Raw genomic sequence first — 72,089 nt, 5'->3', positions numbered from 1 at the left:
AGGCAAATTAGGGCTATTTTTGGGGATTTTTGGGGAAAAAATTTAGAGACGAAATTGGATGGGTGGGGGGTCAAATCCGCGGAAACCAAAGGCTTCTGATACCATATGATGAGGTCTAAGACCCCGTGTGTGGCCCGATCTTGCGGTTGACCCGAAATCCAAAGGAGGGAGAGAGGGAGAACGCGAAGAACACGATGAACACGAAGAACACGATGAACTCACGCACGCACACCAACCCGATACAATCGATACTTACCCCGTGGCTCGATGGACCACGCCAATAGAATCAACCCGGAAGAGACACGCGGTAGAATTCCGAGCGGAGAGATTGGTGAGGGAGATGAATCTAGGAGTGGGAGAGAGAGTGGGTAACACTAGAATCTCACACACCAAATCCAATCATCCAACATGAGTTGCCTTGATACAAAGGGGATGAAACCCTAGGGAGACAAAGCTCATCTTCATGTTTAAGCTATCATCTTGTCTGAGGGGTAAAGGAGGGGTCCAAGCTACTTATATAGGCACACATGGCCAGCAAGGGCGAACAGGTACGCGAATGGATAAGTTAAGGCAGTTTGGGGGGTCCTTCCCGTCAGATCCGGTTTGGGTCCGGTCTGACCGGGCCTGTGACCGGGCTGTCCGGTCATGGGTCCGGTCGACCGGGCGCAAACCGGGAATCTGCGAAGATTCCGGTTTGGGGCCGGTCAGACCGGGCCTGGGACCGGGTGGTCCGGTCCTGGGGCCGGTCGACCGGGCGGCAACCGGACAGTCCGGTCGTGGGGCCGGTCCAACCGGGTTCTGGGCCGGCCAGCCTTCTTCTCCTCTTTCCTTCTTCTTCTTCTTCTTCTTCTCCTTCTCTTCTTCTTCTCTCTTCCTTGCACCATGATGAATGGCTCCTCTTCCCTTCCCTCGCTTACGTGCACCATGGGTGTTCCTCCTCTCCGGTCCTCGATGACTCTTGTACCTAATGACATATAACATGTCGACATGAGGTAGCATTCCATTCAAGGTATCTACGAGGTCGAGTATCGAGAGGAAGGAGTTCACCTTGTCGCGTGTAGCGTGGGTGAGGGTTGAAGGTCCACTTGGGGGACTCTTTGGCCATGGTGTAGCGTCGACGATAGGCGGGGTTGCACTTGATGGTCTTGGTGTAGCGACGTCGGTGACCGGGGTTACATCAGATCTTTTGCTTGCACTTCTACCTATTTGGTCTTTTGCTTGCACTTCTATTGAGTTTGGTCTTTTCACCCTTCTAGATTCATAGGATCTTCGATTCGTCGATCTTTTTGCGGGACTTCTACCGAAAGGTCTTTTCCTTGCAACTTCTATCGAGTTGGTGGTTCGGGCCAACGAGGACAAACCGATTGTGTTGTGTGCGTGTGTTTGTATCGTGTTCTTCGCGTTCATCCACTTCCCCGCGAATCCCCCTCCGCAATCACACTCACCCGGGTCAAACCGTGAAGATTGGGCACACCCTCGGGCTTAGCCCGCATCATATGGTATCTGAGCAAAGGTTGCCACAGATTTGACCCTCCATTTCCACCAATTTCGCCCAAAAATTTCCCCAAAAAAAAATTTCCCCAAAAAATAGCTAGAATTTGGATCTCAGGATTTGTTGCGTTGTTTGTGGTTTTGATCCACAGATCTATTGTCTTTGGTGTTGATCTACGTTTCCTCCAATTTTCACCGGTCAATTCCACCTATTTTCCACGAAATCCATCGATTTCTGCTGCATATTTCCGCCTGAGTTCGTGCAGTTCATCGCGTGCAGATCCAGATCTGAAAATTCTGCAGTTTCCGGTACTACCGGTCAAGCCGGCCGGAACTTCCGCCGCGCTAATTATTGCCAAATCCTAGTCCACTGCCTTCTTCTTCGCTGAGCCACCACCACACCCGCACCTGCGCAGCACCGCAACGCCTACCAGCTGCCCCCAGGCTAAGCCGCCGCAGCACCAGCAACCAGCTCCAGCTCGCGCAAGCGCCCGCAGCAGGCCCCATCCGCTCGTGCCCCACCCTAGCTCCCGCTCGAGCCGCCCCGCACGCTCACCACGCGCGACGCCCACGCCCACCAGACCCAACCGCCGCGGCCGCCAGGGCCACCTCAGCTACCGTCCACCACCGGCCCACGTCCAGGCCAAGCTTCCCCCACCCCGCGGCCCACCACCAGCGCAACCGCCCACGCTGCTCTCCGCTTGCACGCGCAGCTGCTCGCCAGGTTCAATCGAGCGCGGCCTCCATCCGCCAGCCCCGCATCGCCTCACGCCCGCGCACACCTGCCTCGATCGCCACCACCGCGCGCCGCGCACGCCGCCACCAGCGCCTCGCCCGCAGCAACTCCCTTGGCCCTTGAGCCAAACAACCACCACGCATGCGCTGCTCCAATCCAGACCAAGCCACGCAGCTGCACCAATCTCCTCTACACGCGCGCTGAATCAATTTAGCCCAGCTCAATTCCGCGCTGCCTAAGCAAATCTTCACGCAAAATCAGCTCCAGGTTCCTAACCGGAACTTCCGGCCATCAGCAGCGGTACTTCCGCCCAAGCGGTACATCCGGCCAAGTTCCGGTCTTGTTCCGAAAACGCACAGTTTGCTTGCAGTAGCCCCTGGCTCCAATTCCTGTATTTCCGGAAGTTGACCGGATATAGGCCGGAACTTCCGCCTGTGCAACTTTTGACCCAAATTCTGTTCAGTTTTGACCCATCTTTTTGCTTCAAATTTTGACAACTTTCCGGAGCCCGTTTGACTCCAAACTTTAACAACATCCTCCAACGACTCCACATAGTCTACGTCTAATTTTTGACGATTTTTGGAGCCCAACTTTTGACCGCTCGTTTTGACCCAACTTTTCGGGCATTGACTTAATTTGCCCGGTTTTCATCGTGGAGTGCATTGGTTGTCTTTTCCGCTTCCGCGCCTACACCAACACCGCGACGACACCTTTGGCACCCCGGATTCCAGCGCAACTTCGACATCATCATCGACACCACTTCGTTCCTCGCAAGTTCGTGTGCTTGACACCGCCTAACATCAATAGGTATAACTTGCCCCACCCTTTGTAGCCTCGTTTCTTTCTTTGTGTACCTATCCCATTGAGAGTGGCTTTCCGAGTGTTGCGAAGCATTGCACAAGTGTCACGACCGTGAGAGGGTGTGTGTGCGTTGTGTTGAGCAAAGCTCCAAAGCAAGCTCGGTGAGAAAGATACACAAAAGAAGAAAAAGTGTGACATAGAGAAAAAGAAAGCTTCTAAGCATAGAAAAAAAAGTGAAAAAAAGAAAGAAAGAAAAAGAAATAGAAAAAGAGTGTGTGTCCACCGATACAAAGGAGTGCAAAGCTTGTAAGCACTAAGAGAGAAAAGAGAAGAGTGACATCTTGTGCAAATCTAGTTGCTTCTCTCATATGCAACCAAGCTACGGTCTCTCTTGTGTTGGCGCGACACCGAGCTATTAGTCTTCGTTAGGACCATCCTTGTTACTTGCTCACTTCCTTGGTCGCGCTAACCCCGTTGTTCTTCCTTGTGTGTGTTTCCGTGTTTCCTTGACATAGATCACCGCTTTTGACATTTGACTTTGGATCTTACCCACATTTGACAATAGACATTTTCTTTGGTTCTTTTCGTTTGCTATCCACTTCCTCACCTACCACCATATAGAGTTCTTAGCCTTTTGTGTGTGCTTTGAGTGTGTGTGTGAGTACATATCGGTTATTCTCTAACTTGAACCATTTTCTCGATTTTGTTGCTAGTTTTGACCTTTTGGTAGTTCTCCTTCCACCATACATACACCTTGAGAGCCACCCAAAATGACACCACAAGAACAAGCCGAGATGAGAGCCTACTTTGCCAACTTAGATGATCAAATAGCCAAGATGACCACCCAAGATAAAGCCGAGTGCAAATCCTACTTCAAACACCTTGAGAGCAAGAGTGACACACCACATGAGTTGAGTGAGGACGCTTTGATTTCTAACACATTAACCTCTACTCCTCTTGTGTTGTCTTCCTCTTTGCTAGGTTGCTCGGACATCGACGACGCCATTGCCATGGAGATGAGAGACTCCACTATATGTGAGATGAGCGACTCCACTATATGTGAGATGAGCGACTCCACTATATGTGAGATGAGCGACTCCACTATATGTGAGATGAGTGAATCCACTATACATGAGCTTGAGTGCCTCCACCTGGAGGATATGAGTGATACACCGAGTGAGATGAGAGTGGTAGTTGATAGGTCATGTGAGACCATTTCGAATTCTAACAACTTACCCTCTACCTCTAGTGTGTTTCCTTGTGTCTCATTAGGTTCCATGGATGACGAGACGTTGATCACGGAAAAGAAGATGTACATGGTGCATGAAGATGATGATATCACACCATGCTTACAAGAAGTCAAAGATGTCGACCACATGGATCCTACTACTTCCACAACACCTACCTCAAATGAGTCGGACTACAAAGGTAACAATATGGGTGTTGATGATGCCATGATCCCACTAGTGGACATGATGATTTGTGAGTGCTTGCATGAGTTGGATGATCATATTGCTATGTCATATGCTTCTTTCACATTCCCATGTGATACTTGTGATACACCTATTGTTGATCATGCGGAATTAGTTGCTTATGATGATATTTCCATGCCATGCTATGAGTCTTTCGAGTTACTTCCTCTTGCTTGCAATATGTCGAACAATTGCTCTTTCCTATGTGTTGCTTGCAATGATGATGATGATGCTCGTGTTGTGACAACCTTGCCGAACAATTGCTCTTTCCCTAGGTTGGTCGACAACAATGATAGAATGTTTAACATGTTTTGTGCAAAATGCTTACAATACTCTCCCATTAGTGCAACCAAAATGTTGAATACTTTCTCTTTCCAATGCTTGGTTTGCAATGATGTTAATATGCTTGTAAATGAGATTGCCCCCATAGCTCTCTCAAATTTTGGAGACTTTGCATATATCCATGTTGAGCATGTTCCCATGTTTACACCGCATATTCACCATATCTATTATGATGCTTTGCTTAACGCTAATGGTGATGTGCAAAAGAAATGGACCATCATGATGGATGATGTGTTCATATACCATGCACACACGTTCTTTGCTTTGCCTATTGTGTGTGTAGGTACAAGAATGCCAATGTCAACCTCGATTGAGCACGAGTTGACAAAGAGAGCTCTTGAGAGCATAATACAAGTGAGTTCAAGATCGAACCCGGCTCTAATACCTTTCCCATGCTTTGCATTGAACATGCCGAACAATTTATCTTTCTTATGGTTCTCTTGCAAGCATGATGATGTGATTCTTACCGTTGGTGTTGCCTCAAACAAGTTGACCAATTTCTCTTTTATTTGGTTTTGTTGGCACGCACGGTTGTGCAAATGTTGTTTTGGTGAACTTTTTGAATGATATGTTGTGTGTTGCACCAAATATGAGGACCAATTTCTCTTTCCAATGGTTTGTGTGCACACATGTTGATGATATTTTGGACACTTCCTCTTATGCGTTTTGGCCAAATTCTCCACTTGTTGCTTCAAGGATGTTGAACAATTTCTCTTTCCGATGCCTTGAGAGCAACAATGAAAATGAATTTCTACATGAGATGGACAACATGGTCGTCTCACAATTTGGAGCTTTTATGTTCCCACATTTGGAAGATGTTCATATGGAGTTCTTACACATTGACCTTGCACATGCATTATTCTTGATAAATTTGTGTTGTGCTAACGGTGTTGTGAACATAAAAGGACATGTCATCGATGATGTGCTCCAATATCACACACAAACATACTTTGCTTGGTCTTTGTTGTGTGAAGGTACAAGTGACTTGTGGATGAGCGTCAACGAATGGGTTCAATCCCACACTTCGACTTCACAAGATCTCTCCATGAGAGCACACCGGCATCTTGCTAAGGTGACCTCCTTCTACTTACGCTCTCTTGCTAATCCCGTGGAACATTGGCTATGCTTTGAGTGTTGTTTGGCTTTTCTTGTGCTATTGATAGGGCTCTTGACAAGTGAAGCAACATTCAAGCGTTCATGTCATCTACCTCCTCTACACGTTCATGATGAGTTATCGTCGAGGACGACTCTTTTTCAAGTGGGGGGAGATGATACGGGGCGACCTTCGGTCTTCACCGCATCATGTGCTTCATCGCCAAGACGGCACGCAAAGGTGAATCTTCTCCTTTACGCGTGCCTCGTATCGCCTATTTGGGACGATATACTACTTCATACTCCATCATATCTTGATGATAGGAACTCGACGACAAGCACGGAGGGAAGAGAGGATGTCATGGAGACCCGAGGACGCAAGGCCGATGTCACGGAAGCATGGAAGAGAAGGAGAAAGAAGCGCTGGACGCTCCAGGCCGGAACTTCCGCCCAACATCGCCGGAACTTCCGCCCAGATGCTGTCAAGACTGAAGATGCTCGCACAGCAGAGCTGTGGCCGGAACTTCCGCCCCTGATGGCCGGAACTTCCGCCCAGGACTGGAACTTCCGCCCAGGACGGCCGGAACTTCCGCCCCATCGAACCTCAGCCAGATCTCAGCCCCCTTTGGCTTGTAACTTACCCCTTCATCCCCTTGCCTATAAATAGACACCTACCCCCACCTTCATGAGGGAGAGATGATGTTTTAGATGAATTGGCTTATGCCTCTATTATCCCCTAGTGGATTTGGGAAACCCCCACCTTAGGTTAATTCCTATTGTACCACCCGGGCTCCGATCGAATCCTATTGTATCTCTTTGGTGACTTCTACCAATCTTGATCTTTTGCTTGCACTTCTACCTATTTGCTCTTTTGCTTGCACTTCTATTGAGTTTGGTCTTTTCACCCTTCTAGATTCATAGGATCTTCGATTCGTCGATCTTTTTGCGGGACTTCTACCGAAAGGTCTTTTCCTTGCAACTTCTATCGAGTTGGTGGTTCGGGCCAACGAGGACAAACCGATTGTGTTATGTGCGTGTGTTTGTATCGTGTTCTTCGCGTTCATCCACTTCCCCGCGAATCCCCCTCCGCAATCACACTCACCCGGGTCAAACCGTGAAGATTGGGCACACCCTCGGGCTTAGCCCGCATCACAAGAATCACGGGAACCGCACAAGGGCTAAGGCTTTCGCGGACGTACCCTTTGGCGAGGAGATCTTGTATTTGGCGTTGTATCTCCTTTGTTTCTTCGGGGTTGGTGCGGTAGGCGGCACGGTTTGGAAGCGGAGCGCCGGGTATGAGGTCGATGCGATGTTCTATGCCTCGGAGTGGTGGTAGTCCATGAGGGAGCTCGTCGGGGCAGACGTCTTGAAATTCCTGCAAAAGAGACAACAAAGACGGAGGAATGTTGGTTAAGTCGTTAGTCGCCGACGAGGGTCCCATGCATATGAGCACATAGTGCAATATGGTGGATGGGTTCTCTTGGAGCTCTCTCCACTCACTCTTGGTGGCTAGTAGGACACTCTTGGACTCACTCATATATGGCTTGTGGCGCTCACTATCTTTGTGGTGGTTCGCTCCCCCTCCTCTCATCTCACTATGGTGGGTGCGGAGTTGTGCCCTCGCTAAAGCCTTCGCATTATCCGCGATGATTTGGCTAGGAGTCATCGGGCGCAACTCGAACTTCTTGTCGTTGACCTTGAAGGTGTATGTGTTGGAGAGTCCATCATGTATCGCCTTCTTGTCATATTGCCAAGGGCGGCCAAGCAACATGTGGCACACCGTCATGGGTACCACGTCACACTCAATAGTGTCCTCATAAGGTCCAATCTTGAAAGTGACGGTGACGGTATGTTGTATCTTGACATTTCCCTTGTCACTCAACCATTGGATATGGTAAGGGTGAGGATGCTTGCGGAGAGTGAGGTTGAGCTTCTCACACAACTCGGTGCTTGCAAGGTTATGGCAACTTCCACCATCTATGATGACCTTGATCGACTTGCCACCAATTCCGGCACGGGTTTGGAAGATGTTGCACCGTTGTTCTTCCATAGCATGAGGTTGTGTGGTTAGCACCCTTGTGACCACAAGTGAGGGACTTGGGTCATGCTCACATAAGAGAGGATCTTCTCCACATTCTTGCTCATAAGCTTCTTCACTTTCCACGGCGGCTTGCACAAGGGCTTCATATTCATCCTCATCAAGCGTCTCGATGTCACCATTCTCCATAGTGATCATAACCTTGGTGTTCTTGCACTCAAACGATTTGTGACCTTGGGTGCCACACTTGAAGCAAGTGACACTAGAGGGTCCCGTGGATGCCTTAGAGGAGGCGGTGGAGGAGACCGTTTGCTTCATGCGACTTTGGATAGTCGGTTTCTTGGATGGTGTAGATGACACGTCGGCCTTGGCACTTGTAGCATGAGGAGTTGATGTAGTAGGAGGAGTCGATGTAGCGAGCTTGGAGGAGAAGTAGGTCTTGGCCTTGGAGTACTTGATGTCCTCAATCACTTGGCGCTCGGCCTTCGATGCTTGGTGGACCAACTCAACCATGTTGGAGTATGGTTGGAACTCGACGATCCTCTTGATGGGGTAAGTGAGGCCATTGAAGAAGCGAGCAATGGTTTGTTCCTCGGACTCTTGGATGTTGGCTCGCATCATAGTGAGCTCCATCTCCTTGTAGAACTCCTCAACGATCTTGGTGCCTTGCTTCAACTTTTGGAGCTTGTTGAAGAGGTCGGTCATGTAGTGCGTGGGGACAAAGCGAGCATGCATCTCTTTCTTCATGTCTTCCCAAGTGTCAATAGGAGGTTCACCCTTTTCTTCTCGAAGAGTGAGGACTTGCTCCCACCAAGTGTTGGCGTAGTCTTCAAACTCAAGAGACGCCATAGCCACCTTCTTGGCACCGGAGTAGTTGTGGATGCGGAATATCTTGTCAACCTTGAGTGCCCATGAGAGGTAGGCCTCTGCATCTTCTTCTCCCTTGAACTTTGGCATGGTGAACTTGAGCCTTCCGAACATGTTCTCTTCATCCTCCAAGGTTCTTCTACGAGGAGGGGCGCCGTCATCTCTTGCGGCTAGAGGAGGAATAGGAGGTCTTCTACGGCCAACCATAGCATTGGGTTAGCGTTGGAGGTGCACACTTGCTTCGCTTGGTTCACGGTGAGGATGTGGTTGAAGATCTTGTCGCGGTTGAGGACGATGCTCAAGGTTGGGTCTCTCATCTTGATCATGGTGTGGCTCGCCTCGTCCACGTTGGTCATGGCGAGGGTGGCGGCGGAGATCCCGCCGAGGTTGATCTTGAGGACCTTGGTCTTGGGGTTGGCCGTCACGCCCATGGTGGGCATGGCGATCCGCTTGGTGACGATCTTGTTGAAGGCCTTGGTCTTGTGGAGGACGCTCATGTGGACGAGCATGGCGATGTATCTCTCCACGCCTAGAGTTGGAGCGAGAGTCTTCATGACGAGCTTGTGGGCGATGAGGTCGATGATGGTCTTCATGCCTTGAGGAAGAGCTTGAGGACGAAAGGCCACCATGAGAGTAATAGTCTTGTGGCGAGCTTGAGGACGATGAAGTAGAGCGGTGTCGGCGATGACGACCCAAGTTGGTGATGGCGCGCTCGAGGCTATCCATACGCCGCTCCATGTTGGCATCATTGGCCGCCATTTAGCCATTCAAGTTGTCCGTAGCTTCACGAAGAAGAGCCAAGTCTTGGTTCACGGCGGAGAAGTTGTGAGCCACCTCATCGTATTGCTCATCGATGCGCGTCTCGAAGAGGGTGAGTTGCTCCTTGAACTCTTGTCGTTGCGTCCATAGGTTGTGTTGAGTAGCCAACCTCTCGGTGTTGCGGAGGATCTCTTCATCCCTTGTGGAATCTCCGTTCCTATCCATGATGGAAAGACAAGAACTATGTTGTGTATGTTAGTGGAAGGAGACTACCTCGCACTCTTACCAAGGTAAGATAGTATTGAGGCAATCCACCAAGCCGAAAGCAAGATCAAGTGTATCGGGAACACACGCAAAACCACACGCAACAGCTAGCAAATATGGTGTTAGGCGAGTGTTGTGGAAAGCCAAAAGACAAATCCAAGATCGAGTATGTTGTTAAAAGTGGGTGAGGTCCAAAAATCCAAATGTCAATGTGAAGATCACTATAAACACGGAAAAAGTTGTGGAACACACACACGAGATAAGCGGAAAAGTGCAACCAAAAGTGAGCATTGTTGTTGAAATGAAAAAGTATAAGGATGTAGATGGTGACATTGTAAAATTAAAATTGTTTCCTTTCTCATTAAGAGGAAGAGCTAAAGATTGGTTGATATCTCTGCCTAAGAATAGTATTGATTCATGGACTAAATGTAAGGATGCTTTCATTGGTAGATATTATCCTCCTGCTAAAATTATATCTTTGAGAAGTAGCATAATGAATTTTAAACAATTGGATAATGAGCATGTTGCCCAAGCATGGGAAAGAATGAAATCTTTGGTTAAAAATTGCCCAACCCATGGACTGACTACTTGGATGATCATCCAAACCTTTTATGCAGAACTAAATTTTTCTTCGCGGAACCTATTGGATTCAGCTGCTGGAGGTACTTTTATGTCCATCACTCTAGGCGACGCAACAAAGCTTCTTGATAATATGATGATTAATTACTCTGAATGGCACACGGAAAGAGCTCCACAAGGTAAGAAGGTAAATTATGTCGAAGAAACCTCCTCCTTGAGTGATAAGATTGATGCTATTATGTCTATGCTTGTGAATGGTAGGACAAATGTTGATCCTAATAATGTTCCTTTAGCTTCATTGGTTGCCCAAGAAGAACATGTTGATGTCAACTTCATTAAAAATAATAATTTCAACAACAATGCTTATCGGAACAATTCTAGTAACAACTATAGGCCATATCCTTATAATAATGGTAACGGTTATGGTAATTCTTATGGGAATTCTTACAACAATAATAGGAATACACCCCCTGGACTTGAAGCCATGCTTAAAGAATTTATTAGTACACAAACTTCTTTTAACAAATCTGTTGAAGAAAAGCTTGGGAAAATTGATATGCTTGCTTCTAAAGTTGATAGTCTTGCTGCTGATGTTGATCTTTTGAAATCGAAAGTTATGCCTAATGAAAATAAAGATATTAAGTCATTTGCTACAGCAAACGCCATCCAAGTTCGAATTAATGAGAATATAAGATTGATGGCCGAATTGCGTGCTAGGTGGGAAAAAGAAGAAAATGCTAAAGATAACAATGTACCTAAAGTTTGGACTATTACCACCACTAGTAATGTTGATGCTTCACATGTTGTTGCACCTCCTACTATTAATGGTAAAAGAATTGGTGTTTTGGCAATGTTTCTACTTTTAATGCAAAGCGTGAAAAACTGCCTGAAACTGCTAAAACTGCAGAAACTGCCTGTGATAAAACTGCTGAAATTTTTTCTAATGTTGGGGATAATGATCCCATTGCTTTAGATCATAATGGTTTAGATTTTGATGATTGTCCAATCTCTGAAGTTATAAAGTTCTTACAAAAACTTGCTAAAAGTCCTAATGCTAGTGCTATAAATTTGGCCTTTACAAAACATATTACGAATGCTCTCATAAAAGCTAGAGAAGAGAAACTAAAACTTGAAACTTCTATTCCTAGGAAGCTAGAGGATGGTTGGGAGCCCATCATTAAGATGAAGGTCAATGACTTTGATTGTAATGCTTTATGTGATCTTGGTGCAAGTATTTCCGTTATGCCTAGGAAAATCTATAATATGCTTGACTTGCCACCATTGAAAAATTGTTATTTGGATGTTAATCTTGCTGATAATTCTACAAAGAAACCTTTGGGAAGGGTTGATAATGTTTGCGTTACGGTTAACAATAACCTTGTCCCCATTGATTTTGTTGTCTTGGATATTGAATGCAATGCATCTTGTCCCATTATATTGGGAAGACCTTTTCTTCGAACTGTTGGTGCTATTATTGATATGAAGGAAGGTAATATTAAATATTAATTTCCTCTCAAGAAAGGTATGGAACACTTCCCTAGAAAGAGAATGAAGTTACCTTTTGATTCTATCATTAGAACAAATTATGATGTTGATGCTTCGTCTCTTGATAATACTTGATTCACACTTTCTGCGCCTAGCTGAAAGGCGTTAAAGAAAAGCGCTTATGGGAGACAACCCATGATTTTACTACTGCACTTTTGTTTTTATATTTGATTCTTGGAAGTTGTTACTACTGTAGCAACATCTCCTTATCTTAATTTTGCTGCATTGTTGTACCAAGTAAAGTCTTTGATAGTAAGGTTCATACTAGATTTGGATTACTGCGAAGAAACAAATTTCTTGCTGTCACGAATTTGGGTTGAATTCTCTGTAGGTAACTCAGAAAATTCTGCCAATTTACGTGAGTGATCCTCAGATATGTACGCAACTTTCATTCAATTTGAGCATTTTCATTTGAGCAAGTCTGGTGCCTCTTAAAAATTCGTCTTTACGGACTGTTCTGTTTTGACAAATTCTGCCTTTTATTTCACATTGCCTGTTTTGCTATGCTTGATGGATTTCTTTATTCCATTAAATTTCAGTAGCTTTGTGCAATGTCCAGAAGTGTTAAGAATGATTATGTCACCTCTGAACATGTGAATTTTGATTATGCACTAACCCTCTAATGAGTTGTTTTGAGTTTGGTGTGGAGGAAGTTTTCAAAGATCAAGAGAGGAGGATGATACAATATGATCAAGGAGAGTGAAAGCTCTAAGCTTGGGGATGCCCCGGTGGTTCATCCCTGCATATTTCAAGAAGACTCAAGCATCTAAGCTTGGGGATGCCCAAGGCATCCCCTTCTTCATCGACAACATTATCAGGTTCCTCTAGTGAAACTATATTTTTATTCCCTCACATCTTATGTGCTTTACTTGGAGCGTCTGTTTGTTTTTGTTTTTGTTTTGTTTGAATAAAGTTGGATCCTAGCATTCATTGTGTGGGAGAGAGACACGCTCCGTTGTTGCATATGGACAAATATGTCCTTGGCTTTACTCATAATGTTCATGGCGAAGGTTAAAACTGCTTCGTTAATTGTTATATGGTTGGAATCGGGAAATGCTACATGTGGAATCTTGAATAATTTGATACTTGGCAATTGTTGTGCTCATAAGGATCATGTTTAAGCTCTTGCATCATATACTTTGCACCTATTAGTGAAGAAATACATAGAGTTTGCTAAATTTGGTTTGCATGATTGGTCTCTCTAAGGTCTAGATATTTTCTAGTAAGGGTTTGAACAACAAGGAAGACAGTGTAGAGTTTTATAATGCTTGCACTATGTTTTTATGTGAGTTTTGTTGTACCGGTTCATACTTGTGTTTGCTTCAAATAACCTTGCTAGCCTAAGCCTTGTATTGAGAGGGATTACTTCTCGTGCATCCAAATCCTTGAGCCAATAACTATGCCATTTGTGTCCACCATACCTACCTACTACATGGTATTTCTCTGCCATTCCAAAGTAAATTGCTTGAGTGCTACCTTTAAAATTTCTATTCTTTGTCTTTGCAATATATAGCTCATGGGACAAATAGCCTAAAAAATATTGTGGTATTGAATATGTACTTATGTATCTTATTTCTTATTAAGTTGCTTGTTGTGCGATAACCATGTTCCTGGGGACGCCATCAACTACCCTTTGTTGAATATCATGTGAGTTGCTATGCATGTTCGTCTTGTCTGAAGTAAGGGCGATTTACCATGAGTTGAATGGTTTGAGCATGCATATTGTTAGAGAAGAACATTGGGCCGCTAACTAAAGCCATGATCCATGGTGGAAGTTTCAGTTTTCGACAACAATCCTCAATCTCTTATGAGAATATTATTTGTTGTTGAATGCTTATGCATTAAAGAGGAGTCCATTATCTGTTGTCTATGTTGTCCCGGTATGGATGTCTAAGTTGAGAATAATCAAAAGCGAGAAATCCAATGCGAGCTTTCTCCTTAGACCTTTGTACAGGCGGCATAGAGGTACCCCTTTGTGATACTTGGTTAAAACATATGTATTGCAGTGATAATCCAGGTAATCCGAGCTAATTAGGACAATGTGCGGGCACTATTGGTAATCTATGCATGAGGCTTGCAACTTGTAGGATATAATTTACATAACACATATGCTTTATTACTACCGTTGACAAAATTGTTTCTTGTTTTCAAAATAAAAGCTCTAGCACAAATATAGCAATCGATGCTTCCCTCTGCGAAGGGCCTTTCTTCTACTTTTATGTTGAGTCAGTCTACCTATTTCCTCCCATCTCAAGAAGCAAACACTTGTGTTAACTGTGCATTGATTCTTACATACTTGCATATTTGCATTCATCATATTACTTTATGTTGACAACTATCCATGAGATATACATGTTACAAGTTGAAAGCAACCGCTGAAACTTAATCTTCCTTTGTGTTGCTTCAATGCCTTTACTATGAATTTATTGCTTTATGAGTTAACTCTTATGCAAGACTTATTGATGCTTGTCTTGAAAGTACTATTCATGAAAAGTCTTTGCTATATGATTCAATTGTTTAATCATTGTCTTTACTATTGCTTTGGATCGCTGCATTCATTACATGTGCTTACAATAGTATTGATCAAGATTATGATAGCATGTCACTTCAGAAATTATCTTTGTTATCGTTTACCTACTCGGGACGAGTAGGAACTAAGCTTGGGGATGCTGATACGTCTCCAACGTATCGATAATTTCTTATGTTCCATGCTTGTTTTATGACAATACCTACATGTTTTATATACACTTTATGTCATATTTATGCATTTTCCGGCAATAACCTATTAACGAGATGCCGAAGAGCCAGTTACTGTTTTCTGCTGTTTTCGGTTTCAGAAATCCTAGTAAGGAAATATTCTCGGAATTGGACGAAATCAACGCCCAGGATCTTATTTTTCCACGAAGCTTCCAGAACACCGAAAGGGAAACGAAGTGGGGCGACGAGGCGGCGACACGCCAGGGCGGCGCGGCCCACCCCCTGGCCGCGCGGCCCTGTTGTGTGGGCCCCTCGCGTCGCCCCTAAACCTACCCTTCCGCCTACTTAAGCCTTCGTCGGTAATAACTCCAGTACCGAGAGCCACGATACGGAAAACCTTCCAGAGACTCCGCCGCCACCAATCCCATCTCGGGGGATTCAGGAGATCGCCTCCGGCACCCTGCCGGAGAGGGGAATCATCTCCCGGAGGACTCTTCACCGCCATGGTCGCCTCCGGAGTGATGTGTGAGTAGTTCACCCCTGGACTATGGGTCCATAGCAGTAGCTAGATGGTCGTCTTCTCCTAATTGTGCTATCATTGTTGGATCTTGTGAGCTGCCTAACATGATCAAGATCATCTATTTGTAATGCTACATGTTGCGTTTGTTGGGATCCGATGAATAATGAATGCTATGTTATGTTGATTATCAATCTATCATCTATGTGTTGTTTAAGATCTTGCATGCTCTCCGTTATTAGTAGAGGCTCTGGCCAAGTCGTTACTTGTCACTCCAAGTGGGAGTATTTATGCTCGATAGTGGGTTCATGCCTCCATTAAATCTGGGACAGTGACAGAAAGTTCTAAGGTTGTGGATGTGCTGTTGCCACTAGGGGTAAAACATCAATGCTATGTCTAAAAATGTATTTGTTGATTACATTACGCACCATAATTAATGCAATTGTCTGTTGTTTGCAACTTAATACTGGAGGGGGTTCGGATGATAACCTGAAGGTGGACTTTTTAGGCATAGATGCATGTTGGATAGCGGTCTATGTACTTTGTCGTAATGCCCAATTAAATATCACACTACTCATCATAACATGTATGTGCATTGTCATGCCATCTTTATTTGTCAATTGCCCAACTGTAATTTGTTCACCCAACATGCTATTTCTTATGGGAGAGACACCACTAGTGAACTGTGGACCCCGGTCCATCCTTTACATCGAATACAATCTACTGCAATACTCGTTCTACTGTTTTCTGCAAACATCATCATCCACACTATACATCTAATCCTTTGTTATAGCAAGCCGGTGAGATTGACAACCTCACTGTTAAGTTGGGGCAAAGTACTTTGGTTGTGTTGTGCAGGTTCCACGTTGGCGCCGGAATCCCTGGTGTTGCGTCGCACTACACTTCGCCGCCATCAACCTTCAACGTGCTTTTTGACTACTACTGGTTCGATAACCTTGGTTTCTTACTGAGGGAAAAGCTTTCCGCTGTACGCATCACACCTTCCTCTTGGGGTTCCCAACGGGCGTGTGCTTTACGCGTGAAGCGATTCAACCCGGTAAGGATTGGATCTCTGTGCATAATGTGCTAGTCCCTGGATCGACTCGCTAGCACACAGTCCGATGAATAAACAGAATAGCAAATGCATCATTTATTACAACGTATGATCCAAAATATATTTATTACAACTTGCATAGCTCATGGCTAGCCCAAATAATAGAGTTCAAAGCGGAAAACAAATAAATTCAAAGAGCTCCATCACGCCACAGGCGAACATGTTGAGTGGAAGCTCGCGACCTAAAAGCGATACCTTACTCGTCCTCGGAGTAACCTGCAACATAAAACGTTGCAGCCACGCAGGGTCAATACATTTGGAATTGTATTGGCAAATGTCACTATTTGGTGGATATATATAATGTCGCCTAACAACTACGTGCTCATTTGGCATGTGGAGTTTATGCTCATTTGCAGAAAGCAATATTTTCCCTATCTTTTATAAATCATTTTATTTCTTTAGAAACATCGTTTAAAAATATATTAGCACAACCCATGCCGCAAAGAAGACAAATGGCTTCATATGCTCCTAAACATCTATGGACATGCTAGCATAGACCCATGTAGACACAAGCCAGCCTAGCTTTGCATGCTCCTAAACCCATTGTTTGTCCCATCAAGTTTTATTAAGAAATTGGAATGCTGAGATCTTCCAAACAGTAACATGCCTAGTTGCTCATAGTTGTCCGTAACCGGGGACACGGCTAAGTACTTAGTTTGACACTCTCGAGAGGATTGTACACTTTACCCACATGACCTAGTCCGCCCCTTTTACCATGATGCTCAATTTGCTCAAATGGTCGGGAAAAGACTAAGTCGAGACCGTTTGCAGAAGTAGGACCCCAAGCCATCTGGACGGACCCATGCCAACCTACACAGCTACATCTGCTAGTCACGTCAGGTCGGGTTCCTACAACTTACTTAGTCAAGCCAGAGCTCATATGACATGCGGATGTACACGGAAGCTACTAAACAAGAAACCTGTCCAATCTCTTTGATCCCTGGGCGGCAATCCCCACCATTGTTCACCGTGCAGACGCTCCCGTCTTACCAATCCGCCCAGGTGTTTCATTATTCAGGTTGTTTTCATTATATCAAAACATATAATTTTATTCATCTGAACTTATCATGATAACCCAATCCACGCATCTAAGATAGCATTGCTAAGCAAACAACAATACGGTGGCGACAAAAGAATCAATTGTTGAACATGTGGCTGTTCTAATAGGTGTTCATAGTATAGCAATATATATTTAAAACAATCCTACACATGGATAGCTACTAAAAATAACTACAAAGTGTCTAGAAAAATAATAGGACAGAACGGTGTGTGACACTTGCCTTCGTTGTTGTTCAGACAATCACCGCAGTCGCACTCGTTGCACTCCGGACAATCTAACGAAGCAAACAATTTACAATCAATTACAAATCAATGCAAACAGAGAAGTTACACAATGAAAATATGCATGCATGTTCTGGAAACAATTTTGGTTCATAAATACTTTCAAAACAATTCATTTATTCAATAGTTTTCAAATAGCATGTTTAATCAAACAGTAACTTATGCATAAAATAATTTCGAAAACCCAAAATAGGCATATTGCTACAGAGACAATTTCATTATCTTTCATTTGGCGTTGGAAACAATTTAAAAGCATTTACCAAAGTTAAAATATAAAAAAAATACTATAAACAGTAGTTTTGAATTTGAAAATCTGTAAGTTTCGGAAAAATACAAAGTAACAGTACTGTTGTGTTCTTCTCAATTTTCTTATTCCAACGGTATATCATATGTAATTTTTCGAGTTACGAAACTATAGTTATGATTTTTACGAATTTAACATTTCGCCGTATTTTAATAATTTTGTCTGAAAAGTTGTCTGAAAAAGTTTCTCCGATGGAGAAAATTTCTACACGAAAGTTGTAGAAGATTGAATTACAAGCTCAATGCAAGAAACGTCACCTAAAACCGACTTGTAGATCATTTGATTTGAAATTTTGAAGTTATTTGACATGAACTAGCTGACACAATCTAGGCTGATCGATCGATGGGAGTAACATTCTTGAACGAGCTAACAGGTACCTTGGATTGAGATCTAACAGCCTAGAACTAAGCTGAAAAAGTCTAACATAAGCTGGGCACGCATTCTACACATACCAGCAGCGATTCACGCGGGCGTTCTTGGCAAGGCGACGTGGGCGGGGCTCCGGTGGTCGTCCTGATCGGGTGATGTGCGTGCGGCGAAGCACCTCCGTGACAATGCGGGGATCGGTGTTCTTGATCCCGTCTGGAAGCTATGGCGGAGCTCGGACTGGTTACGTTACCAACGCGGCGACAGGGTGGGTCGTGGATGTCGTCGTCACGGAAGTCGTCTGGCTACAGATAAGAAGAGAAGGAAGGTATCACAGAGAGAAAAAGATAATGGGTGCAAAGCGAGGCGGTGATCTTCCAGTACCGGCTGAAATCGGCGATGGCACCGTGGCAGACGTCGAACTCCGGCGAGCGAAATCGAGGCAGCCTGGCGGCGACCAAATTAGGTTTTCGGAGGGGAAAAACAAAGGGGATACATGGGTATTTATGGGGGAATTTCGTGGCACAGGGGCAAAAATCTGAGCCGAATCGGAGATTTTTCTGGGCAGTTTTCGGTTCTGGTTCATCGGCGTATGTGATAAGAACTCTGGCTGAAGGTTGGTGATGATTGCGGGGCCCACACATCAGGAAGAAAAAAAAACAAGAGTAGGAGAGAAATAAAATACGAACGTGGGCTGCCTCACGTACTGCTGGCCTGGCCGTTCCTGGCACGGGCGTGCGCGTTCGGCTGGTCCGACCGGCCGGCCTTTTTTTTCTAGTTTATTTCTTTTGTAGAATTTGATTTAGAACTCTGATTTACTGAATTAAATTCGTACAAATTATCAGTATACTGCTGGGCACCGTGGAACACTGTTCCAATCGGGCGAGCACATAGACGCATATAGTTTATGTGTTTGAACTAATAAACTATTAGCAAAACTTGGTATATTTTATGCATGAAAAGAATTAAAACTCTTTTAAAACTGAAACTTTGGCATGGTGCAATGATGCAATGCATGAATTTGAAAATGCATGGATTTTGGGATGTTACAAACCTAACCCCCTTAAGATGAATCTCGGCCTCGAGATTCGGAGTGGCTAGCAAATAGGTGTGGGTGGTTTTCTCGAAGATCATCCTCTCGTTCCCAAGTGGCTTCCTCCTCGGAATGATGACTCCACTGAACTTTGCAAAACCTGATTGTCTTGGTGCGAGTAAACCTCTCCGCTGTATCTAGAATCTTGATAGGTTTCTCCTCATATGTGAGATCACTTTCTAGTTGAACCTCATCCAACGGAACTGATGAGGTCTAAGACCCCGTGTGTGGCCCGATCTCGCGGATTGACTTCGAAACCAAGGGGAGAGATGGGAGAACGCGAGGAACACGAAGAACACGACGAACACGAGGAACTCCGAGACTCACGCACGCACACCAACCCGATACACCCGATGCTTACCTCCGTGGCTCGATGGACCACGCCAATAGAATCTCCGAGGAAGAGGCACGTGGCAGAATTCCCGGAGAGAGATTGGGGTTGGAGAGGAAGAGCTTGGTGCGGGAGAGAGAGTAACTTGTACTAGAATCTCACTCAACAAGATCGAAGTCAACAACCAAGGTGCCTTGATTACAGAGGGATGATACCCAAGGGAGACTAAGCTCAATGGTAGGTTTGAGTTCAAAACAAGTCTAAAGGGTAAAGGAGGGGTCCAGGCTACTTATATAGGCACACATGGCCAACAAGGACGAACAGGTACGCGAATGGATAAGTTAAGGCAGTTTGGTGGGTCATTCCCGTCAGATCCGGTTTGGGTCCGGTCTGACCGGGCCTGTGACCGGGTTGTCCGGTCCTGGGTCCGGTCGACCGGGCGCAATCCGGGAATCTGCGAAGTTTCCGGTCCTGGGTCCGGTCGTCGTCCGGTACGAGGGAGCTGCGCCGGTTTGCGCCCGGTTGACCGGGCCTGTGACCGGGGTGTCCGGTTGTGGGTCCGGTCTGACCGGGTCTTGGACCGGCCAGCGTCCGTCTCTTCCTTGGAGCGCTTCGAGCGACGTCGGCTTCGGCTTCATGATCATCTCCATGTCCAGCTGCTTCTCTCCCTCCCTTGACCTTGGCGTCTCCTCCTCTCCGGGGTCTTGATGCGCCTTGTACCTAATGACACATAGCACGTCGGCATGGGGTAGCAATCCATCCAAAGGGGTACCAAGATCAAGGGTGGTGAGGAGCGAGTTCACCTCATCATGTAGAGCCTTGACTCGGGCTCGTGTCATCGGTCCACTTGGGGGACTTGTTGGTCTTGGTGTGGAGGTGACCGAAGGCCACCCCGCATCATCTCCCCCCCCCTTGGGAAAGAGTCGTCCTCGACTCTTGTTCCTCCTCATCTTCATGATATGGCGACAAGTCCGCAACGTTGAATGTGTTGCTCACCAAGTACTTGGAGGTGGGGATGTCGATGACGTAAGCATTGTTGTTGATGCGTTTGAGGACCTTGAAGGGACCATCTCCTCTTGGCTTGAGCTTCGAGTTGCGTTCATGAGGGAATCTTTCCTTCCGGAGGTGGATCCAAACGAGGTCGCCTTCTTGAAATATGCGTTCCTTCTTCTTGGCGTTGAGGCGGGTAGCTTGACAACGCACATGTTCTTGAATGGTAGCTCTTGTTTCTTCATGAAGTTTCTTCACGGCGGCGGTGCGCTTGTCGAAATCCATGTTGATCCGCTCATGAAGGGGGAGCGGGAGTATGTCGAGTGCCGTGAGCGGCTCAAACCCGTAGACGACCATGAAGGGACTTCTTGATGTAGTCGAGTGCTTGGCGCGGTTGTAGGCGAACTCCGCGTGTGGAAGGCATTCCTCCCATGACTTCAAGTTCTTCTTCACGAGGATGCGTAGGAGGGTGGAGAGGCTTCGATTGACCACTTCCGTTTGGCCGTCCGTTTGCGGGTGCGAGGATGATGAGAATAAGAGCTTCACTCCAAACTTTGCCATGAGCGACTTCCAAAGATAACTCATGAACTTGACGTCTCGATCCGACACAATGCTTTGCGGTACTCCATGTAGGCGAACAATTTCCATGAAAAACAAAGAAGCAATGTGTGAAGCATCGTCGCTCTTATGGCAAGGTATGAAATGAGCCATCTTAGAGAATCTATCCACTACCACGAATATAGAATCATGACCATGCTTAGTGCGAGGCAAGCCTAAAACGAAATCCATGCTAATATCGGTCCATGGTGCATATGGAATAGGCAATGGAGTGTAAAGACCATAGGGGTTGGAGGTAGACTTAGCTTGTAAGCATGTAGTGCACCGGCGGCAAAGGCGTTCCACGTCGCGGTACATTCTTGGCCAATAGTAGTGGGTTGAGAGCATGGCATATGTCTTCTCTCGACCAAAGTGTCCCATAAGACCACCTCCATGTGACTCTTGCAAAAGCAATTTTCGAAGCGAAGACTCGGGAATGCAAATCTTGTTAGCTTTAAACAAGTAGCCATCATGCAAATAGAAATCATCCACTCCTCGTTCAACGGAGCACTTCTCAAATATGGGAGCAAAGAAAGAATCGGAAGGATAGAGTTCTTTGATCTCTTCAAGTCCCAAAACATGAAAATCCAAACGAGTTAGCAAAAGGGTGTTTTTGCGGGAAAGAGCATCCGCCACAACATTGTCCTTGCCCTTCTTGTATTTGATCACATATGGGAAGGACTCAATGAACTCGACCCATTTTGCATGTCGTTTGTTCAAGTTGTGTTGGCTTTTCAAATATTTCAAGGACTCATGGTCGGAATGGATGATAAACTCTTTTGGCCAAAGATAGTGTTGCCAAACTTCAAGAACACGAACCAAAGCGTAGAGCTCCTTGATGTAGCCCCGGTCACCGACGTCGCTACACCAAGACCAACAAGTCCCCCAAGTGGGCCGATGACACGAGCCCGAGTCAAAGCGCTACATGATGAGGTGAACTCGCTCCTCACCACCCTTGATCTTGGTACACCTTTGGATGGATTGCTACCTCATGCCGACGTGTTATGTGTCATTAGGTACAAGGAGCATCAAGGTCACCAAGAGGAGGATACGCCATGGTCAAAGGGAGGAGAGGAGCAGCTGGACAAGAAGATGGACACGAAGATGGACATGGAGCTGGACAGGAAGTCGCCCGAAGAACGCAAGGAAGAGAAGACGGACGGCCGGTCCAGAACCCGGCCGACTCCTCGACCGGATCACCTTGGCCCACAGCCCGGTCCTCGACCGGCCTCCCCGACTGGACCGTCGGCACAAGAACCGGGATTTGCGCTCGTGACATCCGGGCGCCATCCAGGGGACTTGGAGCCTCGTCCGATCGCCGCCGGTCCCAGGCCCGGTCTGAAACCGGACTGCGCCACAGTTCTGGCCGACTGCCTCGACCGGCTCGCACGACTTAAGTTATCTTTTCGGCCCGAACTTACCTTTTCGGCCTGTGACGCCTTGTAAGACTATAAATACCCCCAGGACGCCCCTTTAGCTCTTTAGACTTGTTTTGAACTCAAACCTAACTTTGAGCTTAGTCTCCCTTGGGTATCATCCCTCTGTAATCAAGGCACCTTGGTTGTTGATTTGGAACTTGTTGAGTGAGATTCTAGTACAAGATACTCTCTCTCCTCACCAAGCTCTTCTTCTCCAATCCCAATCTCTCCCCGGGAATTCTACCGCGTGTCTCTTCCTCGGAGATTCTATTGGCGTGGTCCATCGAGCCACGGAGGTAAGCATCGGGTGTATCGGGTTGTGTGTGTGCGTGAGTCTCGGAGTTCCTCGTGTTCATCGCCGTGTTCTTCGTGTTCCTCGCGTTTTCCCATCTTCCCCTTGGTTTCGAAGTCAATCCGCGAGATCGGGCCACACAGGGTCTTAGACCTCATCATATGGTATCAGAAGCTCTTGGTTACCGCGGATTTGACCTCCCACCCACCCGATTTCGTTCCTAGAAAATTTTACAAAAAATCCCCAAAAATAGCCCCAAAGTGCCTCTTGACCGATCTGTGATTTGGTTGCGTTTTGAGTGGTTTTGGTCCGTGGATCTGGTGTTGTTGTGCTTGATCTACTATTTCCCCAACTTTTAGCCTCCAATTCCATCGTTTCCCTCGATTTGGTCGATTTGGCTTGGTTTTCGTGAAGAACAGGAGAGAGAAATCGTGCGATCCGGTTGAGCACCGGTCAATCAGACTCAGACCGGCCGGTCCGGTCCAGAAGCGGTCGACCGGCCATACAACCGGCCGGGCCGGTCCACAACCCGTCCAACCGGCCTCCGACCGGCGACGCAACGCCACTCCTTCGACCTCGTCTTCCGGCGATCTCCACCACCACCACCACCACCACCACCAACATCGCAGGTATAACTTGCAGGTCACCTTGTAACCCCTCTTCCTTTTGCGATCTATCCCATCGAGCATTGCTTGTTTAGTGTTGCGAGACATTGCACGTGGCCCCGCATTGTGAGGTGTGTGTGTCGCGTTGAGTAAGGCACCCAAGCAAACACTCGTGTGGCAAGATAGCAAAAGCAAGGCTAACGCTAACATAGTGCGTCAAAAAGCCCCAAAAACACAAAAAGAGTGCGAGTAGCACCATACATCCATACATCCATACATCCATACGCCCATACATACAAAGTGTCCACGTGCCACCAAAGATACAAACGAGTGCAAGTGCCGCCATATACAAACGAGAAAAAGCTTTTAAGCAAAGAGAGATAGGAGAAGAGAGGCCACGTGTGAATCTTGTTGTCTCTTCCTTTGCAACCAAAGCTTTGGCTCTCCTTGTGTTAGTGTGACACCGAGCACTTATACATACACTTTTCTGCTCACTTTTGGTTGCACTAACCCCGCTTATCTCGTGTGTGTGTTCCACAACTTTTTCCGTGTTTATAGTGATCTTCACATTGACATTTGGATTTTTGGACTTTACCCACTTTTAACAACATACTCGATCTTGGATTTGTCTTTTGGCTTTCCACAACACTCGCCTAACACCATATTTGCTAGCTTTTGCGTGTGGTTTTGCGTGTGTTCCCGATACACTTGATCTTGCTTTCGGTTTGGTGGATTGCCTCAATACTATCTTACCTTGGTAAGAGTGCGAGGTAGTCTCCTTCCACTAACATACACAACATAGTTCTTGTCTTTCCATCATGGATAGGAACGGAGATACCAATAGGGATGAAGAGATCCTTCGCAACACCGAGAGGTTGGCTACTCAACACAACCTATGGACGCAACGACAAGAGTTCAAGGAGCAACTCTCCCTCTTCGAGACGCGCATCGATGAGCAATACGATGAAGTGGCTCACAACTTCTCCACCGTGAACCACGACTTGGCCCTTCTTCGTGAAGCTACGGACAACTTGAATGGCCAAATGGCGGCCAATGATGCCAACATGGAGCGGCGCATGGATAGCCTCGAGCGCGCCATCACCAACTTGGGTCGCCATCGTCGACACCGCTCTACTTCCTCTTCATCAAGCTCTTCCTCAAGGCATGAAGACCATTACTCTCATGGTGGCCTGTCGTCCCCAAGCTCTTCTTCAAGGCGTGAAGACCATCATCGACCTCATCGCTCACATGCTCGTCATGAAGACTCCCGCTCCAACTCTAGGCGTGGAGAAATACATCGCCATGCGCGTCCACATGAGCGTCCTCCACAAGCTCAAGACCTTCCACAAGATCATCACCAAGCGGATCGCCATGCCCACCATGGGCGTGATGGCCATCCCCAAGACCAAGATCCTCAAGATCCACCTCGGCGAGATCTTCGTCGCCACCCTCGCCATGACCAACGTGGACGAGGAGAGCTTCACCATGATCAAGATGAGAGACCCAACATTGAGCATCGTCCTCAACCGCGACAAGATCTTCAACCACATCCTCACCGTGAACCAAGTGAAGCAAGTGTTCAACTCCAACGCCAACCCAATGCTATGGTTGGCCGTAGAAGACCTCCTATTCCACCTCTAGCCGCAAGAGATGAAGGCGCCCCTCCTCGTAGAAGAACCTTGGAGGATGAAGAGAACATGTTTGGAAGACTAAAGTTCACCATGCCAAAGTTCAAGGGAGAAGAAGATGCCGAGGCCTACCTCTCGTGGGCACTCAAGGTGGACAAGATCTTCCGCATCCACAACTACTCCGGTGCCAAGAAGGTGGCTATGGCGTCTCTCGAGTTTGAAGACTACGCCAACACTTGGTGGGAGCAAGTACTCACTCTTCGAGAAGAAAAGGGTGAACCTCCTATTGACACTTGGGAAGATATGAAGAAGGAGATGCATGCTCGCTTTGTCCCCGCACACTACATGACCGACCTCTTCAACAAGCTCCAAAAGTTGAAGCAAGGCACCAAGACCGTTGAGGAGTTCTACAAGGAGATGGAGCTCACTATGATGCGAGCCAACATCCAAGAGTCCGAGGAACAAACCATTGCCCGCTTCTTCAATGGCCTTAATTATCCTATCAAGAGGATTGTCGAGTTCCAACCCTACTCCAACATGGTTGAGTTAGTCCACCAAGCATCGAAGGCCGAGCGCCAAGTGATTGAGGACATCAAGTACTCCAAGGCCAAGTCCTATTTCTCCTCCAAGCTCGCTACATCAACTCCTCCTACTACATCAACTCCTTATGCTACAAGTGCCAAGGCCGACGCATCCTCTACACCTTCCAAGAAGCCGACTATCCAAAGTCGCATGAAGCAAACGGTCTCCTCCACCGCTTCCTCTAAGGCATCCACGGGACCCTCTAGTGTCACTTGCTTCAAGTGTGGCACCCAAGGTCACAAATCGTTTGAGTGCAAGAACACCAAGGTCATGATCACTATGGAGAATGGTGACATCGAGACTCTTGATGAGGATGAATATGAAGCCCTTGTGCAAGCCGCCGTGGAAAGTGAAGAAGCTTATGAGCAAGAAAGTGGAGAAGATCCTCTCTTATGTGAACATGACCCAAGTCCCTCACTTGTGGTCACAAGGGTGCTAACCACACAACCTCATGATATGGAAGAACAACGGTGCAACATCTTCCAAACCCGTGCCGGAATTGGTGGCAAGTCGATCAAGGTCATCATAGATGGTGGAAGTTGCCATAACCTTGCAAGCACCGAGTTGTGTGAGAAGCTCCACCTCACTCTCCGCAAGCATCCTCACCCCTACCATATCCAATGGTTGAGTGACAAGGGCAACGTCAAGATACAACATACCGTCACCGTCAACTTCAAGATCGGCCCTTATGAGGACACCATCGAGTGTGACGTGGTACCCATGACGGTGTGCCACATGTTGCTTGGCCGCCCTTGGCAATATGACAAGAAGGCTATACATGATGGACTCTCCAACACATACACCTTCAAGGTCAACGACAAGAAGTTCGAGTTGCGCCCGATGACTCCTAGCCAAATCATCGCGGATAATGCGAAGGCTTTAGCGAGGGCACAACTCCGCACCCACCATAGTGAGATGAGAGGAGAGGGAGCGACCCACCACAAAGAGAGTGAGCGCCACAAGCCATACATGAGTGAGCCCAAGAGTGTCCTTCTAGCCACCAAGAGTGAGTGGAGAGAGCTCCAAGAGAACCCATCCACCATATTGCACTATGTGCTCATATGCAAGGGACCCGCGTCGGAGACTAACGACTTAACCAACATTCCTCCGTCTTTGTTGTCTCTTTTGCAGGAATTTCTAGACGTCTTCCCCGACGAGCTCCCTCATGGACTACCACCACTCCGAGGCATAGAACACCGCATCGACCTCATACCCGGCGCTCCGCTCCCAAACCGTGCCGCTTACCGCACCAACCCCGAAGAGACCAAGGAGATCAACCGCCAAATCCAAGATCTCCTCGCCAAAGGGTACGTCCGAGAAAGCCTTAGCCCTTGTGCGGTTCCCGTGATTCTTGTGCCTAAACCGGATGAGACGCAACGGATGTGTATGGATTGTCGCCCCATCAATGCCATTACCGTCCGTTACCGCCATCCCATTCCGCGTTTAGATGATATGCTTGATGAACTTAGTGGTGCCACGATTTTCTCTAAAATCGATTTGCGTAGTGGTTACCATCAAATCCGCATGGCTATTGGTGATGAATGGAAAACGGCATTCAAGACCAAACTTGGTCTCTATGAATGGCTCGTTATGCCTTTCGGTCTTTCCAATGCTCCTTCTACTTTCATGCGCCTCATGAATCACATCTTGCGTCCTCTCATTGGCAAGAGCGTGGTTGTCTACTTCGATGATATTCTTGTTTATAGCAAAAACCTCGAGGACCATGTGCAACATGTGAGAGAAGTCTTGTGCATCTTGCGCCATGAAAAGCTTTATGCTAACCTCCCCAAGTGCACATTTGCTCAAAACAAATTGGTTTTCCTTGGTTTTGTGGTTTCCGCTAATGGGATTGAAGTTGATTCTTCCAAGGTGGAGGCCATCCATAATTGGCCTACCCCTACAAATGTTGGCCAAGTCCGAAGCTTCCATGGACTTGTCGGGTTTTACCGCCGCTTTGTCAAAGACTTTAGCACCATTGCTTGCCCTTTGAATGAGCTTACCAAAAAGAATGTTCCGTTTGTTTGGGGCAAGGCCCAACAAAATGCTTTTGATGAGTTGAAGAAACGCCTTACCGAAGCTCCACTTCTTGTTCTTCCAAATTTTGCCAAAACTTTTGAGATTGAGTGTGATGCAAGTGGGCTTGGTATCGGTGGTGTTCTTATGCAAGAGGGCAAACCCGTGGCATACTATAGCGAGAAGTTAGATGGCGCACGCCTCAACTATCCTATATATGACAAGGAGCTCTACGCTTTGGTTCGTGTTCTTGAAGTTTGGCAACACTATCTTTGGCCAAAAGAGTTTATCATTCATTCCGACCATGAGTCCTTGAAATATTTGAAAAGCCAACACAACTTGAACAAACGACATGCAAAATGGGTCGAGTTCATTGAGTCCTTCCCATATGTGATCAAATACAAGAAGGGCAAGGACAATGTTGTGGCGGATGCTCTTTCCCGCAAAAACACCCTTTTGCTAACTCGTTTGGATTTTCATGTTTTGGGACTTGAGGAGATCAAAGAACTCTATCCTTCCGATTCTTTCTTTGCACCCATTTTTGAGAAGTGCTCCGTTGAGCGAGGAGTGGATGATTTCTATTTGCATGATGGCTATTGGTTCAAAGCTAACAAGATTTGCATTCCCGAGTCTTCGCTTCGAAAATTGCTTTTGCAAGAGTCTCATGGAGGCGGTCTTATGGGCCACTTTGGCCGTGACAAGACATATGCCATGCTCTCAACCCACTACTATTGGCCAAAGATGAAGCGAGATGTGGAGCGCCTTTGCCGTCGGTGCACAACATGCTTACAAGCTAAGTCTACCTCCAACCCTTATGGTCTTTACATGCCATTGCCTATTCCTTATGCACCATGGACCGATATTAGCATGGATTTCGTCCTAGGCTTGCCTCGTACTAAGCATGGTCATGATTCCATATTTGTTGTAGTGGATAGATTCTCTAAGATGGCTCATTTCATACCTTGCCATAAGAGCGACGATGCTTCACACATTGCTTCATTGTTTTTCAGGGAAATTGTCCGCCTACATGGAGTACCGCAAACCATTGTGTCGGATCGAGACGTCAAGTTCATGAGTTATCTTTGGAAGTCGCTCATGGCAAAGTTTGGAGTGAAGCTTCTATTCTCATCATCATCGCACCCGCAAACGGACGGCCAAACGGAAGTGGTCAATCGAAGCCTCTCCACCCTCCTACGTGTTCTCGTGAAGAAAAACTTGAAGTCATGGGAGGAGTGCCTCCCTCACGCCGAGTTCGCCTACAACCGCGCCAAGCACAAGACTACATCACGAAGCCCCTTCATGGTCGTCTATGGCTTCGAGCCTTACACGGCACTCGACATACTTCCGCTTCCCCTCCACGAGCGCATCAACATGGACTTCGACAAGCGCGCCACCGCCGTCAAGAAACTACATGAAGAGACAAGGGCAACCATACAAGCATGTTCTTCGTCAAGCCAACCACATCAACGCCAAGAAGAAGGCAAGGATATTCGAAGAAGGAGACCTCGTTTGGATCCACCTCCGGAAGGAACGGTTCCCCCATGAGCGCAACTCCAAGCTCAAGCCAAGAGGAGATGGCCCCTTCAAGGTCCTCAAACGCATCAACGACAACGCTTACGTCATCGACATACCAACATCCAAGTACTTGGTGAGCAACACGTTCAACGTCTCGGACTTGTCACCCTATCATGGAGATGAGGAAGTGCAAGAGTCGAGGACGACTCTTTCCCAAGGGGGGGGAGATGATGTAGCCCCGGTCACCGACGTCGCTACACCAAGACCAACAAGTCCCCCAAGTGGACCGATGACACGAGCCCGAGTCAAAGCGCTACATGATGAGGTGAACTCGCTCCTCACCACCGTTGATCTTGGTACACCTTTGGATGGATTGCTACCTCATGCCGACGTGTTATGTGTCATTAGGTACAAGGAGCATCAAGGTCACCAAGAGGAGGATACGCCATGGTCAAAGGGAGGAGAGGAGCAGCTGGACAAGAAGATGGACACGAAGATGGACATGGAGCTGGACAGGAAGTCGCCCGAAGAGCGCAAGGAAGAGAAGACGGACGGCCGGTCCAGAACCCGGTCAGACCGGCTCGACCGGATCACCCGGTCCACAGCCCCGGTCGACCGGCCTCTGACCGGACCGCCGGCCAGCAATCGGGATTTGCGCTCGTGACATCCGGCGCCATCCAGGGGACTTGGAGCCTCGTCCGGTCGCCGCCCGGTCCCAGTGCCCGTCTGAAACCGGACTGCCGGTCACGAGCCCGGCTCGACCGCCCCGACCGGCCTGCACGACTTAAGTTATCTTTTCGGCCCGAACTTACCTTTTCGGCCTGTGACGCCTTGTAAGACTATAAATACCCCCAGGACGCCCCTTTAGCTCTTTAGACTTGTTTTGAACTCAAACCTAACTTTGAGCTTAGTCTCCCTTGGGTATCATCCCTCTGTAATCAAGGCACCTTGGTTGTTGATTTGGAACTTGTTGAGTGAGATTCTAGTACAAGATACTCTCTCTCCCTCACCAAGCTCTTCTTCTCCAATCCCAATCTCTCCCCGGGGAATTCTACCGCGTGTCTCTTCCTCGGAGATTCTATTGGCGTGGTCCATCGAGCCACGGAGGTAAGCATCGGGTGTATCGGGTTGTGTGTGTGCGTGAGTCTCGGAGTTCCTCGTGTTCATCGCCGTGTTCTTCGTGTTCCTCGCGTTTTCCCATCTTCCCCCTTGGTTTCGAAGTCAATCCGTGAGATCGGGCCACACACGGGGTCTTAGACCTCATCACTCCTTGTCATATATAGGATAGTTGAGGCGTGCGCCATCTAACTTCTCACTATAGTATGCCACGGGTTTGCCCTCTTGCATAAGAACACCACCAATACCAAGCCCACTTGCATCACACTCAATCTCAAAAGTTTTTGCAAAATTTGGAAGAACAAGAAGGGGAGCTTCGGTAAGGCGTTTCTTCAACTCATCAAAAGCATTTTGTTGGGCCTTGCCCCAAACAAACGGAACATTCTTCTTGGTAAGCTCATTCAAAGGGCAAGCAATGGTGCTAAAATCTTTCACAAAGCGGCGGTAAAATCCGGCAAGCCCATGAAAACTTCGGACTTGACCAACATTTGTAGGAGTAGGCCAATTGTGGATGGCCTCCACCTTGGAAGAATCAACTTCAATCCCATTAGCGGAAACCACAAAGCCAAGGAAAACCAATTTGTTTTGAGCAAAGGTGCACTTGGGGAGGTTAGCATACAGCTTTTCATGACGCAAGATGCACAAGACCTCTCTCACATGTTGCACATGGTCCTCGAGGTTTTTGCTATAAATGAGAATATCATCGAAATAGACAACCACACTCTTGCCAATGAGAGGACGCAAGATATGATTCATGAGGCGCATGAAAGTAGATGGAGCATTGGAAAGACCGAAAGGCATAACGAGCCATTCATAGAGACCGAGTTTGGTCTTGAATGCCGTTTTCCATTCATCACCAATAGCCATGCGGATTTGATGGTAACCACTACGCAAATCGACTTTAGAGAAAATCGTGGCACCGCTTAACTCATCAAGCATGTCATCTAAACGCGGAATGGGATGGCGGTAACGGACGGTAATGGCATTGATGGGGCGACAATCCATACACATCCGTTGCGTCTCATCCGGTTTAGGCACAAGAATCACGGGAACCGCACAAGGGCTAAGGCTTTCGCGGACATACCCTTTGGCGAGGAGATCTTGAATTTGGCGTTGGATCTCCTTTGTCTCTTCGGGGTTGGTGCGGTAGGCGGCACGGTTTGGAAGCGGAGCGCCGGGTATGAGGTCGATGCGGTGTTCGATGCCTCGAAGTGGTGGTAGTCCATGAGGGAGCTCGTCGGGGAAGACGTCTTGAAACTCCTTCAAAAGAGACAACAAAGACGAAGGAATGTTGGTTAAGTCGTTAGTCGCCGACAATGGTCCTTTGCATATGAGCACGTAGTGCAATATGGTGGATGGGTTATCTTGGACCTCTCTCCACTCACTCTTGGTGGATAGGAGAACACTCTTGGTCTCACTCATATATGGCTTGTGGCGCTCACTATCTTTGTGGTGGGTCGCTCCCTCTCCTCTCATCTCACTATGGTGGGTGCGGAGTCGTGCCCTCGCTAAAGCCTTCGCATTATCCGTGATGATTTGGCTAGGAGTCATCGGGCGCAACTCGAACTTCTTGTCGTTGACCTTGAAGGTGTATGTGTTGGAGAGTCCATCATGTATAGCCTTCTTGTCAAATTGCCAAGGGCGGCCAAGCAACATGTGGCACACCGTCATGGGTACCACGTCACACTCGATAGTGTCCTCATAAGGTCCAATCTTGAAAGTGACGGTGACGGTATGTTGTATCTTGACGTTGCCCTTGTCACTCAACCATTGGATATGGTAAGGGTGAGGATGCTTGCGGAGAGTGAGGTTGAGCTTCTCACACAACTCGGTGCTTGCAAGGTTATGGCAACTTCCACCATCTATGATGACCTTGATCGACTTGCCACCAATTCCGGCACGGGTTTGGAAGATGTTGCACCGTTGGTCTTCCATAGCTTGAGGTTGTGTTGTTAGCACCCTAGTGACCACAAGTGAGGGGCTTGGGTCATGCTCACATAAGAGAGGATCTTCTCCACTTTCTTGCTCATAAGCTTCTTCACTTTCCACGGCGGCTTGCACAAGGGCCTCGTATTCATCTTCATCTAGCGTCTCGATGTCACCATTCTCCATAGTGATCATAACCTTGGTGTTCTTGCACTCAAACGATTTGTGACCTTGGGTGCCACACTTGAAGCAAGTGACACTAGAGGGTCCCGTGGATGCCTTAGAGGAGGTGGTGGAGGAGACCGTTTGCTTCATACGACTTTGGATAGTCGGTTTCTTGGATGGTGTAGAGGATGCGTCGGCCTTGACACTTGTAGTATGAGGAGTTGATGTAGTCGGAGGAGTTGATGAAGCGAGCTTGGAGGAGAAGTAGGTCTTGGCCTTGGAGTACTTGATGTCCTCAATCACTTGGCGCTCGGCCTTCGATGCTTGGTGGACCAACTCAACCATGTTGGAGTATGCTTGGAACTCGACGATCCTCTTGATGGGGTAATTGAGGCCATTGAAGAAACGAGCAATGGTTTGTTCCTCGGACTCTTGGATGTTGGCTCGCATCATAGTGAGCTCCATCTCCTTGTAGAACTCCTCAATGGTCTTGGTGCCTTGCTTCAACTTTTGGAGCTTGTTGAAGAGGTCGGTCATGTAGTGAGTTGGGACAAAGCGAGCATGCATCTCTTTCTTCATCTCTTCCCAAGTGTCAATAGGCGGTTCACCCTTTTCTTCCTTAAGAGTGAGGACTTGCTCCCACCAAGTGTTGGCGTAATCCTCAAACTCAAGTGATGCCATAGCCACTTTCTTTGCACCGGAGTAGTTGTGGATGCGGAATATCTTGTCAACCTTGAGTGCCCATGAGAGGTAGGCCTCGGCATCTTCTTCACCCTTGAACTTTGGCATGGTGAATTTGAGTCTTCCAAACATGTTTTCTTCATCCTCCAAGTTTCTTCTACCAGGAGGGTTGCCTTCATCTCTTGCGGCTAGAGGAGGAATAGGAGGTCTTCTACGGCCAACCATAGCATTGGGTTGGCGTTGAAGATGAACGCTTGCTTCACTTGGTTCACGGTGAGGATGTGGTTGAAGATCTTGTCGCGGTTGTTGACGATGCTCAATGTTGGGTCTCTCATCTTGATCATGGTGTGGCTCTCCTCGTCCACGTTGGTCATGGCGAGGGTGGCGGCGGAGATCTCGCCGAGGTTGATCTTGAGGACCTTGGTCTTGGGGTTAGTCGCATGGTGACGATCTTGTTGTAGGACTTGGTCTTGTGGAGGTCGCTCATGTGGACGAGCATGGCGATGTATTTCTCCACGCCTAGAGTTGGAGCGAGAGTCTTCATGACGAGCATGTGGGCGATGAGGTCGATGATGGTCTTCATGCCTTGAGGAAGAGCTTGAGGACGAAAGGCCACCATGAGAGTAATAATCTTATTGCGAGCTTGATGAAGAGGAAGTAGAGCGGTGTCGGCGATGGCGACCCAAGTTGGTGATGGCGCGCTCGAGGCTATCCATGCGCCGCTCCATGTTCGCATCATTGGCCGCCATTTGGCCATTCAAGTTGTCCGTAGCTTCACGAAGAAGAGCCAAGTCTTGGTTCACGGCGGAGAAGTTGTGAGCCACCTCATCGTATTGCTCATCGATGCGCGTCTCGAAGAGGGCTAGTTGCTCCTTGAACTCTTGTCGATGCGTCCATAGGTTGTGTTGAGTCACCAACCTCTCGGTGTTGCGAAGGACTTCATCATCCCTTGAGGTATCTCCGTTCCTATCCATGATGGAAAGACAAGAACTATGTTGTGTATGTTAGTGGAAGGAGACTACCTCGCACTCTTACCAAGGTAAGATAGTATTGAGGCAATTGATACGTCCCCGACGTATCCATAATTTCTGTTGTTCCATGCTTGTTTTATGACAATACTTACATGTTTTGCTTGCACTTTATGATGATTTCATGCGTTTTCCGGAACTAACCTATTAACAAGATGCCACAGTGCCAGTTCCTGTTTTCTGCTGTTTTTGGTTCCAGAAAGGCTGTTCGGGCAATATTCTCGGAATTGGACGAAATCAACGCCAAACCTCCTATTTTTCCCGGAAGGCTCCAGAACACCGAAGAAGAGTCGGAGGAGAGCCAGGGGGGCCCCACACCACCTAGCCGCGCGGGCCAGGCCCTGGCCGCGCCGGCCTAGGGTGAGGCCACCCTGTCGACCCCCCTGCGCCGCCTCTTCGCCTATAAAATCCCTTTTCGACCTAAAAACACAGTACCAATTGACGAAACTCCAGAAAGACTCCAGGGGCGCCGCCGCCATCGCGAAACTCCAATTCGGGGGACAGAACTCTGTTCCGGCACCCTGCCGGAACGGGGAAGTGCCCCCGGAAGCCATCTCCATCAACGCCATCGCCTCCGCCATGCTCCGTGAGTAGTTCCCCCATGGACTACGGGTTCTAGCAGTAGCTATGTCGGTATACTCTCCCCCATGTACTTCAATACAATGGTCTCATGAGCTGCCTTACATGATTGAGATTCATCTGATGTAATCGGTGTTGTGTTTGTTGGGATCCGATGGATGATACATTATGATTAGTCTATCTATAAAGTTTGTGAAGTTATTGTTGCTGCAATCTTGTTATTCTTAATGCTTGTCACTAGGGCCCGAGTGGCATGATCTAAGATTTGAGCTCTATACTTATTGCTTAGATTGTATCTACAAGTTGTATGCACATGTCACTGTCCGGAACCAATGGCCCCGAAGTGACAGAAATCTGTACAACCGGAGGGATGGTAGTGATGTGAGGATCACATGTTTTCACGGTGTGTTAATGCTTTGCTCCGGTACTCTATTAAAAGGAGTACCTTAATATCCAGTAGTTTCCCTTGAGGCCCGGCTGCCACCGGCTGGTAGGACAAAAGATGTTGTGCAAGTTTCTCATTGCGAGCACGTACGACTATATACGGAAAACATGCCTACATAATTAATAAGCCTGATGTTCTATCTTAATGCTTTGATTCCTATCAATTGCCCAACTGTAATTTGTTCACCCAACACTTGTCACTTATTGGAGAGTTACCACTAGTGTTGATCGCTGGGAACCCCGGTCCATATTTCATCATCAAATACTTGTTCTACATGTCATCATATTACCTCTGTGTTGCTATTACTGCTGCTGTGTTATCATTACTCTGCTCTCATATTCTTGCTACTTTCACATCACCCCCGTTACTAGTGCTTTTCAGTGCAGCTGAATTGACAACTCGGTTGTTAAGGCTTATATGTATTCTTTACCTCCCTTGTGTCGAATCAATAAATTTGGGTTATACTACCCTCGAAGACTATCGCGATCCCCTATACTTGTGGGTTATCAAGACTGTTTTCTGGCGCCATTGCCGGGGAGGCATAGCTCTACTCATAAGTTCACCTGGGGAGTACACTCTACCTCTCTCTCTACTTTTATTTTATTTTGTTTTGCTAGTTTACTTTTGTCTAGTTTATTTGTGCTTAGTTTATTTCTGTCTTGTTTTATTTTTCTTAGTTTACTTTTGCTTAGTTTATTTTTGTCTTGTTTTATTTGTCTCATATACCCAAAAATCCATAAAAATTTGAAAAACCAAAAAATTAAAAACTACTGTTATGGGAGAACCAACAACCTACTTGGAGCTCATAGAATGTTATAATAATTATAGGAAATCAAGAGCTGGTGAAGTAATGAGTGCTATGATAGAAAAAGTGAATACAATTGCTAAAATCTTGCTTAAACGCCATGATATAAACTGTTGCTCTCAACAGGATACTAAACATCTTAAATTTCAATGTGGCTTTAGTGAGGAATTTTTAATTAAGAACTATAATCGGAATTGCTATATTCATTATGGGTTCGAAGAGGTAGAACAATTTGTCGTGTTTATGGGAGCCTCTGAGATCGAATCCTTTATGGTTGAGAATTATGAAACTTGTGTTGTTTGTAAGGACCTTAAAGATTATGTCTCTTCTATCCTTAATTGTTGCATAGAATGCTTCGGTAATAATCCTTATATCATTGATTATAAAGAGAGACTCATTAATGCACAAGAATGCACTCACAATTTGCAGGAACCGGTGGAAGAAGAAACTGATGAACCTGAAAGCTCATTGGATGAAAAAGAGGAGGAAATTGATGAACCTGAAAGCTCATTGGATGAAAAAGAAGAGGAGAGTGATGAACAAAAGGAGGAAGAATGGATTAGCTACCCATGCCAACCTTCTAATGAGAGTAACTCTTCATCTCTTACACTATTTGATTGTCCTCCATGCTTACCGAAAGAGGTTGAATGTTATGTTCCTGTGGATTCTCTTGAAATAGTACCTATGAGTAATACTTGTGAGAATAATTATGCTACTGTTATATATGATAATCCATGCTACTTTGATAAATCTTATGATAATGCTTTGTTTGTGCCTGATGTCGAAATGCATGGTACTAAAGAATTTTGCTTGGGAAATGTTTATGATAAAGCTCTAGATGATGGTCCTATGTTACTTGATAATATTAATTGTGCTACTAATGAAAATGGGATTGGAGAGTTATTGACTTTATCTATGTGTCCCATATCTCTTGAGATTGATCAACTACCTTGTTATATTATTAATAAAAGTAAGTTTGAAAGTTTTAATTCCACTATTCTTGAACTTGACAAAAATTATATGTTTGGAAATCACGAGAAGCATGCTGCATGTGATAGCTATATTGTTGAGTTTGTTCATGAAGCTACTAAAAATTATTATGAGAGAGGAAAATATGGTTGTAGAAATTTGCATGGCACTAATACACCTCTCTATATGCTTAAAATTTTGAAGTTATACTTATTCTATCTTCCTATGCTTGTTACTTTGTTTTTCATGAACTTGTTTATTTACAAGATTCCTTTGCATAGGAAGCATGTTAGGCTTAAATGTGTTTTGAATTTGCCTCTTGATGCTCTCTTTTGCTTCAAATACTATTTCTTGCGAGTGCATCATCAAAACTGCTGAGCCCATCTTAATGGCTATAAAGAAAGAACTTCTTGGGAGATAACCCATGTGTTATTTTGCTACAGTACTTTGTTTTATATTTGTGTCTTGGAAGTTGTTTACTACTGTAGCAACCTCTCCTTATCTTAGTTTTGTGTTTTGTTGTGCCAAGTGAAGCCTCTAATCGAAGGTTGATACTAGATTTGGATTTCTGCGCAGAAACAGATTTCTATCTGTCACGAATCTGGGCTGTTTTCTCTGTAGGAAAATCAGAAAAGTATGCCAATTTACGTGCGTGTTCCTCAGATATGTACGCAACTTTCATTAGTTTTGATTTTTCTGATTTGAGCAACGGAAGTATTTTATTAAAATTCGTCTTTACTGGCTGTTCTGTTTTGGCAGATTCTGTCTCTGTTTTTTGCATTGTCTCTTGCGGACTTTAAGCGAGCTTTTCTAGACGTAGAGGGCTGTAGCTAATATTTTATTGAGTTCTTGCAATGTGCCACTACAGAATCAAGGTGGATTCAAATTTTTTTGAGTACTAACCCCTCTAATGAAGTTTATGAGAAGTTTGGTGTGAAGGAAGTTTTCAAGGGTCAAGAGAGGAGGATGATATATGATCAAGAAGAGTGAAAAGTCTAAGCTTGGGGATGCCCCCGTGGTTCATCCCTGCATATTTCAAGAAGACTCAAGCGTCTAAGCTTGGGGATGCCCAAGGCATCCCCTTCTTCATCAACTTATCAGGTTCCTCCCCTGAAACTATATTTTTATTCGGTCACATCATATGTGCTTTACTTGGAGCGTCTGTGTGTTTATTTTTCGTTTTGTTTATGTTTGAATAAGATCGGATCCTAGCAATCCTTGTTTGGGAGAGAGACACGCTCCGCTTTTTCATATGAACACTTGTTCTTCGTTTTACTTTTAATGTTCAATGATAAAAGTTGGAAGCTACAATACTTATCTTTATTTGGTTGGAAGCAGAAAATGCCTCATATGTCTTGGATAATTTGATACTTGGCAATTGTTTTGAGCTCTCAAGTAGATCATAAGTTTTTGCATGTAGTTTAAACCTATTAGTGGAGAACTACCGTAAAGCTTGTTAAAATTGGTTTGCATAATTGATCTCTCTTAAGGTCTAGATATTTTCTGGTGAAAGTGTTTGAGCAACAAGGAAGACAGTGTAGAGTATTATAATGCTTGCAATATGTTCTTATGTAAGTTTTGCTGTACCGGTTCATACTTGTGTTTGCTTCAAACAACCTTGCTAGCCTAAACCTTGTACTGAGAGGGAATACTTCTCATGCATCCAAAATCCTTGAGCCAACCACTATGCCAATTGTGTCCACCATACCTACCTACTATGTGGTATTTCCTGCCATTCCAAAGTAAATTGCTTGAGTGCTACCTTTAAACAATTCAAAATTTATCACCTCTGATTTGTGTCAATGTTTTATAGCTCATGAGGAAGTATGTGGTGTTTAGCTTTCAACCTTGTCATTTACTTTTGACGGACTCTCATATGGACTAGTGGCTTCACCCGCTTATCCAATAATTTTGCAAAAAGAGCTGGCAATGGGATTCCCAGTCCCAAATTAATTAACAAAAATAGACACTCCTCCATGGTTTGTGATTGTTGGACGGCACCCGAAGGATTCGGTTAGCCATGGCTTGTGTAAGAAAAGGTTGGGGGGAGTGTCATCATCATAATAAAACTAAAATAAAAAGGCACTCCTTCATGGTATGAGATTGTTGGCAGGCACCCGAGGATTCGGTTAGCCATGGTTTGAGAAAGAAAGGTTGGAAGGAGTGCCACCCAAAAATAAAATAAAATGGGAGCCGCTCTTAAAAGTCCGGTTGGCGAGGTACTTAGTGTACCCATTACCATTCGTTGACAACAACAAACACCTCTCAAAATTTTACTTTTTATGCTCTCTATATGTTTTCAAAACCAAAGCTCTAGCACAAATATAGCAATCGATGCTTTCCTCTTTGAAGGACCATTCTTTTACTTTTATGTTGAGTCAGTTCACCTATCTCCTTCCATCTTAGAAGCAAACACTTGTGTTAATTGTGCATTGATTCTTACATACTTGCATATTTGCATTCATCATATTACTTTATGTTGACAATATCCATGAGATATGCATGTTGAAAGTTGAAAGCAACCGCTGAAACTTATATCCTCCTTTGTGTTGCTTCGATGCCTTTACTATGAACTTATTGCTTTATGAGTTAACTCTTGTGCAAGACTTTTGATGTTTGTCTTGAAAGTACTCTCCATGAAAAGTTTTGCTATATGTTATCTACTTGTTAGCAACTATAGATCATTGCCTTGAGTCACTTCGTTCATTTCATATGCTTTGTAATAGTATGATCAAGGTTATGTAAGTAGCATGTCACTACAGAAATTATTCTTTTTATCGTTTACCTGCTCGGGACGACGAGAACTAAGCTTGGGGATGCTGATACGTCCCCGACGTATCCATAATTTCTGTTGTTCCATGCTTGTTTTATGACAATACTTACATGTTTTGCTTGCACTTTATGATGATTTCATGCGTTTTTCGGAACTAACCTATTAACAAGATGCCACAGTGCCAGTTCCTGTTTTCTGCTGTTTTTGGTTCCAGAAAGGCTGTTCGGGCAATATTCTCGGAATTGGACGAAATCAACGCCAAACCTCCTATTTTTCCCGGAAGGCTCCAGAACACCGAAGAAGAGTCGGAGGAGAGCCAGGGGGGCCCCACACCACCTAGCCGCGCGGGCCAGGCCCTGGCCGCGCCGGCCTAGGGTGAGGCCACCCTGTCGACCCCCCTGCGCCGCCTCTTCGCCTATAAAATCCCTTTTCGACCTAAAAACGCAGTACCAATTGACGAAACTCCAGAAAGACTCCAGGGGCGCCGCCGCCATCGCGAAACTCCAATTCGGGGGACAGAACTCTGTTCCGGCACCACTTAGGAACGGGGAAGTGCCCCCGGAAGCCATCTCCATCAACGCCATCGCCTCCGCCATGCTCCGTGAGTAGTTCCCCCATGGACTACGGGTTCTAGCAGTAGCTATGTCGGTATACTCTCCCCCATGTACTTCAATACAATGGTCTCATGAGCTGCCTTACATGATTGAGATTCATCTGATGTAATCGGTGTTGTGTTTGTTGGGATCCGATGGATGATACATTATGATTAGTCTATCTATAAAGTTTGTGAAGTTATTGTTGCTGCAATCTTGTTATTCTTAATGCTTGTCACTAGGGCCCGAGTGGCATGATCTTAGATTTGAGCTCTATACTTATTGCTTAGATTGTATCTACAAGTTGTATGCACATGTCACTGTCCGGAACCAATGGCCCCGAAGTGACAGAAATCGGGACAACCGGAGGGGATGGTAGTGATGTGAGGATCACATGTTTTCACGGTGTGTTAATGCTTTGCTCCGGTACTCTATTAAAAGGAGTACCTTAATATCCAGTAGTTTCCCTTGAGGCCCGGCTGGTAGGACAAAAGATGTTGTGCAAGTTTCTCATTGCGAGCACGTACGACTATATACGGAAAACATGCCTACATAATTAATAAGCCTGATGTTCTATCTTAATGCTTTGATTCCTATCAATTGCCCAACTGTAATTTGTTCACCCAACACTTGTCACTTATTGGAGAGTTACCACTAGTGTAGATCGCTGGGAACCCCGGTCCATATTTCATCATCAAATACTTGTTCTACATGTCATCATATTACCTCTGTGTTGCTATTACTGCTGCTGTGTTACTGTTACTACTGCTCTCATATTACTGCTACTTTCACATCACCCCTGTTACTAGTGCTTTTCCAGGTGCAGCTGAATTGACAACTCAGTTGTTAAGGCTTATAAGTATTCTTTACCTCCCCTTGTGTCGAATCAATAAATTTGGGTTATACTACCCTCGAAGACTATCGCGATCCCCTATACTTGTGGGTTATCAGCAATCCACCAAGCCGAAAGCAAGATCAAGTGTATCGGGACACACGCAAAACCACACGCAAAAGCTAGCAAATATGGTGTTAGGCGAGTGTTGTGGAAAGCTAAAAGACGAATCCAAGATCGAGTATGTTGTTAAAAGTGAGTGAGGTCCAAAAATCCAAATGTCAATGTGAAGATCACTATAAACACGGAAAAAGTTGTGGAACACACACACGAGATAAGCGGGGTTAGTGCAACCAAAAGTGAGCGGAAAAGTATATGTATAAGTGCTCGGTGTCACACTAACACAAGGAGAGCCAGAGCTTCGGTTGCAAAGGAAGAGACAACAAGATTCACACGCGGCCTCTCTTCTCGTATCTCTCTTTTGCTTAAAAGCTTTTTCTCTTTTGTATATGGTGGCACTTGCACTCGTTTGTATCTTTGGTGGCACTTGGACACTTTTGTATGTATGGATGTATGGATGTATGGATGTATGGATGTATGGATGTATGGTGCTACTCGCACTCTTTTTGTGTTTTTGGGGCTTTTTCACGCACTATGTTAGCGTTAGCCTCGCTTTTGCTATCTTGCCACACGAGTGTTTGCTTGGATGCTTTACTCAACACGACACACACACCTCACAATGCGGGGCCACGTGCAATGTCTCGCAATACTAAACAAGCAATGCTCGATGGGATAGATCGCAAAAGGAAGAGGGGTTACAAGGGGAAAGTTGCAAGTTATACCTGCGATGATGGTGGTGGTGGTGGATGTCGCCGGAAAACGAGCTCGAAGGGGGCGCGAAGATGCGCCCGGTCTGGGGTTCGGTTGGACCGGACCGAGGACCGGATTGTCCGGTTGCCGCCCGGTCGACCGGGTTCTGGGCTGGCTCGGCCGGTCGTGGATCCGGTTGACCGGGTTCGCAACCGGGTTTCACGATTTGGAGCTTTCTCTCTCCTGTTCTTCCCCAAACCAAAACCAAAAGAGCAAATCGACGGGAAAACGATGGAATTGGAGGCTCAAAGTTGGGGAAATAGTAGATCAAGCACAACAACATCAGATCCACGGACCAAAACCACTCAAAACGCAACCAAATCACAGATCGGTCAAGAGGCAAATTGGGGCTATTTTTGGGGATTTTTTGGAAAATTTTCTAGGAACGAAATCGGGTGGGTGGAGGGTCAAATCGCGGTAACCAAGAGCTGCTGATACCATATGATGAGGTCTAAGACCCCGTGTGTGGCCCGATCTCGCGGATTGACTTCGAAACCAAGGGGAGAGATGGGAGAACGCGAGGAACACGAAGAACATGACGAACACGAGGAACTCCGAGACTCACGCACGCACACCAACCCGATACACCCGATGCTTACCTCCGTGGCTCGATGGACCACGCCAATAGAATCTCCGAGGAAGAGGCACGTGGCAGAATTCCCGGAGAGAGATTGGGGTTAGAGAGGAAGAGCTTGGTGAGGGAGAGAGAGTAACTTGTACTAGAATCTCACTCAACAAGATCGAAGTCAACAACCAAGGTGCCTTGATTACAGAGGGATGATACCCAAGGGAGACTAAGCTCAAAGGTAGGTTTGAGTTCAAAACAAGTCTAAAGGGTAAAGGAGGGGGTCCAGGCTACTTATATAGGCACACATGGCCAGCAAGGGCGAACTGGTACGCGAATGGATAAGTTAAGGCAGTTTGGTGGGTCATTCCCGTCAGATCCGGTTTGGGTCCGGTCTGACCGGGCCTGTGACCGGGCTGTCCGGTCCTGGGTCCGGTCGACCGGGCGCAAACCGGGAATCTGCGAAGTTTCTGGTCCTGGGTCCGGTCATCGTCCGCTACGAGGGAGCTGCGCCGGTTTGCGCCCGGTTGACCGGGCCTGTGACCGGGGCGTCCGGTTGTGGGTCCGGTCTGACCGGGTCCTGGACTGGCCAGCGTCCGTCTCTTCCTTGGAGCGCTTCGAGCGACGTCGGCTTCGGCTTCATGATCATCTCCATGTCCAGCTGCTTCTCTCCCTCCCTTGACCTTGGCGTCTCCTCCTCTCCGGGGTCTTGATGCGCCTTGTACCTAATGACACATAGCACGTCGGCATGGGGTAGCAATCCATCCAAAGGGGTACCAAGATCAAGGGTGGTGAGGAGCGAGTTCACCTCATCATGTAGAGCCTTGACTCGGGCTCGTGTCATCGGTCCACTTGGGGGACTTGTTGGTCTTGGTGTGGAGGTGACCGAAGGCCACCCCGCATCAGGAACTGTATCTCTTAGCGGTGTATCCGCCATCTCCGGGTGACATTTCTTTAATTGGGACACATGGAACACATTATGTACTGCTGCTAATGCCTCTGGCAACTCTAACTCATAAGCTACCTCTCCCTTGCGAGCAAGGATTTTATAGGGTCCAATGAATCGTGGTGCCAGCTTACCCTTAATACCAAACCTCTTAACTCCACGTAGCGGTGAAACTCTAAGATACGCCTATCTCCTATCTCATATGTCACCTCTCTACGCTTAGAATCCGCATAACTCTTTTGTCTTGATTGTGCTACTTTCAGCCTGTCACGAATAAGTCGAACCTTCTCTTCAGCTTCCTTGATCAAGTCGGGTCCAAAGAAACTGCGCTCTCCAACTCCATCCCATAACAGCGGTGTTCTACACTTCTTACCATACAGTGCTTCGAATGGAGCCATCTCAATGCTAGATTGATAGCTATTGTTGTAGGAGAACTCGGCATATGGTAGATTCTCATCCCAACTAGATCCTTAATCTAGAGCACAGGCTCTCAACATATCCTCTAATATTTGGTTTACTCTTTCAGTCTGCCCATCAGTTTGTGGGTGAAACGTTGTACTAAACTCCAATCTAGTACCCAATGATTCATGCAATTGGCGCCAAAAGTGAGAAGTGAATTGAGTACCTCTATCAGAAACAATTTCCTTCGGAACTCCATGTGAACACACAATCTTGCTCATATAAATTTTGGCTAATTTGGCACTTGTGTATGTGGTCTTCACAGGTATGAAGTGAGCCACTTTAGTCAAATGATCAACAACAACCCAAGTTGAATCATACCCAGATCTAGTCTTGGGTAATCCCGTGATGAAATCCATTCCAATCTTGTCCCACTTCCAATCAGGTATGGGCAATGGTTGTAGCAATCCTGCTGGTTTCTGATGTTCAGCTTTTACTCTACTACACACATCACATAGGGCAATGTACTCTGCAATTTCTCTCTTCATATTGGACCACCAAAATCTATCTCGCAGATCCATGTACATCTTAGTATTACCTGGATGAATAGAATACGGAGAATCATGAGCTTCCTGGAGTATCAGCGTTCTAATCTCAGCGTCATTGGGCACACATAACCGCTCCTCAAACCATAGAGTTCCTTGTTCATCCAAGCGAAAACCCTTCGCCTTACCCTTGCTCATGTTCCCTTTTATTTCTTCCATCTCACTGTCTTCTTTCTGAGCTTCTCCGATTCTATCTAACAAAGTGGGCATCACTTCCATAGATGCCAGATATCCCTGTGGCACTATTTCCAGCCTGAGATCCTTGAATTGTTCGCACAAATCCAAAGGTAACTCTCCTACGGTGAGACCATTTACATAGGTCTTACGACTAAGCGCATCAGCTACCACATTAGCTTTTCCGGGGTGGTATTGCAGATTCATATCATAATCCTTTATGAGTTCCAACCATCTCCTTTGTCTCATATTCAGCTCCTTCTGAGTGAATATATACTTTAGGCTTTTATGATCGGTGTACACATCACAATGCTTCCCCATCAGATAATGTCTCCACACCTTTAGTGCGTGCACGACTGATGCTAGCTCCAAGTCATGGGTAGGATAATTCCTTTCATGATGTTTAAGTTGGCGTGAGGCATATGATACTACTCTCCCATCTTGCATCAATACACTACCAAGTCCTTGACGAGAGGCATCACAATAAACTTGGAAATCCTTCTGGATATCAGGCAAACACAAAACAGGTGCACTTACAAGGCGTTGCTTCAATTCCTGAAAGCTGGCTTCACAAGCATCGGTCCAAATGAACTTCTTCTCCTTCTTCAATAATTCAGTCATGGGCCTAGCAATTTTGGAAAAGTTCTCTATGAATCTCCGATAATATCCTGCAAGTCCTAAGAAACTTCGGATATCTCCTACATTTTTAGGTGTCTCCCATTCAGTCACGGATGCTACCTTGCTTGGATCCACTGCGACACCTTCTGCTGAAATTATATGTCCAAGAAATCCCACTTTGTTTAACCAGAATTCACATTTGCTGAATTTGGCATACAACTTGTGTTCCCTAAGCTTCTCCATGATCAAACGCAAATGCTTCTCATGCTCAGCATCATCTTTAGAATATATCAATATGTCATCAATGAACACCACTACAAATTTATCCAAGTACTCCATGAATACCTTGTTCATCATGGTCATAAAGTATGCCGGAGCATTTGTTAGTCCAAATGACATAACAGTATACTCATATAAACCATACCTAGTGGTGAAAGCGGTCTTAGGTATGTCTTGCTTCCGTATCTTCAATTGGAAATAGCCTGATCGAAGATCAATCTTGGAAAAGACCTTTGCCCCTTTCAATTGGTCAAACAAGTCATTGATATTGGGCAGCGGGTACTTGTTCTTAATTGTTACTTCATTAAGATTACGGTAATCCACTACCAATCTCTTACTAGAATCCTTCTTCTCCACAAATAAAATAGGAGCTCCCTATGATGATGAACTAGGCTGAATGAAACCTTTATCCAACTGTTCTCTAAGTTGTTTCTTCAACTCTTTCAGTTCTTCTACATCCATCTTATATGGTCTCTTAGCTATGGGTCCAGTTCCGGGCATCAAATCAATTAGAAACTCAACGTCTCGATCTGGTGGCATCCCTGGCAACTCCTCTGGAAACACATCAGGATACTCTCTCACTATATGAACATCCTCTATGCTAACCCCCTTAAGAGAATTAATCTTGGTACCTCTAAGTTCAAAGGTTGACTTGAAACGGATGCGTTTCTTCTCCGGGGTTGTAAGCATTATTGATCTCTTAGCACATTCTATAACAGCTTCATATTCAGTCATCCAATCCATTCCTAGGATAACATCTAAGCCTTGTGACTCCAAAACAATTAGGCTAGTGGGAAAACTATGTGCTCCAATTTCTAAGATTAAACGACGACACCCAAAGGCTGCTACCAATTCTCCACCGGGAGAACTAATTCTGACGGGTGTGTTGATGGTTTCAGTAGGTATTCTATTTCTATCCACAAATACCCTTGATATGAATGAATGTGATGCACCAGTATCAAATAGTACGAGTGCTGAAAAATTGTTGAGCAAGAACGTACCGATCACTGCATCAGGTTCATCATAAACTTCCTCCACATTGACATGATTAACATGCCCCTTCTGGAATGGGTTTGTCTTGTTCCCGTCATTCTTGTTCTTCTCAGGGCAGTCTCTTGAATAATGCCCAGTCTTCTTGCAACTGAAGCATTCCACCTTGCTAATATCCCTTTGTGTGAAGTTACCGTTGCGGTTTTGGTCATTACCCCTTCCAGAGTTGTGGTGGTTGTGACTCTTGTGGCCATTTCCTCCATGGTTGCTGTGTCCGTTGCTTCCATGTTTGTGGTGTCCAGAATTTCCATTCCCATCATTGAATGTACGTGTCTTCTGTTGCGGCCCTGAGTTGTAGTTGTTGTGCTTCCTCTTGCGGTTCTCAGCTTGCTTCTTCTTTCCCTCAAGGATTCTAGCCTTGTCCATCAGTGTCTGGAAATCAGGAACATGAACCACTGACAGTTGAACAGCAAGCTCATCATTCAAGCCATCCAGGAATCTCTCTTTCCTCTTTGCATCAGTATCCACATCTTCTGGCGCATAGCGTGCCAAATTGCTGAAATCCTCTATGTAGTCAGACACTGTGCGGTAGTTCTGTCGCAGGTTGCGGAACTCCCTTCTGTTCAAGCTCATAACTCCAGATGAAACATGAGCTGTGCGAAAACCCTCTTGGAACATCTCCCAAGTGATGCCATCAATAGGATGAGTTATCTGGAAATTGTCCCACCAAGAGGCTGCGGGTCCTTCAAGCAAGTGAGCAGCAAATGTCACCTTCTCCTCATCCGTACATCCCACAGTTACCAGATCCTTACTCACAGAACGCAGCCAATCGAGAGCTATCATTGGCTCGGGTGCACTAGAGAACTTGGCAGGCCTCAACCTCAGAAACCTTGTGAGCATGTCCACATGTGGAGGCGGATTGTTGTTATTGTTATTGTTCAGGTTCTGATTGTTGTTCGCCATGAACTGAGTCATCACTTGCATCAACTGTGTCTGTGCTGCCAACATCTGTTGCATATCATTATTGTTGTTGCCAGTGTCGTTGTTGTTGTTGTTGTTGTTGTTGTTGTTGTTGTTGTTGCCGGTGCGTGCACGTCGAGGCGGCATCTGTTTGGGTCAGCATAGATGAGTTTTAGATAGATAGAACTATAGGAAAAAGACTACCCATACTAATCACAAACATGGCAGCAAGCATTCACACCAAACATATCACACAACAATCAAACAAGACATTCCTATAACAAAGACATAATCTGTCCAGAACTTTACTACTGTGAAAACGTATTTTACAGAGGCACTTAAATACGTCAGAAAAATTAGCCAATTTTTGTGCATGTACAGGAACGAATTCCGCACCTAACCTGAATTTTTCGTGATTTTTGGAGTTGCCAGTAAAGCATGAAAAATCGCGTGGTACACAGCAACGTCCAGAAAACTGCACTTCTTTAATTCAATACTTTATGGAAAAAACGCCTTTAATATTATAAATCCTCACGAAAATTCCTAACAATTTGAAGATCAAAGAATAACAGATCCTAAGAAAAATATTGGCCATACCACAAGGCGATATGGTCAATATCCTAACTATCACGAACATCGGTTTCCTAACGAAGAATTAATGGCGGGCAAATCCTAGTTAAACTTTGAAGAGCTTGAGGAGTTCGAGGCTCTCATACACTTGCGCTTCTTCAAGCGAGTGTTCATTGCAGGTCGCCCATCCTCCCTTAGGGTCTTCCTCATCATCGGAAATAAAGTAGATCACCTCCCTGGGTCCTCCTCTTCATCTTCAGCGTTTGCACCACCTTTGATTCCATCACCATCCTCCTCATCATCATGTCCATATTTTCGAATAAGTAATCCAACAGAGGTTTCAATTGTTAACTAAAGTGGGTAATGAACATCTACCATTTTGAATAGAGGAGAGTGAGAAAAATGATAGATATAGAATTATGAGAAATGAAGAGCGAGAAGATAGAAGACAAACTTAAATAGGTTTTCAGTTCCTATGGTCTTCCTAATCTACTCCATTTTCTAAGGTCACGAACCTACAGTCAACACAATGCTCTGATACCATCTGAAGCGATTCAACCCGGTAAGGATTGGATCTCTGTGCATAATGTGCTAGTCCCTGGATCGACTCGCTAGCACACACAGTCCGATGAATAAACAGAATAGCAAATGCGTTATTTATTACAACGTATGATCCAAAATATATTTATTACAACTTGCATAGCTCATGGCTAGCCCAAATAATAGAGTTCAAAGCGGAAAACAAATAAATTCAAAGAGCTCCATCACGCCACAGGCGAACATGTTGAGTGGAAGCTCGCGACCTAAAAGCGATACCTTACTCGTCCTCGGAGTAACCTGCAACATAAAACGTTGCAGCCACGCATGGTCAATACATTTGGAATTGTATTGGCAAATGTCACTATTTGGTGGATATATATAATGGCGCCTAACAACTACGTGCTCATTTGGCATGTGGAGTTCATGCTCATTTGCAGAAAGCAATATTTTCCCTATCTTTTATAAATCATTTTATTTCTTTAGAAACATCGTTTAAAAACATATTAGCACAACCCATGCTGCAGCAAGACAGTCGGCTTCATATGCTCCTAAACATCTATGGACATGCTAGCATAGACCCATGTAGACACAAGCCAGCCTAGCTTTGCATGCTCCTAAACCCATTGTTTGTCCCATCAAGTTTTATTAAGAAATTGGAATGCTGAGATCTTCCAAACAGTAACATGCCTAGTTGCTCATAGTTGTCCGTAACCGGGGACACGGCTAAGTACTTAGTTTGACACTCTCGAGAGGATTGTACACTTTACCCACATGACCTAGTCAGCCCCTTTTACCATGATGCTCAATTTGCTCAAATGGTCGGGAAAAGACTAAGTCGAGACCGTTTTCAGAAGTAGGACCCCAAGCCATCTGGACGGACCCATGCCAACCTACACAGCTACATCTACTAGTCACGTCAGGTCGGGTTCCTACAACTTACTTAGTCAAGCCAGAGCCCATATGACATGCGGCTGTACACGGAAGCTACTAAACAAGAAACCTGTCCAATCTCTTTGATCCCTTTGCGGCAATCCCCACCATTGTTCACCGTGCAGACGCTCCCGTCTTACCAATCCGCCCAGGTGTTTCATTATTCAGGTTGTTTTCATTATATCAAAACATATAATTTTATTCATCTAAACTTATCATGATAACCCAATCAACGCATCTAAGATAGCATTGCTAAGCAAACAACAATACGGTGGCGACAAAAGAATCAATTGTTGAACATGTGGCTGTTCTAATAGGTGTTCATAGTATAGCAATATATATTTAAAACAATCCTACACATGGATAGCTACTGAAAATAACTACAAAGTGCCTAGAAAAATAATAGGACAGAACGGTGTGTGACACTTGCCTTCGTTGTTGTTCAGACAATCACCGTAGTCGCACTCGTTGCACTCCGGACAATCTAACGAAGCAAACAATTTACAATCAATTACAAATCAATGCAAACAGAGAAGTTACACAATGAAAATATGCATGCATGTTCTGAAAACAATTTTGGTTCATAAATACTTTCAAAACAATTCATTTATTCAATAGTTTTCAAATAGCATGTTTAATCAAACAGTAACTTATGCATAAAATAATTTCGAAAACCCAAAATAGGCATATTGCTACAGAGACAATTTCATTATCTTTCATTTGGCGTTGGAAACAATTTAAAAGCATTTACCAAAGTTAAAATATAAAAAAATACTATAAACAGTAGTTTTGAATTTGAAAATCTGTAAGTTTTGGAAAAATACAAAGTAACAGTACTGTTGTGTTCTTCTCAATTTTCTTATTCCAACGGTATATCATATGTAATTTTTCGAGTTACGAAACTATAGTTATGATTTTTACGAATTTAACATTTCGCCGTATTTTAATAATTTTATCTGAAAAGTTGTCTGAAAAAGTATCTCCGATGGAGAAAATTTCTACACGAAAGTTGTAGAAGATTGAATTACAAGCTCAATGCAAGAAACGTCACCTAAAACCGACTTGTAGATCATTTGATTTGAAATTTTGAAGTTATTTGACATGAACTAGCTGACACAATCTAGGCTGATCGATCGATGGGAGTAACATTCTTGAACGAGCTAACAGGTACCTTGGATTGAGATCTAACAGCCTAGAACTAAGCTGAAAAAGTCTAACATAAGCTGGGCACGCATTCTACACATACCAGTAGCGATTCACGCGGGCGTTCTTGGCAAGGCGACGTGGGCGGGGCTCCGGTGGTCGTCCTGCTCGGGTGATGTGCGTGCGGCGAAGCACCTCCGTGACAATGCGGGGATCGGTGTTCTTGATCCCGTCTGGAAGCTATGGCGGAGCTCGGACTGGTTACGTTACCAACGCGGCGACAGTGTGGGTCGTGGATGTCGTCGTCATGGAAGTCGTCTGGCTACAGATAAGAAGAGAAGGAAGGTATCACAGAGAGAAAAAGATAATGGGTGCAAAGCGAGGCGGTGATCTTCCAGTACCGGCTGAAATCGGCGATGGCACCGTGGCTGACGTCGAACTCCGGCGAGCGAAATCGAGGCAGCCTGGCGGCGACCAAATTAGGTTTTCGGAGGGGAAAAACAAAGGGGATACATGGGTATTTATGGGGGAATTTCGTGGCACAGGGGCAAAAATCTGAGCCGAATCGGAGATTTTTCTGGGCAGTTTTCGGTTCTGGTTCATCGGCGTATGTGATAAGAACTCTGGCTGAAGGTTGGTGATGATTGCGGGGCCCACACATCAGGAAGAAAAAAAAAACAAGAGTAGGAGAGAAAGAAAATACGAACGTGGGCTGCCTCACGTACTGCTGGCCTGGCCGTTCCTGCCTTCCTGGCACGGGCGTGCGCGTTCGGCTGGTCCGGCCGGCCGGCCTTTTTTTTTTCTAGTTTATTTCTTTTGTAGAATTTGATTTAGAACTCTGATTTACTGAATTAAATTCGTACAAATTATCAGTATACTGCTGGGCACCGTGGAACACTGTTCCAATCGGGCGAGCACATAGACGCATATAGTTTATGTGTTTGAACTAATAAACTATTAGCAAAACTTGGTATATTTTATGCATGAAAAGAATTAAAACTCTTTTAAAACTGAAACTTTGGCATGGTGCAATGATGCAATGCATGAATTTGAAAATGCATGGATTTTGGGATGTTACAACGCGTCATCACAACACGTTCAACGTCTCGGACTTGTCGCCCTATCATGGAGATGAGGAGGAGCACGAGTCGAGGACGACCCTTTCCCAAGGGGGGAGATGATGTAGCCCCGCTCACCGACGACACTACACCAAGACCAACAAGTCCCCCAAGTGGACCAATGACGCGGGCTCGAGTTAAAGCGCTACATGATAAGGTGAACTCGCTCCTCACCACCCTTGATCTCGGTACCCCTTTGGATGGAATGCTACCTCATGCCGACGTGCTTTGTGTCATTAGGTACAAGGTGCATCAAGACCCCGGAGAGGAGGACACACCATGGTCAAGGGAAGGAGAGGAGCAGCGGGACTTGGAGATGAGCACGAAGCTGGACCCGACGTCACTCGAAGCGCTCGAAGGAAGAGAGGAAGCTGGCCGGCCCAGGACCCGGTCGACCGGCCCCACGATCGGACCATCCGGTCCTAGGCCCGGTCAACCGGCGCCAAACCGGATCCCCCTCGGTCTTGACCGAGCGTCGTACCGGGGGCCAACCGGACGGAGATCTGCGACATTTCCGGTTGGCGACCGGTCGATCGGCCCCACGACCGGACCATCCGGTCCCAGGCCCGGTCTGACCGGCCCCAGGACCGGATCCGACGGGAAATCCCCACCAAACTGCCTAAGTTATCCACTTATGTACCTTTTCGCCTTGCTGGCCATGTAGGCCTATATAAGCAACCTGGACCCCTCCTTTACCCCTTAGACTTGAATTAAGCTTAAACACTACTTTGAGCTTTGTCTCCCTAGGGTTAGCATCCCTTTGTAATCAAGGCATCCTTGTTGTTGATTTGTGACCTTGGGTGCCACACTTGAAGCAAGTGACACTAGAGGGTCCCGTGGATGCCTTAGAGGAGGCGGTGGAGGAGACCGTTTGCTTCATGCGACTTTGGATAGTCGGTTTCTTGGAAGGTGTAGAGGAGGCTTCGGCCTTGGCACTTGTAGCATAAGGAGTTGATGAAGTAGGAGGGGTCGATGTAGCGAGCTTGGAGGAGAAATAGGACTTGGCCTTGGAGTACTTGATGTCCTCAATCACTTGGCGCTCGGCCTTCGATGCTTGGTGGACTAGCTCAACCATGTTGGAGTAAGGTTGGAACTCGACAATCCTCTTGATGGGATAAGTAAGGCCATTGAAGAAACGAGCAATTGTTTGTTCCTCCGACTCTTGGATGTTGGCTCGCATCATAGTGAGCTCCATCTCCTTGTAGAACTCCTCAACGGTCTTGGTGCCTTGCTTCAACTTTTGGAGCTTGTTGAAGAGGTCGGTCATGTAGTGTGCGGGGACAAAACGAGCATGCATCTCCTTCTTCATATCTTCCCAAGTATCAATAGGAGGTTCACCCTTCTCTTCCCGAAGAGTGAGGACTTGCTCCCACCAAGTGTTGGCGTAGTCTTCAAACTCGAGTGATGCCATAGCCACTTTCTTGGCACCGGAGTAGTTGTGGATGCGGAAGATCTTGTCCACCTTGAGTGCCCATGAGAGGTAAGCTTCGGCGTCGTCTTCACCTTTGAACTTGAGCATGTTGAACTTGAGCTTGCCATACATGTTCTCTTCATCCTCCAAGTTTCTTCTACGAGGAGGGGCGCCGTCAACTCTTGCGGCTAGAGGTGGAATAGGAGGTCTTCTACGGCCAACCATAGCATTGGGTTGGTGGTGGAGTTGAACACTTGCTTCACTTGGTTCACGGTGAGGATGTGGTTGAAGATCTTGTCGCGGTTGAGGACGATGCTCAATGTTGGGTCTCTCATCTTGATCATGGTGAGGCTCTCCTCGTCCACGTTGGTCATGGTGAGGGTGGCGACGAAGATCTCGCCGAGGTGGATCTTGAGGATCTTGGTCTTGGGGATGGCCATCACGCCCATGGTGAGCGTGGCGATCCGCTTGGTGGCGATCTTGTTGAAGGCCTTGAGCTTGTGGAGGACGCTCATGTGGACGAGCATGGCGATGTATTTCTCCACGCCTAGAGTTGGAGCGGGAGTCTTCATGACGAGCATGTGAGCGATGAGGTCGATGATGGTCTTCACGCCTTGAAGAAGAGCTTGGGGATGAAAGGCCACCATGAGAGTAATGGTCTTCATGCCTTGAGGAAGAGCTTGATGAAGAGGAAGTAGAGCGGTGTCGACGATGGCGACCCAAGTTGGTGATGGCGCGCTCGAGGCTATCCATGCGCCGCTCCATGTTGGCATCATTGGCCGCCATTTGCCCATTCAAGTTGTCCGTAGCTTCACGAAGAAGGGCCAAGTCTTGGTTGACGGTGGAGAAGTTGTGAGCCACCTCATCGTATTGCCTGCCGATGCGCGTCTCGAAGAGGGAGAGTTGCTCCTTGAACTCTTGTCGTTGCGTCCATAGGTTGTGTTGAGTAGCCAACCTCTCGGTGTTGCGAAGGATCTCTTCATCCCTATTGGTATCTCCGTTCCTATCCATGATGGAAAGACAAGAACTATGTTGTGTATGTTAGTGGAAGGAGACTACCTCGCACTCTTACCAAGGTAAGATAGTATTGAGGCAATCCACCAAACCGAAAGCAAGATCAAGTGTATCGGGAACACACGCAAAACCACACGCAAAAGCTAGCAAATATGGTGTTAGGCGAGTGTTGTGGAAAGCCAAAAGACAAATCCAAGATCGAGTATGTTGTCAAAAGTGGGTGAGGTCCAAAAATTAAGTGTCCAAATGGTGATCACAAAAACACGGAAAAGTTGTGGAACACACACACGAGATAAGCGGGGTTAGTGCAACCAAAAGTGAGCGGAAAAGTGTATGTATAAGTGCTCGGTGTCACACTAACACAAGGAGAGTCAAAGCTTTGGTTGCAAAGGAAGAGACAACAAGATTCACACGCGGCCTCTCTTCTCGTATCTCTCTTGTATATGTTGGCACTTGCACTCGTTTGTATCTTTGGTGGCACGTGGACACTTGTATGTATGGGCGTATGGATGTATGGTGTTACTCACACTCTTTTTGTGTTTTTGGGGCTTTTTCACACACTATGTTAGCGTTAGCCTCGCTTTTGCTATCTTGCCACACGAGTGTTTGCTTGGGTGCTTTACTCAACGCGACACACACACCTCACAATGCGGGGCCACGTGCAATGTCTCGCAACACTAAACAAGCAATGCTCGGGAAGGTTGGATCGCAAAAGGAGTGAAGAGTTGCAAGTTATACCTCGATGTGTCGTAGGCGGTGATGATCACACAACTTGCAATATGGTGGAAGGATCAAGAGTACGTTTGCAAGTCGGGGTGCCGAGAGTGTCGTCGCTTGCGTCGTAGCTGCGGGTTAGATTTACACACAAGGCACTCAAACCAGAACAAGCAAACACAAAGGTTAAGACGTGGTCGAAAAGTGGTCGGTGGGCTTGGCTGGTCTCTGGCATGCGGCCTGAATCGGCGGGCGAGCTGGGCGGCAGTGCTTGCCTGGATGCGGCGGCAAGCAGCACCGGCGGCGCGATGGCGGCAAGATGAAGCCGGTCCCCGACGAACAAACAGCTCGAGCTGTTCTTCGCGAAAGCGCCCAAATTCGACCAAAACGTCGAAATCGATGGAATTAAGGTCTAGAAAGTGGGGAAAACGTAGATCAACCAGAGAGGGGCACGAGATCCATGGATCAAAACCACTCAAAACGCAACCAAATCACAGATCGGTCAAAAGGCAATTTGGGGCTATTTTTGGGGATTTTTGGAAAATTTTCTAGGGACGAAATCGGGTGGGTGGAAGGTCAAATCCGCGGTAACCAAGAGCTGCTGATACCATATGATGAGGTCTAAGACCCCGGGTGTGGCCCGATCTCGCGGATTGACTTCGAAACCAAGGGGGAAGATGGGAAAACGCGAGGAACACGAAGAACACGGCGATGAACACGAGGAACTCCGAGACTCACGCACACACACACCCCGATACACCCGATGCTTACCTCCGTGGCTCGATGGACCACGCCAATAGAATCTCCGAGGAAGAGACACGCGGTAGAATTCCCCGGGGAGAGATTGGGATTGGAGAAGAAGAGCTTGGTGAGGGAGAGAGAGTATCTTGTACTAGAATCTCACTCAACAAGTTCCAAATCAACAACCAAGGTGCCTTGATTACGAGGGATGATGCCCAAGGGAGACTAAGCTCAAATTTAGGTTTGAGTTCAAAACAAGTCTAACCCTAATCTGGAGGAAGGGGTGAGGTACTTATAGGTCCAGATTCGTACAGGGGTAAAATCGGCACTACATAAATTATCCTGGTCCATAGATGCGAAATCAACGGCTGAGATGAAGTCAACAGGGGCTTGGCCGGCAGCGTCGGTGATGATTGGCCCAAGCAGCGGTGGGGCCGGCAAGGCCGCTGGTCGAGGACGGCAAAGGCTGCCGCTTGGTCACGTCTTCCGCTGGAGAGGCCGGCAGCCGGTGTCAGTGGGGCGGCAGTGCCGGGTGAGCAGGCCGGCAAGCGCGGTTGCTTGAGGCCGGCAGCGGGGGTGAGCAGGCCGGTCTGCCGGTGCCTGGAGGCCGGCAGTGCCGGCCCTGGGGGGCGTCCTTCGGCGGCCACTCTTCTCCTCCTCCTTCCTTGTCCATCTTCGGGTCTGCTGCGACTTCCTTCTCTCGAGGTTCATATCTGATAACACAAAGCATATCGGCCTGAGGTAGTAGTCCATCCAATGGGGTATCAAGATCAAGGGTAGTGAGGAGTGAGTTCACCTTATCATGTAGCGCTTTGACTCGGGCTCGTGTCATCGGTCCACTTGGGGGACTTGTTGGTCTTGGTGTGGAGGTGACCGAAGGCCACCCCGCATCAGTGTGCGTGCGTGAGTACCGGTGTTCCTCGTGTTCTTCGTGTTCCTCGCGCTCTCCCACCTTTTCCCCTTGGATTTTGGGTCACATCGCGAGATCAGGCCAATCCCTAGATCTCAGACCTCATCAGAAGCGTTTCATTGGTTTCATCTGTTTGTTTACTTCGTCCGTTTGCATACTTTGGTTTCATACGTCGCCTCCCTAGATTTTTGATCGTGTTCGTCGGTGGCACCTCAAATTCACGAAGTGGGCCTCAGAGGAACAACTTCGTGCACGTGGGAGGACAGGAGTAGACTCCTTGACGGACACGAATCGCGCATAGCTCTAAACGAGGACCTCGATCGGTTCGATTGCCTAGATACAAGCCGTCGATCGAGGCACTGTCGAGGAAACAACGAGAAGATGTGAAGGCGTGATCCCTTCCTTCTATAGCGCTGTCGTTCCGCATTGATCTTCAGAGCTCGTCGCCTTTCGCTTTGGTACGCAATCAGACATGAGACGTCCTCTTCTTGCCTTCTCTATCTAATGCAATAAATATGGGAGCAATCGACATTATCAGATGCGGGAGCGATCACGGCAGACGAAAGCAAAGTCGACGAGATCGTGGACGAGAACAGTAAGATGATCAGTTGATGACTCTATCTGCTCCGACAGTGAGCGCTCCGAGACCGACTCGAAGTATAGGATGTCGCCACCGTCACTGAAGAAGCCCAGTCTGGTCGAGGGTTTCAAGCTATCGAACACGAGACGAGTTTTTGACTAGAGGAAAGATGAAGCAAGAACTGGGGTTGGTGGTTGCCGGTGCCTACCATTCCAGCCGTCCCTCCATCCAGCTGACCACCGGGCCATCTCCTCCTTGTCGAGCATATCCCCGTCGAAGGAATAGAGACGGAACGCACCGCCGCCATCGATTCCGTCGTTTCTGCCCATCCCAGATTCTATCCAACACTCCAAGGCGTGGGTCGTGGGGAGTGTCGCCGTGCAGATGCCGGCCATTTGACGCTGCCGCACGGCAAGGATGCAGGCCAAACGCCACTGTTCATGACTTGCGTTAAGTTTGAGTGGAGGCAATGTGAGAAAAATATCGGTCGCTCCTATTGTCGTGGCGGCGTGATGCCGCTCACCGTCGTCACCAAGCACCACCATCAGTACAAAGAGGATGAACCATAAGACTGGAATTGGTCGTCACGAAGGCCTCGACAGGCACGGATGGGGCTAGAGAAGAATTTTCAGATGAACTGATGCAGCGGATCTGGCTGAGCTCATCTCAGATACATAACGTGAAGATTGTTTGCATTTTCTTTTTGGTCTATAACTCCGGATTGGATTTCGTAGATTTTTCACTATTTGATATGTCCATGTACATGTAGATAACCATATTGAGCTAATCGATCTTCATTGGAGGATGTAATCTCTGTTTATTTCCCATGTTTGATCAAAGGCCTAGGCGCTGGTGAGAGCCTCATAGGACGAGCAGGAGGATAAGGAAGCATGTTCTATTTTATAAGATGTAGTTTGGAAAACATCGTTGCCGTAGACTTTCCTGTACACAAATATGGTTGTGTTTTTCTGAGAGAGACTTTGTCTAAAGTATGGTTATGTTCCTACACAGAAGTTAAGATTAAGCAGCATACTGGTTTATGTGATGCTGCCGTTGAACATGGTTGGCTACTTTGCTGTCATTTAGTTATCACCTTGTCTTATTTTACGATCAGATTTTAAACATATTATAGTAGGTTGATCAGGATTCACATACTCAGTGAGTTGTGAAGACTACTGACCCCAATTGGTAGATCAACGTAACTAAACTAATTTGGTACTCTTGCGTTTTTTGTTAGCTGTGGATTTTTTTTATATTTGTTTTGCAATCCGTTATTTTTTTGACGTGTGTTTTCACATATAAGATAAAAGCTATAGATTTTGCACGTGTTGGTTCAGGCATATAATTTTTCTATTTCTAAGCACATGAATAGTACACTATTCAAGATAATTTGATGAGATCTGAGATCTAGGGATTGGCCCGATCTCGCGATTTGACCCAAAATCCAAGGGGAAAAGGTGGGAGAGAGCGAGGAACACGAAGAACATGAGGAACACCGGTACTCACGCACGCACACCAACCCGATACACCCGATACTTACCCCCGTGGCTCGATGGACCATGCCAATAGAATCACCCGGAAGAGGCATGCGGCAGAATTCCCGGTGAGAGATTGGTGTTGGAGAAGAAGAGATTGGTGAGGGAGAGAGAGTGGCTTGCACTAGAATCTCACTCAACAATATCCAAATCAACAACAAGGATGCCTTGATTACAAAGGGATGCTAACCCTAGGGAGACAAAGCTCAAAGTAGTGTTTAAGCTTAATTCAAGTCTAAGGGGTAAAGCAGTGGTCCAGGTTGCTTATATAGGCCTACATGGCCAGCAAGGCGAAAAGGTACATAAGTGGATAACTTAGGCAGTTTGGTGGAGAAACCCCGTCGGATCCGGTCCTGGGGCCGGTCAGACCGGGCCGGGGACCGGGTGGTCTTGTCGTGGGGCTGGTCGACCGGGCGCCAACCGGAAATGTCGCAGATCTCCGTCCGGTTGGCCCCCGGTACGATGCCCGGTCAGGACCGAGGGGATTCCGGTTTGGCGCCCGGTTGACCGGGCCTGGGACCGGATGGTCCGGTCGTGGGGCCGGTAGACCGGGTCCTGGGCCAGCCAGCTTCCTCTTCTTCCTTCGAGCGCTTCGAGTGACGTCGGGTCCAGCTTCGTGCTCATCTCCAAGTCCCGCTGCTCCTCTCCTTGATGTAGCCCCGCTCACCGACGACGCTACACCAAGACCAACAAGTCCCCCAAGTGGACCGATGACACGGGCTCGAGTCAAAGCGCTACATGATAAGGTGAACTCAATCCTCACTACCCTTGATCTCGATACCCCATTGGATGGACTGCTACCTCAGGCCGATACTCTGTGTGTTATCAGATACGAACCTCGAGCGAAGGACGCTGCAGCAGACCCGAAGCTGGATAAGGAAGAAGGAGAAGAAGAGTGCCAGCTGAAGGACGCCCCTCAGGGCCGCGCCGGCCTCCGGGCACAAACGCTGCCGGCCTGCTCCTGCCCAACCTGCCGGCCTCAAGCCCCCGGCACTGCCGGCCTGCTCACCCCGGCACTGCCGGCCTCAAGCCCCCGGCACTGCCGGTCCCTCCAGCTGAAGACGCGACGAGAGCCAAGACCGGCACTGCCGGCCTTGAACCAGCGGCACTGCCGGCCCCACCGGCACTGCCGGCCAATCCTCACCAGATCGCCCGGCCCCACCCCGGTTGACTTCATCTCAACCGTTGATTTCGCATCTATGGACCAGGATAATTTATGTAATGCCGACTTTACCCTGAGCAGATACGGGCTTATAAATACCTCACCCCTTCCTCCAGATTAGGGTTAGAGATGAACTAAGAAGAAACTTGAGCTTTGCTCTTACCCATGTGGGAAACCCTAGATCTATGATCTTGTATCCACCCGGGCTCCTTATTGACGCGTGATGATCTCTTTGGTGACTTCTACCGTTTGTTGATCTTTTGCTTGCACTTCTACCTATTTGGTCTTTGCTTGCACTTCTATCAACCTTCCGGTCTTTTCACCCTTCTAGATCTCGCGTCTTTCGATTTGTCGATCTCTTTGCGGGACTTCTACCGGAAGGTCTTTTCTCGCAACCTCTATCGAGTTGGTGTATCGGGCCAACGAGGGAAAACCGGTTTGTGTGCGTGTGTGTGTTGTATCCCCACGTTTCCCCCCTCCGCGTTCGTCGTGTTCATCGTGTTCATCCACCTCCCCCACGAGATCCACCCAAATCCGTGAAGATCGGGCACATCCCGGGGCTTAGCCCTTATCATATGGTATCAGCAGCTCCTTGGTTGCCACGGATTTGACCCCCACACCCCCCAATTCCATCATTTTCGCCCAAAAAATTTTCCAAAATTTTTTCCCAAAAAATAGCCCCAAATTGGCCTTGGATCGATCTCTCGATTTGTTGAGTTATTTGTGGTTTTGTTCCAATAGAATTCCAATAGAAACTTGTCCTTGGTGTTGATCTACTATTCCCCCAACTTTTCCCACCAGTTTGTGCCAATTTTCCCACGAAATCGAAGATTTTCGGGTCAGTTTTCCGCCAAATCGACGAACAGCAGCTGAGGCGGCTGCCCGCCTCCAAAACGCCGGCTGCTTGGTCAGGGGGCTGCCGCCGCCCAAACGCCGGCACTGCCGCTGGCCCCGAAATTCTTCACACTTTCTTCGTTTTCGTTTTGGCACTTCCCATTTGTGTTTGGTCTTCGGTTTTGAGTGCCATTTCAGCTACCACAAGCTTCCGCAACATCGACAACGACGACGGCACCCCGAGGATTCAAGCGGTTCATTTTGATACCTTCACCACCATAGCAAGTTCAAGATCGTCGGCCACCATCATCAAGTGGTATAACTTGCTCCTAACTTGTAGCCCTAGCCTCTTTTGCGTATCTTTCCTATCGAGAGTGGCTTTCTAGTGTTACGAAGCATTGCGCAAGCGTCCCGACCGTGAGGGTGTGCGTGTGTTGAGCAAAGTTTTGAAGCAAGCTCGTGTGAAAAGATAAGCAAAAGAAGTGTGACATACTTACATAGATAGTAGTATCCTTACATAGCGAGAAAAAGAATGAAAAAAAATACAAAAAGAAAAAGTGTGTGAGTGACACCTATACACAAAAGAGTCCAAAGCTTTTAAGCAAAAGAGAGAAAAGAGAAGAGAGGCGTCCTGCGCAAATCTTGTTGCTTCTCAATCTTGCAACCAAGCCACGGTCTCTCTTGTGTTGGCGTGACACCGAGCTAGTAGTCTTCGTTAGGACCATTTTGTTCGTGCTCATTTTCCAAGTCGCGCTAACCCCATTTGTCCCACGCGTGTGTTCCTCATTGTGTATGCCTTTTGTGATCACCGCCTTTGACTTGTGACTTTTGGATCTTACCCACTTTTGACAATAGACTTTTCGTTTGGTTCTTCCATTTGGCTTTCCACATCCATACCTAACACCATATAGAGTTTTGTTTTCGTGTGTGTGCATACATATCGGTTGCCCTCCGCCTTGAAACACCTTTTCGATTTTGGTTTGCAAGTTTTGACATTCTTGGTAGTCTTTCCTAACCACCCACCACATAGTTCTTGTTTTAGTTGTAACCATGTCTAGTGGAGAAGGGAACCAACTACCGATGACGCGGCACCAACATTGGATAGCTACTCAAGCCGTCCACGCCAAGCTAAATCAATTTGAAGCCATGCTCAAGGATACCAATGTCCGCTATGAAGAAAGAGCTCAAGTGCAAAGGAATGACCTCAACAATCAAGTGCAAGACCTCAATGAGAAGATTGAAACTCAAGGCAATGAATTGAAGGCCACGCTTGCCATACAAGGTCAAGAGACAAGGGAAATGAAGACGGCGTTGGACAATATCCTCCACACACTCAACCGTCAAGAAGAGAGAAGACACCACTCAAGGTCTTCGCGCTCTCATAGTTCAAGGTCAAGAGCTCCTACACCGTCTCGCCATGATTCTAATGAAGACCCACGCCACCATAATGTGGATGTTCAAGTGCTTCACCAACAAGCTCAAGAAGCGGAGCAAGCTCGACTTCGCCTCGTCCAAGAACGTCAACGCCTTGAAGAAGAGCGCCTCCACCAAGAGAACCTCAATGCCCAATTCCAACAAGAGCAAGAACGCCTTCGACATGATCAAGAGCTAGTTCGAGCAAGGGAACAAGAGCGTCTCCGCAATGAACAACAAGCACTTGAAGAACAAGAGCGGCAACGATAAGCACAAGAAGCTCAAGATAGAAGACAACGCCTTCATGAAGAGGAACAAAGGCAAGCGCACCAAGAGCGCCAAATCATCAATGTTGTTCGTCCTCAACGCCCTCAAGGTCAAGATAACCGCCGCCATCATGATGATCGCCCTCATGCTAGAAGACCTCCTCCAAGGGCAAGAAATGAAGAATCAAGTCATCACCAAGCATCAAGTGAAGAAAGTGTGATGCCTCGATGATGCCACAACAATGATGATCAAGATGAAGGTCATGGAAGACCACCTCCTCGTCAACAACATAGCAACAACAATAGAGATGCTCAAGGTCCACAACATCCACCTCAACAACGTCAAGACCTTGGTGAAGAAAGACCACCTCCTAGGCGCAATGACCGCAATGAAGAGGAAATCTTTGGGAAGCTCAAATTCACCATGCCAAAATTCCATGGAGAAGAAGACCCCGATGCATACCTCTCTTGGGTTCTCAAGGTTGACAAGATTTTCCGCATCCACAACTTCTCCGAAGCAAAGAAAGTGGCCATGGCATCACTTGAGTTTGAAGGATATGCAAATGTTTGGTGGGAAGAAGTGAACAAGAAGCGTGACAAGGAAGATCTAGAGCCCATTGACACATGGGAAGAGATGCAAGAAGTCATGCACAAGCGCTTTGTGCCCAACCACGATAAACGCGACCTCTTCAACAAGCTTACTCAACTCAAGCAAAGCTTCAAGTCCGTTGAGGAATACTACAAGGAGATGCACATGACCATGATGAGTGCCAATGTGGATGAGCGAGAAGAGCAAACAATGGCAAGATTCTTGAATGGATTGAACATTCCCGTCAAGAGGATAGTGGAGTTCTTGCCTTACACCAACATGGTTGAATTGCTTCATCAAGCAACAAGAGCCGAGCGCCAAGTGCGAGAAGACTTAGCAAGTGCAAAAACAAAGTCCTTCTTCGCCGCAAGAAATGCAACAACCACCTCCTCAAGCATCAAGAACACAAGTGCTATTGCTCCCAAGGATCCTCCTAAGCAAACAAAGAGTGCCTTCAAGACAACAAGCTTCAAGCCGGATCAACCAACTATGTCCTCCAAAGCTTCCACGGGATCTAGTAACATCACTTGCTTCAAGTGTGGAGCTCAAGGCCATAAATCCTTTGAATGCAAGAACACAAGAGTTATGATAACTCGAGATGATGGAGATGTGGAGTACTTGAGTGAAGGAGAATATGAAGCCTTGGTACTAGCCGCAACCAATCATGAAGATGATGACTTGGATGATGTAGCCCTACCCAAGGTCGATACTACATCAAGACCGACAAGCCCTCCTCGTGGTCCAATGACACGAGCTCGAGCCCAAGCCCTACGCCAAGATGTGAATTCGCTCCTCTCCATGTATGCTTTTGACACCCCTTTGGATGGCTTGCTACTTCATGCCAATACCCTATGTTCAATCAGGTACATCGACCAAGAAGCGAGCCATGAAGACCAAGCCAATGGAGAGAGAGCTGGAAATGACGAAGATGGAGCAACAGCTGCCAGGCCGGAACTTCCGCCCTCCCGGACCGGAACTTCCGCCCAGATGCCCTCCAGATTCCCTCCAGATGCCTTCCAGCGCCCAGAAGACAGGATCAGGCCGGAACTTCCGCCCCGAGGGACCGGAACTTCCGCCCACCGGAACTTCCGCCCAAGTTCCGAAAGTCGGCGAAAACCCCCCTGGATGTTACTGCGGGACAATGGCGCAATTCCGGAACAAGGCCGGAACTTCCGCCCCGACCGGAACTTCCGCCCGTCCAGACCGGAACTTCCGCCCCATCGAACTTCAGCACGACAGCACTTTTCAGCTTGTAACTTACCCCTTCGCCCCCACCTATAAATAGGCTGTTTGCCTCAGATCTGAGATTAGACTTGATGTGAAATTAAACCTGAGCTTAGCTCACCCTTGTGGGAACCCTACCTAGATCTATGATCTTGTACCCACCCGGGCTCCTTATCGACTTGTCAAGATCTCTTTGGTGACTTCTACCGTTTGTTTGATCTTTTGCTTGCACTTCTACCTATTTGGTCTTTTGCTTGCACTTCTATCAACCTTCCGGTCTTTTCACCCTTCTAGATCTTGCGAGCTTTGATTTGTCGATCTCTTTGCGGGACTTCTACCGGAAGGTCTTTTCTCGCAACCTCTATTGAGTAGGTGTATCGGGCCTACGAGGGAAAACCGGTTTGTGTGCGTGTGTGTGTTGTATCCCCACGATTCCCCTCGCGTTCTTCGTGTTCATCGCGTTCATCCACCTACCCCCACGAGTTCCACCCAAATCCGTGAAGATCGGGCACATCCTTGGACTTAGTCCACATCATATGGTATCAGCAGCTCTTTGGTTGCCACGGATTTGACCCCCACATCCCCCAATTCCACCAATTTCGCCCAAAAAAAATTCCCAAAAAAAATAGCCCCAATTTGGCCTTGGATCGATCTCTCGATTTGTTGAGTTATTTGTGGTTTTGCTCCAATAGAAACTTGCCTTTGGTGTTGATCTGCAATTCCCACACCTTCCCACAGCTTTTGGTGCCAAATTTTCCTCGAATTCGAAGGATTTCAGCCCGGATTTCCGCCCAAATCAACGAACTGCCCGCAGATCTGATTGCGACCGGAAGTTCCGCCCGGAATTACCGGAAGTTCCGCCCCCGGACCGGAAGTTCCGCCCCTCAGGACCGGAAGTTCCGCCTGGCCGAAATTTTGACAGCAACCTTCGTTTTTCGTTTTGGTACTAACCCCCTTGTGTTTGGACTTCGGTTTGAGTGCCATTTCAGCTACCATCAAAGCTTCCGCAACATCGACAACGACGACGGCACCCCGAGGATCCAAGCGGTTCACTTGACACTTTCCACCATAGCAAGTTCAAGATCGTCGGCCACCATCATCAAGTGGTATAACTTGCTCCTAACTTGTAGCCCTAGCCTCTTTTGCGTACCTTTCCTATCGAGAGTGGCTTTCTAGTGTTGCGAAGCATTGCGCAAGCGTCCCGACCGTGAGGGTGTGCGTGTGTTGAGCAAAGCTTTGAAGCAAGCTCGTGTGAAAAGATAAGCAAAAGAAGTGTGACATATTTACATAGATAGTAGTATCCTTACATAGTGAGAAAAAGAAAAATAAAAATACAAAAAGAAAAAGAAAAAGTGTGTGAGTGACACCTATACACAAAAGAGTCCAAAGCTTTTAAGCAAAAGAGAGAAAAGAGAAGAGAGGCGTCTTGCGCAAATCTTGTTGCTTCTCAATTTTGCAACCAAGCCACGGTCTCTCTTGTGTTGGCGTGACACCGAGCTAGTAGTCTTCGTTAGGACCTTTTTGTTCTTGCTCATTTTCCAAGTCGCGCTAACCCCATTTTGTCCCACGCGTGTGTTCCTCATTGTGTATGCCTTTTGTGATCACCGCCTTTGACTTGTGACTTTTGGATCTTACCCACTTTTGACAATAGACTTTTCGTTTGGTTCTTCCATTTGGCTTTCCACACCCATACCTAACACCATATAGAGTTTTTGCTTTTGTGTGTGTAACCGGTTGTTCCTCAACTTGATACACCCTTTCGATTTTGGTTTGCAAGTTTTGACATTCTTGGTAGTCTTTCCTAACCACCCACCACATAGTTCTTGTTTTAGTTGTAACCATGTCTAGTGGAGAAGGGAACCAACTACCGATGACGCGGCACCAACATTGGATAGCTACTCAAGCCGTCCACGCCAAGCTAAATCAATTTGAAGCCATGCTCAAGGATACCAATGTCCGCTATGAAGAAAGAGCTCAAGTGCAAAGGAATGACCTCAACAATCAAGTGCAAGACCTCAATGAGAAGCTTGAAACTCAAGGCAATGAGTTGAAGGCCACTGATGAGGTCTAAGACCCCGTGTGTGGCCCGATCTCGCGGATTGACTTCGAAACCAAGAGGGGAGATGGGAAAACGCGAGGAACACGAAGAACACGACGAACACGAGGAACTCCGAGACTCACGCACGCACACCAACCCGATACACCCGATACTTACCCCCGTGGCTCGATGGACCACGCCAATAGAATCACCCGGAAGAGGCACGCGGCAGAATTCCCGGTGAGAGATTGGTGTTGGAGAAAAGGGGATTGGTGAGGGAGAGAGAGTAGCTTGTACTAGAATCTCACTCAACAATATCCAAATCAACAACAAGGATGGCCTTGATTACAGAGGGATGATACCCAAGGGAGACTAAGCTCAAAGGTAGGTTTGAGTTCAAAACAAGTCTAAAGAGCTAATGAGGGGTCCTAGCCACTTATATAGTCATACACGGCCAGCAAGGGCGAACAGGTACGCGAATGGATAAGTTAAGGCAGTTTGGTGGGGCATTCTCGTCAGGTCCGGTTTGAGGCCGGTCGGACCGGGCCTGGGACCGGGCTGTCCGGTTTGGGGCCGGTCTGACCTGGCCTGTGACCGGGCCGTCCGGTCATGGGTCCGGTCGACCGGGCGCAAACCGGGGAAACTGCGAAGTTTCCGGTCCTGGGTCCGGTCGTCGTCCGGCACGAGGGAGCTGGCCCGGTTTGCGCCCCGGTCGATCGGGCCTATGACCGGGAGTCCGGTTGTAGGTCCGGTCTGACCGGGTCTGGACCGGCCAGCGTCCGTCTCTTCCTTGGAGCGCTTCGTGCGACGTCGGCCGGCTTCATGATCATCTCCATGTCCGATTGCTTCTCTCCTTCCCTTGACCTTGGCGTCTCCTCCTCTCCGTGGTCTTGACGCGCCTTGTACCTAATGACACATAGCACGTCGGCATGAGGTAGCAATCCATCCAAAGGGGTACCAAGATCAAGGGTGGTGAGGAGCGAGTTCACCTCATCATGAAGAGCTTTGACTCGGGCTCGTGTCATCGGTCCACTAGGGGGACTTGTTGGTCTTGGTGTAGCGACGTCGGTGACCGGGGCTACATCATCTCCCCCCCTTGGGAAAGAGTCGTCCTCGACTCTTGCACCTCCTCATCTCCATGATAGGGTGACAAGTCCGAGACGTTGAACGTGTTGCTCACCAAGTACTTGGATGTTGGTATGTCGATGACGTAAGCGTTGTTATTGATGCGCTTGAGGACCTTGAAGGGGCCATCTCCTCTTGGCTTGAGCTTGGAGTTGCGCTCATGGGGAAACCGGTCCTTCCGGAGGTGGATCCAAACGAGGTCTCCTTCTTCGAATATCCTTGCCTTCTTCTTGGCGTTGATGTGGTTGGCTTGACGAAGAACATGTGCTTGTATGGTTGCCCTTGTCTCTTCATGTAGTTTCTTGACGGCGGCGGCGCGCTTGTCGAAGTCCATGTTGATGCGCTCGTGGAGGGGAAGCGGAAGTATGTCGAGTGCCGTGTAAGGTTCGAAGCCGTAGACGACCATGAAGGGGCTCCTTGATGTAGTCTTGTGCTTGGCGCGGTTGTAGGCGAACTCGGCGTGAGGAAGGCACTCCTCCCATGACCTCAAGTTTTTCTTCACGAGGACCCGTAGGAGGGTGGAGAGGCTTCGATTGACCACTTCCGTTTGGCCGTCCGTTTGCGGGTGCAATGATGATGAGAACAAGAGCTTGACTCCAAACTTCGCCATGATCGACTTCCAAAGATAGCTCATGAACTTGACGTCTCGATCTGACACAATGCTTTGCGGTACTCCATGTAGGCGAACGATTTCCCTGAAAAACAATGAAGCAATGTGTGAAGCATCGTCGCTCTTATGGCAAGGTATGAAATGAGCCATCTTAGAGAATCTATCCACTACAACAAATATGGAATCATGACCATGCTTAGTGCGAGGCAAGCCTAGAACGAAATCCATGCTAATATCTGTCCATGGTGCAAAAGGAATAGGCAATGGCATGTAGAGACCATAAGGGTTGGAGGTAGACTTAGCTTGTAAGCACGTTGTGCACCGACGGCAAAGGCGCTCCACATCTCGCTTCATCTTTGGCCAATAGTAGTGGGTTGAGAGCATGGCATATGTCTTGTCACGGCCAAAGTGGCCCATAAGACCTCCTCCATGAGACTCTTGCAAAAGCAATTTTCGAAGCGAAGACGCGGGAATGCAAATCTTATTGGCTTTGAACAAATAGCCATCATGCAAATAGAAATCATCCACTCCTCGCTCAACGGAGCACTTCTCAAAAATGGGAGCAAAGAAAGAATCGGAAGGATAGAGTTCTTTGATCTCTTCAAGTCCCAAAACATGAAAATCCAAACGAGTTAGCAAAAGGGTGTTTTTGCGGGAAAGAGCATCCGCCACAACATTATCCTTGCCCTTCTTGTATTTTATCACATATGGGAAGGACTCAATGAACTCGACCCATTTTGCATGTCGTTTGTTCAAGTTGTGTTGGCTTTTCAAATACTTCAAGGACTCATGATCGGAATGAATGATAAACTCTTTTGGCCAAAGATAGTGTTGCCAAACTTCAAGAACACGAACCAAAGCGTAGAGCTCCTTGTCATATATAGGATAGTTGAGGCGTGCGCCATCCAACTTCTCACTATAGTATGCCACGGGTTTTCCATCTTGCATAAGAACGCCGCCAATACCAAGTCCACTCGCATCACACTCAATCTCAAAAGTTTTTGCAAAATTTGGAAGAACAAGAAGTGGAGCTTCGGTAAGGCGTTTCTTCAACTCATCAAAAGCATTTTGTTGGGCCTTGCCCCAAACAAACGGAACATTCTTTTGGTAAGCTCATTCAAAGGGCAAGCAATGGTGCTAAAATCTTTCACAAAGCGGCGGTAAAAACCGGCAAGTCCATGAAAACTTCGGACTTGACCAACATTTGTAGGGTAGGCCAATTGTGGATGGCCTCCACCTTGGAAGAATCAACTTCAATCCCATTAGCGGAAACCACGAAACCAAGAAACACCAATTTGTTTTGGGCAAAAGTGCATTTGGGAAAATTTGCATAAAGCTTCTCATGACGCAAGATGCATAAGACTTCTCTCACATGTTGCACATGGTCCTCGAGATTTTGGCTATAAATAAGAATATCATCGAAATAGACAACCACACTCTTGCCAATGAGAGGACGCAAGATGTGATTCATGAGGCGCATGAAAGTAGATGGTGCATTGGAAAGACCAAAAGGCATAACGAGCCATTCATAGAGACCAAGTTTGGTCTTGAATGCCGTTTTCCATTCGTCACCAATAGCCATGCGGATTTGATGGTAACCACTACGCAAATCGACTTTAGAGAAAATCGTGGCACCACTAAGTTCATCAAGCATGTCATCTAAACGCGGAATGGGATGGCGGTAACGGACGGTAATGGCATTGATGGGGCGACAATCCATACACATCCGTTGCGTCTCATCCGGTTTAGGCACGAGGATCACGGGAACCGCACAAGGGCTAAGGCTTTCACGGACATACCCTTTGGCGAGGAGATCTTGAATTTGACGGTTGATCTCCTTGGTCTCTTCGGGGTTGGTGCGATAGGCGGCACGGTTTGGGAGCGGAGCGCCGGGTATGAGGTCGATGCGGTGTTCTATGCCGCGGAGTGGTGGTAGTCCATGAGGGAGCTCGTCGGGGAAAACGTCTTGAAATTCCTGCAAAAGAGACAACAAAGACGGAGGAATGTTGGTTAAGTCGTTAGTTTCCGATGACGGTCCCTTGCAAATTAGCACGTAGTGCAATATGGTGGATGGGTTTGCTTGTACTTCTCTCCACTCGCTTTTGGTGGCTAGGAGGACGCTCGTTCGCTCACTCATATATGGCTTGTGGCGCTCACTCTCCATTTGGTGGGTCGCTCCCTCACCTCTCAACTCACTATGGTGGGTGCGGAGTTGTGCCCTCGCTAAAGCCTTCGCATTATCCGCGATGATTTGGCTAGGAGTCATCGGGCGCAACTCGAACTTCTTGTCGTTGACCTTGAAGGTGTAAGTGTTGGAGAGTCCATCATGTATAGCCTTCTTGTCATATTGCCAAGGGCGGCCAAGCAACATGTGGCACACCGTCATGGGTACCACGTCGCACTCGATGGTGTCCTCATAAGGGCCGATCTTGAAGTTGACGGTGACGGTATGTTGTATCTTGACGTTGCCCTTATCACTCAACCATTGGATATGGTAAGGGTGAGGATGCTTGCGGAGAGTGAGGTGGAGCTTCTCACACAACTCGGTGCTCGCAAGGTTGTGGCAACTTCCACCATCGATGATGACCTTGATAGACTTGCCACCAATTCGGCACGGGTTTGGAAGATGTTGCACCGTTGTTCTTCCATATCATGAGGTTGTGTGGTTAGCACCCTTGTGACCACAAGTGAGGGACTTGGGTCATGCTCACATAAGAGAGGATCTTCTCCACTTTCTTGTTCATAGGCTTCTTCACTTGCCACGGCGGCTTGCACAAGGGCTTCATATTCATCTTCATCAAGAGTCTCGATGTCACCATTCTCCATAGTGATCATGACCTTGGTGTTCTTGCACTCAAACGATTTGTGACCTTGGGTGCCACACTTGAAGCAAGTGACACTAGAGGGTCCCGTGGATGCCTTAGAGGAGGCGGTGGAGGAGACCGTTTGCTTCATGCGACTTTGGATAGTCGTCTTCTTGGACGGTGTAGAGGATGCGTCGGCCTTGGCACTTGTAGCATAAGGAGTTGATGTAGTAGGAGGAGTCGATGTAGCGAGCTTGGAGGAGAAATAGGACTTGGCCTTGGAGTACTTGATGTCCTCAATCACTTGGCGCTCGGCCTTCGATGCTTGGTGGACTAACTCAACCATGTTGGAGTAGGGTTGGAACTCGACAATCCTCTTGATAGGATAAGTAAGGCCATTGAAGAAACGAGCAATTGTTTGTTCTTCGGACTCTTGGATGTTGGCTCGCATCATAGTGAGCTCCATCTCCTTGTAGAACTCCTCAACGGTCTTGGTGCCTTGCTTCAACTTTTGGAGCTTGTTGAAGAGGTCGGTCATGTAGTGTGCGGGGACAAAACGAGCATGCATCTCCTTCTTCATATCTTCCCAAGTGTCAATTGGAGGTTCACCCTTTTCTTCGCGAAGAGTGAGGACTTGCTCCCACCAAGTGTTGGCGTAGTCTTCGAACTCGAGTGATGCCATAGCCACTTTCTTGGCACCGGAGTAGTTGTGGATGCGGAAGATCTTGTCCACCTTGAGTGCCCATGAGAGGTAAGCTTCGGCGTCGTCTTCACCTTTGAACTTGGGCATGTTGAACTTGAGCTTGCCATACATGTTCTCTTCATCCTCCAAGTTTCTTCTACGAGGAGGGGCGCCGTCATCTCTTGCGGCTAGAGGTGGAATAGGAGGTCTTCTACGGCCAACCATAGCATTGGGTTGGCGTTGGAGTTGAACGCTTGCTTCACTTGGTTCACGGTGAGGATGTGGTTGAAGATCTTGTCGCGGTTGAGGACGATGCTCAATGTTGGGTCTCTCACCTTGATCATGGTGAGGCTCTCCTCGGCCACGTTGGTCATGGTGAGGGTGGCGACGAAGATCTCGCCGAGGTGGATCTTGAGGATCTTGGTCTTG

The 72,089-nt window shown here is 47.0% G+C and overlaps 1 protein-coding gene and 1 long non-coding RNA gene across 2 annotated transcripts; both read right to left on the bottom strand.

Annotated features, from left to right (window-relative positions):
* Positions 1–16,319: 16,319 nt before the first annotated feature.
* Positions 16,320–47,854, bottom strand: LOC127328768 (uncharacterized). The gene is made up of 3 exons (XM_051355343.2): positions 46,759–47,854; positions 17,595–17,648; positions 16,320–16,530 (listed from the first exon to the last, which is right to left on the bottom strand). Exons 1-3 carry the CDS (start codon positions 47,852–47,854, stop codon positions 16,511–16,513), a joined length of 1,170 nt encoding a protein of 389 aa, XP_051211303.1. The 3' UTR covers positions 16,320–16,510.
* Positions 47,855–48,903: 1,049 nt separating this feature from the next.
* LOC127333437 (uncharacterized) lies at positions 48,904–51,566 on the bottom strand. Its single transcript, XR_007871139.2, has 4 exons — positions 51,292–51,566; positions 50,994–51,212; positions 50,178–50,231; positions 48,904–49,114 (listed from the first exon to the last, which is right to left on the bottom strand). It is a non-coding gene; the product is annotated as an uncharacterized lncRNA (long non-coding RNA).
* Between the last annotated feature and the right edge of the window lie 20,523 nt (positions 51,567–72,089).

The sequence above is a fragment of the Lolium perenne genome, chromosome 2 (assembly GCF_019359855.2).
Source record: "Lolium perenne isolate Kyuss_39 chromosome 2, Kyuss_2.0, whole genome shotgun sequence".
Lineage (NCBI taxonomy): Eukaryota > Viridiplantae > Streptophyta > Magnoliopsida > Poales > Poaceae > Lolium > Lolium perenne.
This window is presented reverse-complemented; position numbering and strand designations above follow the sequence as displayed.

Coding starts and splice junctions, on each gene's coding strand:
- LOC127328768 (XM_051355343.2), bottom strand. CDS start 47,854: ATGCCGCCTCGACGTGCACGCACCGGCAACAACAACAACAACAACAAC. Junction 17,649..46,758: donor TGAACCTGATGCAGTGATCG/GTACGTTCTTGC, acceptor TTGCTTCGTTAG/ATTGTCCGGAGTGCAACGAG. Junction 16,531..17,594: donor TTGTCTGAACAACAACGAAG/GCAAGTGTCACA, acceptor TTTATGTTGCAG/GTTACTCCGAGGACGAGTAA.